The sequence below is a fragment of the Nomascus leucogenys genome, chromosome 20 (genome assembly GCF_006542625.1).
Source record: "Nomascus leucogenys isolate Asia chromosome 20, Asia_NLE_v1, whole genome shotgun sequence".
NCBI classification, from domain to species: Eukaryota; Metazoa; Chordata; class Mammalia; order Primates; family Hylobatidae; genus Nomascus; species Nomascus leucogenys.
In genome coordinates this window covers 19615871-19687959 of record NC_044400.1, presented here as the reverse complement: position 1 = coordinate 19687959, position 72089 = coordinate 19615871, and the positions used below count along the sequence as shown (strand labels likewise).

General features: G+C 38.3%; 1 protein-coding gene across 3 annotated transcripts; it reads left to right on the top strand.

The window, feature by feature from the left end:
- The first annotated feature begins 11629 nt into the window (after nucleotides 1–11629).
- SLC35F5 (solute carrier family 35 member F5) lies at nucleotides 11630–62105 on the top strand. Of its 3 annotated transcripts, none has more exons than XM_003275184.4 (16): nucleotides 11630–12084; nucleotides 12908–12998; nucleotides 13148–13289; nucleotides 18161–18304; nucleotides 22392–22454; nucleotides 25268–25349; nucleotides 26188–26375; nucleotides 33244–33325; nucleotides 34426–34513; nucleotides 37583–37647; nucleotides 39748–39852; nucleotides 43743–43902; nucleotides 52235–52325; nucleotides 56124–56278; nucleotides 57455–57548; nucleotides 60127–62105. In XM_003275184.4, the coding sequence occupies exons 1-15, from the start codon at nucleotides 12045–12047 to the stop codon at nucleotides 57528–57530; spliced, it is 1572 nt and encodes a 523-aa protein (XP_003275232.1). In that variant the 5' UTR covers nucleotides 11630–12044; the 3' UTR covers nucleotides 57531–57548; nucleotides 60127–62105. The 3 variants fall into 3 exon arrangements, 2 of the variants coding, with proteins under 2 accessions (XP_003275232.1, XP_030656854.1); XM_030800994.1 differs by having other exon boundaries at nucleotides 11761–12597; XR_004027259.1 differs by lacking the exons at nucleotides 56124–56278; nucleotides 57455–57548; nucleotides 60127–62105 and having other exon boundaries at nucleotides 11780–12084; nucleotides 43743–44240; nucleotides 52235–52316.
- Nucleotides 62106–72089: the final 9984 nt, after the last annotated feature.

Genomic DNA, 72089 nt, shown 5'->3' with positions numbered 1-72089 from the left:
ATTATTTAACTACATTTACGATAACCTATGCGCTTATCTTGAGTTTACTTATATGTAATTGTAGATGGAGAGTGGAAATACTCTATATAATGATGTTCTGTTGTGCATCTTTTCTCAACTCCCTGTTCAGTGACATCACATTAGTAACTTGAAGTTGGCCTTGGTGGGAGTCGAGAACCATGGAATCATAATGCAGGCATCAGAAACACTTCATATATGGGCTGTTTTCCTAGAGATCTGGTTATGAAATCTTTACTGGAATACCAAATGCAAATTTATGTTTTCACAGAATGCTTCTGCTGGGAAATATGGTATATTCCAAATACAGATCTCTGTTTTCACAGGATGTTTCTGCTGAGAAATATGTTTCCTGGGGTTCACTGGACATGGGTCCTGTCTGGTTTACCTGGCCATTGAGCCATTCTCTGTTAGGGGTACTGCATCCCTCTAGGCAGCCCTAGTGGACAGAATCCCTCATGTCATAAGAAACCCAATATGGCTCTTTCCTCTAAGATCCACTTCTGGCCCATGAGAAATTCACCTTCATTTGCCCTGCCTGGAAGTACTGGCTGTTCCCATCAAAGTTCCATTTTCTTATCCTGCTGTCAGAGTAGCAAGCCTTCTGTAGCCTCTAGCTATAGTCTCACCCCAAGACTGGGGTACCAGTGTCCCTTAAACTTGAGAGAATATATGCCAAGATCTTTGTATGCTTTCTCAAAGTGCCCACCTCCCACTTTGCTTGGCTTGAGAAGGGAAGAAGCATACCACCCAAATCCCTGTGGGAATGCTGAGAGTGATATTCAGATCATGTGATTAATTCTTCAAATAAATTCATAGTTACCCATCTCTTCAACTCCTCTCATGGATTCTTAGTCTACATATACAGGCTGGATATTGGTGTTGTGCTGATGGTAAAGCTGGCTAAGACACACTTTTTATAAGTCCCACATAGATAGTCTAATACCTCACGTTACACTATGACTATCTTTGCTAACTATTTTTTGTTCTGTGCTTTCATTATTAAGCAAACAGGCTTGGTGCCTGATGCACACGGAAGCCAATAACCATGGCACTGGCTTTTGAGAAAAGAAAGCCTTTATTGCAAACTGGCCAGTAAGGAGATAAGAGTCAAGTTCAAATCCATCTCCCTGATTCGGAGTTTGGGGCAAGTTTATGGGCTCAGAGAGCAAAGCAAAGGATTTAGAAATGTTGGCTTGGCAGGTCTGATTAGAAGGCTTCAAATTTGACCATTTACCAAATTATGGCATTCAGGTTCAGGTCATGTCCCAGTCTTGATGGTCTGAGGAGAGAAATCGTTGGTTCCAGGTATTGTTAAGGTCATAGCTTTTTCTACTGTGCATGCCCAGGCAACATGACCTTCAGTTTTTGGCTCTGTTATACCTGCAAGGTAACTCAACATTTTATTATCAACAGAGTAGACCTAGTTTGGGCTGGTCCTGCCACTATACTTTGAGGGACTCTGTTCAAAGCAGAAGAAAAGAAAAGTCATATCTAATAACACGTTACACATATCATGGCCTCAGTCTTTTTTTTTCCAAATCTTTTTTCTTGGGGCTTAAGGCAATCTGGGATGTTCACTGGTCACAGGGGTTGGGGAAGGGTCCCAGGGAGTATGAGGCTCAGGCCGAGTTGTTCACTTAGTGACAAGAAACAGATAGTCATTTAAGTGCTGGTGCAAAACTTCCCCTTTACCCTCTGAAGGTTCGCTGAAAAATCAACTCACGAAAGACAGGGTAATAGGTGAAATGGCATACAAATGTATTAACAGGTACCAAGCTGCCTGCCATTTGAGTGGCCCATGCCAGCAGACTACAGCATGGTAGTGTAAAGAATCACAGAGTGATTAACCCAAGCAGAAAATGAGGCACAAAAGCTTATAGAACCTCTTAAGGTTACGGAAAGAACGGAGGGTTTGATTGTGGCAAAACAGGTTTTGGTGGCAAAATAGGTAATAGTTGAGGAAGAAGAGGACTGGCTAGGAAAGATGGTCTTGTTATGTAGAGGAAATCTCACAGATAGCAGCCCTCAGAGAGAATAGATGGTAAATGTTTCTTGAAGATCTTTAGAGTATCAGATTCTCAGTTAATCTCCCTTAGATCTGGACAAGAGAGGGCCTCCGAGAAAGCCTGGCTATATCAATGCAGATTTTCTCTACAGATGCAACTCTCCCCAACAAAAAGACAGCTTTTCAGCTGTTCTCGTATTTCCAGCCCTTCTGAATAGCCATCTTGAAATACGTTAAAGAATTCTGTTTTGGGATGAAATATTTTGGTTTCCCTCAATGCAAATTACAAGAAAGAGCCAATGTTGTACTGGGTGAGTGGTATCCGATATCAGGAGCAGAGTACAAGCCAAAAGATATTGTTTGGATTTGTGTCTCCACCCAAATCTCTTGTCAAATTGTGATCTTCAGTTGGACAGGGGCCTGGTGGGAGGTGACTGGATCATAGGGGCGACTTCCCTCTTGGTCTTCTCATAATAGTGAGTCAGTTGTCACAAGATCTGGTTGTTTAAAAGTGTGTAGTACCTTCTAGAAGTTCTCCCTCCCACTCCAGCAATGTAAGACATGCCTGCTTTTCCTTTGCCTTCCACCATGATTGAAAGTTTCCTGAAGCCTCCCCAGCCATGTTACCTGTACAGCCTGTGGAGTCAACGTAACATTTTTTTCTTTATAAATTACCCAGTCTCAGATCGTTCTTTATAGAAATGTGAGAATGGACTAATACAGAAAATTGGTATTGAGGAGTGAGGCATTGCTATAAAGATACCTAAAAATGTGGAAGTGACTTTTGAACTGGGTAATGGGCAGAGTTTGGAACTGGGTAATGGACAGAAGTTGAAACAGTTTGGAGGGCACAGAGGAAGACAGGAAGATGAGAAAAAGTTTAGAGCTTCCTAAAAACTTGTTAAATTCTTGTGACCAAAATGCTGAGCATGATACGGACGATGAAGTCCAGGCTGAGGTGGTCTCAGATGGAGAGGAGGAACTTACTGGGAACTGGAGCAAAGATCACTCTTGTTATGCATTAGCAAAGAGGTTGGAAGCATTGTGCCCCTGCCCTAGAGATCTGTGAAACTTTGAACTTGAGAGTGATAATTTCGAGTAACTGGCTGAAGACATTTCTAAGCAGCAAAATGTTCACAACATAGCGTGGCTGCCTCTCACAGCCTATGCTTATATTCATGAGGAAAGCAATGACCTGGAATGAGATAAAAGGGAAGCAGAGTGTAAAAGTATGGAAATTTGCAGCCCAGCCATGTGGTAGAAAAGAAAAAACAATTTTCTGGGGAGGAATTCAGGCTGGTTGCAGAAATTTGCATAAGTAAAAAGGAGTCTAATGTTAATAGCCAAGACAATGGGGAAAATGCCTTGAAGGCATTTCAGAGACCTTCATGGCAGCCTGTCTTATTATAGGCCTGGAGGCCTAGGTGGGAAAAATGGTTTTACAGTCTGGGTCCAGGGCCCCACTTCCCTGAGCAACCTCAGGACACTGCTCCCTGCATCCCAGCCATTCTGGTTTCAGCTGTGGCTAAAAGGGCCCCAGTTACATCTCAGGCCACTGCTCCAGAAGGTGCAAGTCACAAGCCTTGGTGGCTTCCATATAATGTTAAGCCTACAGGTGCACAGAGGGCAAGGGTTGAGGCTTGGGAGCCTCTGCCTAGATTTCAGAGGATGCATGGAAATGCCTGGGTGTTCAGGCAGAAGTCTGCTGTGGGGGCAGAGCCCTCACGGAGAACCTCTACTATGGCAGTGCAGAGGGGAAACGTGGGCTTGAAGTCCTCACACAGAGTCCAAGTGAAGCCATCCTCCAGAACCCAGAATGGATCCATCGACAGCTTGCATCATGCACCTGGAAAAGCTGCAGGCACTCAATGCTAGCCCATGAAGGCAGCCGAGGGAGCTGCATCCTGCAGAGCCAGAGGGTCAGAGATGCCTAAGGCCTTGGGAACCCACCCCTTGCATCAGTGTGGCCTCAATGTGAGACATGAATTCAAAGGAGATTATTTTGGAGCTTTAATATTTAAGGACTGCCCTGCTGGCTTTCAGACTTGCATAGGGCCTATAGCCCCTTTATTTTAGCTGATTTTTCCCTGTTGCAATGAGTTTATTTAGTCATTGCCTGTACCCTCATTATATCTTGGAAGTAATTAACTTGTTTTTTATTTTACAAGTTCATAGGCAGAAGGGACTTGCCTTTTCTCAGATAAGATTTTGGACTGTGGACTTTTGAATTAATGCTGAAATGAGTTAAGACTTGGGGAACTGTTGAGAAGGGATGATTGTATTTTGCTATGTGAGAAGGACATGAGATTTGGGAGGGGCCAGGAGCGAATGATATGGTCTGGATTTGTGTCCCTGCCCAAATCTCAGGTGGAATTATAATCCCCAGTGTTGGAGGAGAGGCTGGGTGGGAGGTGACTGGATAATGGGGGGAGACTTCCGCCTTGCTAATCTTGTGATAGCGAGTGAGTTCTCATGAGATCTGGTTGTTTATTTATTATTTACTTATTTATTTATTTTTGAGACAGGGTCTGGCTCTGTCACCCAGGCTGGAGTGCAGTGGCATGATCTGGGCTCACTGCAACCTCTGCCTTCCAGGGTTAAGCAATTCTGTCATCTCAGCCTCCCAAGTAGCTGGGCGATATGGTTTGGCTCTGTGTCCCCACCTAAATCTCATCTTGAATTTTATTCCCATAATTCCCACATGTTATGGGGGCAGCTGGTGGGAGATAATTTGAATCATGGGAGTGGTTTCCCCCATACTGCTCTCGTGGTAGTGAATAAATCTCACAGGATCTGATTTCGCTTTTGCATCCTTCTCATTTTCTCTTGCTGCTACCAGGCAGGAGGCACATTTCGCTTCCTGCCATGAGTCTGAGGCCTTCCCAGCCATGTGGAACTGTAAGTCCAATTAAATCTCTTTTTCTTCTCAGTCTCGGGTATGTCTTTATCAACAGCATGAAAACAGACTAATACATTGAGACTACAGGCATGTGCTACCATGCCTGGGTAATTTTTGTGTTTTTTGTAGAGACAGGGTTTTGCAATGTTGCCCAGGCTGTTCTCAAACCCCTGAGCTCAAGTGATCCACTTGCCTTGGCCTCCCAAAGTGCTGGGATTACAGGTGTGAGCCACCATGCCTGGCCTCTGGTTGTTTAAAAGTGGGTAGCAACTCCTCCATTGCTCTCTCCCTCCTACTCCAGCCATATAAGACGTGGCTGCTTCCCCTTCAGCTTCCATCAAGATTGAAAGTTTTCTGAGGCCTCCCCAGCCATGTTACCTGTACAGCCTGTGAAACTGAGTCACTTAAACCTCTTCTCTTTATAAGTTACCTGGTCTCAGGTAGTTCTTTATTGCAATGTGAAAATGAACTAATATATCAAAGATGGGAGATGAGGGAACAAGTTAGAAGCTGAGGTCAAGACCACATTGGGAAGTGGGTGTGGCTGTCAAAGAGCTCCTTATTACCATGCCCTAGTGGGCTGGCATGGGCCACTCAGCTGGCAGGGGGCTTGGTCAGCTGCTTGAAGGCACAGGGTGGGCATAGACAGTGCCATTTTAAATTGCTCAGGAGCCAATCGATGGGCCTTTTGCTTTCTTATCCAATTCCCTACCAATTATGCCTTCAACAATAAGATACAATAGGAAGTGATACCCAAGTGAGATCATTTTCAAAATCACCATTGATTTGGTTTGCAGCATGGTACAGAGTACCAAGATATGTAAACCAAAAATAAAATTCTCTGATCAACTGAATCAACCCCTCCTCTTGGCCAACGACATTCCAAAGTTAACCAGAAAAACTATTTCAGACCATGATGGGAAGTGCGGGTCAGACATGATTCATCATACCCTCCTCCCTTTGGAATTCAGGCACAGCTGACCAGCATTAACATTAAAATAGAGATCTTAAGACTGATGAAACACACTTTTTGTAGCAATAAGACACCAAATTTCAGCCTGACTCTAGTATGGCATCGCATGGCAGATAGTGGGCCTTGAAAGAACTCAAAGTATTTTACCCCAAAATATATTACTTTGACGGAGGATACTAGAGAAGTGCATTTAGTTTTGGTATCTTCTAACTTAGCAAATACCTGACCAATTTGATGATCAGTTTTGTCTATAACATGATTTCCCTAAGGGCAGACCCCATGTCTTTTGTAGTACTTCCACAATACCACCACACTGGTAGACATCAAGTGGACACTCAATACTTTTTTTTTTGAGATGGAGTTTCACTCTTGTTGTCCAGGCTGGAGTGCAATGGCACAATCTCGGCTCATGGTAATCTCTGCCTCCTGGGTTCAAGCTACTCTCCTGCCTCACCCTCCTGAGTAGCTGGGATTACAGGCATGCACCACCATGCCAGGCTAATTTTGTATTTTTAGTAGAGATGGTGTTTCTCCATGTTGGTCAGGCTGGTCTCCAACTCCCGACCTCAGGTGATCCGCCCACCTTGGCCTCCCAAAGTGCTGGGATTACAGGGGTGAGCCACCATGCCCAGCCAATACTTTCTAATCTACTGAAAGCTTTTCTCCCTTACTTAAATGCCCTTAGGTTTTCATCACATACAAATTAAAAACTCTCTTGCCTAGTTTCCAAAGCACACTTCAGTCTCCCCAGAACTCACCTGACCTGTCTTATTTCCCACTGCTTCTCTACATATATGCCAAACCAGTTTTACACTTGCCTATGAACACACCTTTTTTGTCTTGGTCATCGTAGTTTCACTCACTTGGAAAAAAATCCTTTTCCCCCCTTATTAAAATCCTACCCATCACTGAAATCAAGCTCAGATTTCACCACTTTTTAAAAGTGTTCTCTATCAGTATCTACCTGAATAGGTCACTCCAGGACTCTGGTCCATCCCCTCATGGGCATGACAATAAGTGGGGTACATAGTTGGCTGAGGCAAAATTAATGTAAGTAGAGTTAATTTGGGCCAAGCTTGAAGACTGCAACCGAGGAGCATAGATTGAAGTTGCCTTGAATATACACACTGATTAGCAGCCATCTTCAAGCAAACACTGCCTAGGGATGCTTATTCTATGGATATTGGGAACTTTTATTCAAATCTCTGTGAATATATTACTCCTCCAACTTGCCAGTAAACCCCTTGAAACTTATGATTTGATTGCATGCAATAACCCTTAATACCTTAGATATCTCAGAACCTCCCAAGTTTATGACGTTCACTACAGCAATGATTTACTCCATAAAATGTAGTAAGGTGGCCAGCAGTGATGGCTCATGCCTGTAATCCCAGCACTTTGAGAGGCCGAGGTGGGCAGATCATTTGAGGTCAGGAGTTCGAGACCAGCCCGGCCAATGTGGTGAAACCCTGTCTCTACTAAAAATACAAAAGTTAGCCGGATGATAGTGGTGCATGCCTGTAATCCCAGCTACTCGTGAGGCTGAGGCAGGAGAATCACTTGATCCTAGGAGGTGGAGGTTGCAGTGAGTCGAGATCGAGCCACTGTACTCCAATCTGGGTGACAGCGTGAGATCCCGTCTCAAAAAAAAAAAAAAGTAGTAAGGTTCAAATTCAAAATAAGTCTTTTATATACAATAATTTTTAAAAATTGTTAACCCCAATCCATTTGACTACATCTTAGAAGGAAATCAAATCCACAAATATTTGTCAAGCTGATCATGTGCCCAGCATTCTGGTAGGTACTGCAGAAAATAAGATGATATAGAGTACTCTTGTGACAGACTGAATATAGAAATGACCAGAGCATATATAAAAATAGAACTCTGACCTACAACCTCTCCAGGAACTAGTCCCGAAAGACAACAGCTATTTCTGCATTAATCATCCCAGGACTTGATCAGCTGCCAGTTTCCTTAGTTTTTGTCCTGTTTCCAACTTAGGATCAACCAGAGAAAGCCAAATATGTATCCCCAACTGACCACATAGGATGCTGTGCATCCACTTAACCTGCCTCCAGCCAACAACATCAAATCAGGGCATACCCGAAGTCTTTCCTTTTTTCACATTATAAAGCTTTCACACTCTCCTGCCTGTCTTCCAATCTCTGAAAAACACAAGTGATGGTGGCTGACTGCTTTGCTACAGCAAGCTTTGAATAAATATCCTTTGCTTGCACTCATTTGAGTGTTCTCCACTTATTTCTGCTCTTGGAATTACAGAATTATTATAGGTGGTTTCAATTATTAATTTATACCCCCAAAGACTCAAGACATAGTCATTTATAATTTTATTAGGGATGGGATTTGAATTATACTATTTGGGACTGATATATGGCAGTTAGTGACTGTCCTGTACACACATATGACTTTGCTTTTATATTCACACTGTGACACATGCACCTTACTGGGGAAATTATATTCTCTAGAGTGTATTTTGGGGGATTATTTTAAAGGCATTGAACTTAACACCTGAGGTATCTTGAGGGTCTACTATTAAGAAATTTCAGGAGTGATCGACTTTGAAGAGTAAAAAGGAAATTAATAAAATTAAAAGATCAAGCCTGTGGGACTTAGAAAAATAGTGCTACTCTGTTGACCTAAAAGGAAGAAGCTGAAGCAAAATTAATACAAGTAGAGTTAATTTGGGTCAAGCTGTAAGATTGTAACCTAGGAGCACAGATTCAAGTTGCCTTGAATATACACACCGATTAGCAGCCATCACAAGTGAATCTTTGTTATTTATTTATTTATTTATTTATTTATTTATTTATTTATTTATTTTGAGACAGAGTCTGGCTCTGTTGCCCAGGCTGGAGTCAATGGCACCATCTCGGCTCACTGCCACCTCCGTCCCCAGGTTCAAGAGATTCTCCTGCCTCAGCCTCCTGAGTAGCTGGGATTACAGGTGTGTACCACCACGCCCAGCTAATTTTTGTATTTTTAGTAGAGACAGGGTTTTGCCACGTTGGTCAGGCTGGTCTCGAACTCCTGACCTCGTGATCCGCCTACCTCGGCCTCCCAAAGTGCTGGGATTACAGGTGTGAGCCACTGCGCCTGGCCCACAAGTGAATCTTTGAAGGCAAAAAAGGGAACAAGGAGTGTGCTGATACCACGTTGTGTACAGAAATTCTTATCGGTTTACGGAAATAACATTTGCTAATAATTGGTTACATTGTTAAGCTATAGGATGTGGGTTATACTGTCCAACAGGACATTAGGTTAATTTATAGCTACTTGTGGCATAAGCAAGTAGTTTCAAGAGATGAATAACTAGCTCAAGGGAGAAGTAGGATATGATTGTTGTCTCCTTTTAATGTCCCTCTGGGCCTGACAGTTTAAAATAATTACATTCCTCAGATAAAAATAATTTTCTTTTCTCACTACTAAATGACAGAAATGGAGACTTCGGAAAGGAATTAAGCATGAGGAAAAGATCAAGAGACAGCAGGATGTTCAAGTTCATTGAACAAACGTTGACTGCCAGCTAGAGAGTAGTAAGCACTATTCTAGATGCTGAGGATAATAGTGAAGAACAAAATAGACCAAAATCCTTGCTCTTGTGGAACTGATATTTGAAGTTATACAGCTGAAGATTTAGCCTTGGGTAAGACATAGACATAAGGACGAAAGAAGGAATGCCTGAGATGCTCAGGATGGTGCCACAGCATAGAAACACACTAGGGCCTATGTTACGGCAGTCCAGTGGAATTTCCCTTAAAGAACCCAGGGAAAAGATATTAATGGAAGTTAAACTAGGTTTTGAGATTAGCTGAAGACAGTCTGCAGGAATTAACTTTATCCGCTACAAGAATATCCACAGCTTGTCCTTTAACAGATGGTCTGGAAACAGGTGGTAATAATGGTAACTTAACAAAGTACTATCATTTCCAATATTTTAATTCAGAAACCCATATTCATAGAAGAAACTAAGGCACAGTAGAGAGTGGAATAATCCTCAAGATTACATAACAAATTGTAGTCAGATTAAGAATTGGTATCTTGCTTTCCTGACTCTTAGATTCTGAGACAGATTTATAATGCTCTTATTTTTTAAGACTATACATCAAATACGTAGCATAAAGAATTCTTAGGCGTATTAGGGGCTGATACCCTAAAGAATGCTAATGAAATAAAAAACAAACTGGTGCCAGAATAATATGATTAATGTCTGCGACCAAATTTCCCCTACGTAGTAATACCAAGTAGTTGGTTAAGGATTTATTTATTTATTTATTTATTCATTTATTTTGAGACGGAGTCTTGCTTTGTCGCCCAGGCTGGAGTGGAGTGGCGCGATCTCGGCTCACTGCAAGCTCCGCCTCCCGGATTCACGCCATTCTCCTGCCTCAGCCTCTCCGAGTAACTGGGACTACAGGTGCCCGCCACCACGCCTGGCTAATTTTTTGCACTTTTTTTTAGTAGAGACAGGGTTTCACCGTGTTAGCCAGGATGGTCTCGGTCTCCTGACCTCGTGATCTGCCCGCCTCGGCCTCCCAAGTGCTGGGATTACAGGCATGAGCCACCGCGACCGGCCTGGTGAGTTTTTTTTACTCTGCACAATAGGTTTCTGAATGATTTATTAGAGGTGTTTGATGCTGATAGTTTGAAACTGATTCGATCAATTAAAAATGTTCATTGGTATTGTTTTATTAGTTGGTAGAATATGCATTCAACTTCACTGAAACGAGGCTTAAAAGGTAAGAGGTACACTACATCGTGACTACAAGAGTAAGAAAATTTAATTTCTTCACACCATCTGACCAAGATGTTAAATTACAGAACCCTTTAGTTTTGTTTTTGTTTTCTAGATAGAAATCAGGATGCTGGACAAACCTTTCTCATCGAATAGTCAAAATATTTAAGGAACAAATCTATACAGTTCAATAACTGCCAACATTTGGCAGGTCGTGGTGGCTCATGCCTGTAATACCAGCACTTCGGGAGGTCGAGGTGGGCGGGTCACTTAAGACCAGGAGTACGAGACCAGCCTGGCCAACATGGCGAAACCCCGTCTCTACTAAAAAATATAAAAATTAGCCGGGCATTGGTGGCTTGCGCCTGTAGTCCCGTCTACACTGGAAGCTGAGGCTGGAGAATCGCTTGAGCCCGGGAAGCAGAGGTTGCAGTGAGCTGTGATTGTGCCACTGCACTGCAGCCTGGGTGGCAGAGAAGAGACCCTGTCTCAAACAAACGAACGAAAAATTGCTAACGTTTGTGAGGTTCTTATTATGTGCCATGAATTGATCTAAGTCCTTCACATATGTAAACTCCTGCAATCCTAGCATACACACAAAAAACGAATGTGGCAGGTACTATCATTATCGTAGACAAGGAAACCGAGGGCCAGAGAAGTTGAAGTAGCTTTGCCCTAGGATGTAGCTTGTAACTCCTAGAGCTGAGATCTTGTTTATATACAAAAGGTTTCAAGAATCAAAAGTACTCTAAGCCACTTTGCGTTTGGGCTGTCATCGAGAAAGGGATATCCAAAGTCTCAGGTTCGCAGTTTGTGAAACGGAACTGCCAGCTTTCGTTCTAAGGCGGGCGGAGGTTTAGCCACTCCCTCGTCCTTCGCTCTGCCCCAGACACCCACGCTCGCTTTCCTCTTCTTCCTCCACCTCGCCCTACTTCCCTTCTTCCTATCTTCTCTCTTCTTTCGCCGCCGTGTGTCCTCGCTCGGTGCCCAGCGCCTCGCATTACTTCCCTTGGCTCGGCCAAGCCACGCTGCATACGCGGCCACGCGCAGCCCGTCGTCGCGCCTGTATGACGTCACCAGCGCGCCACCGCTTTCGGGCTGGGGACGGGGGGGCGGGGCTGCGTGGAGGGCAAGACGGGGGCGGGGCCGGGGCCAGAGCAGAACTCCGGGCCTCCGCGGCCATCGCTGACTGTGCCGTCCCTTCCCCGCACCCGCTCCACGCCCTCCTGGGCCGAGTGGAGTTGGGTGGTGTCAGGAGCCTCTCCCTGAGGGGCACCGCGGCTTCAGGAGCTGGGCCTCCAGTGCGGCGCGATGTCAGGCGCGGTGACAGCTCTGTGAGTCCGAGGCCGCGGCCGTGGCGCTGGGCGGCTGCGGGGCCTGACCGGTCCGCTCATGGTGCCGCCACGACGCCATCGCGGGGCAGGAAGGCCAGGTAGGCAGGCAGGGAAGGGCCCCTACATCACCGGAGCCCAAACCGGGACGGAGTGCCCCCCAACAGCACCACCTCCTGCCCTTGGTGGCAGCAGGAGCGCCTTGACCGAAACCGTGAAGGTCTCTAGGGGCGGAGGGAGCGGGAGCTGACAGGGGCGCCCGAGCCCTGCGCCCACCGCTGGCAATTGAGGAAGCCGTGCGTGCGCCCTGGCCTCGGCTCCTCGGGGAGGCGTCGGTGCCTTAACCGTCTTCTCCCCTCCAAAACAGAAGGTTAATTCCTTTTCCCAGCTGTTTCTTCTAAAATGACTGGATGTTTTGACAGAGGTGGGTGGAGGAGCGTGGAGAATCCTTTTCTTTTACCACTTGAAGAGATTGGAAAGGTGCCTTCAAAACCCACAACAAATCACTTACTCTCCGTTAACCAAATTCCACTCCAGGAGATCAGGGACAGAAAAGACACTTTTAGAAACTGTCTAGACGCTGTCCCCGGGGGCGGATTCCTCTGGATGGAGAGGTGAATGGAGTTCCGTATTTGTGAAACTCAGAGAAGCTATTTTCTAGTAGTTAACTACTCTTAAGTGTGCCGTATGTTGTATATTACTCCCCCTCCCTGCCCGCTCCGTATGGCGTATCTCTCTAAGTATAATCTGAAGCGTACAGTGGATACCATGAAAGTACTGAGAAAGGTGGCAAGAATGTTTAACACATTTTGTTCCTTTTCATTGATTTGCTTTGAGTTTGAAGATGAAGAGTAAAAAACGATGTGATGAATCTTACCTTGAGTTATTCACGTTTTCATAGCACAATTTCATGGTTGTTTTTAGGGGTGCTGAGTTCTTCACCTCCTTTTAGACTGAGATCTGCCAAGTTTTCCGGCATTGCGCTTGAGGATCTCAGAAGGGCTCTTAAGACAAGGTAGATTCCACATGTTTATCCTCTATGTAACTTTCACACTGAACATTAGCTAACAAATGTCAAATGTTTCTGTTATACTAATTTTCTTATTTTTAATGGTTATTTTTCTAAATTCATCTCTAATGTGATCTGTATTTTCTAAAAAACAGGCTGCAAATGGTGTGTGTATTTATCATGAACCGAATGAATTCCCAGAACAGTGGTTTCACTCAGCGCAGGCGAATGGCTCTTGGGATTGTTATTCTTCTGCTTGTTGATGTGATATGGGTTGCTTCCTCCGAACTTACTTCGGTATGTACCTTTGGTCCAGGAATGATGTTACATTACAGCCACAGTGTTACTGTTAACCTGTAGTAACTCTAGCCATTACAATCTCCTGCTTTCTAAAAGCAGTATCTTAAATACTATTGAATTTTTAAAAAATGTTGAATTATTGCCACTTGAAGTTAAAACTGAAGGGATGATCTTTTTTATTGTTTCATACAATTTTCTTGTACCTTTTAGGGAGGATTACTTAGAGAGACTGCATATTTTCTTATATTTGAAAATGTTACTCGTGGCTTTTTTTCTAAATTCAAATTTCTGTAAATATTTTCTAGTGAAATAACTGTCAGGATGCAAAACAATGACACCATTTAGTAGAAAGTTCAGAGTGCTTTTGGACAAATGAGTAAAAATAATGAGTTTTCATGTATAGGTCACTGTTATAATGCCCATGAGTGGTTGCATCCACATTTATGCTTGCTGACTCAAACCTTATTATAAGGTGCACGGTACACCTCATAATTTTCCTTCGGTTAAATTGTATCTTTACAGTTTCCTTCAGTTAAATTGTATCTTTATTGATGACCTATTGGTAGTAATGTGGCATTTTGAATTTGCAAGCTAGTTTTTCTTTCTACTTGTATACTTTATTCTGCTTGTTTAATGATCCCTATGAAAAGCAACTTTTATTTTCAGAAGTCTGCATTTCAACTTATATGTTGTTGCAATTTTTTTTTTCCTTTTTTTTTTTTTGAGATGGAGTCTCGCTCCGTCGCCCAGGCTGGAGTGCAGTGGCGCAATCTCGGCTCACTGCAAGCTCTGCCTCCCGGGTTCACGCCATTCTCCTGCCTCAGCCTTTCCGAGTAGCTGGGACTACAGGTGCCCGCCACCACACCCGGCTAATTTTTTGTATTTTTAGTAGAGACGGGGTTTCACCGTGGTCTCGATCTCCTGACCTCGTGATCCGCCCACCTCGGCCTCCCAAAGTGCTGGGATTACAAGCGTGAGCCACCGCGCCCGGCCTCTATGTTGGAATTTTAAGGCGAATATACAGCAGGAAACTGGCATTTATAAAATGAACCTAATTTTCAAAAGAAGCAGTTTAATACTCAGGTCTTCTCATATTGTAGCTAAGTAAATATTGACATTGTATCCTATGAGTATATAAGTTTTTTTTTGACTTGCTCTGCTCTGTCGCCCAGGCTGGAGTGCAGTGGCACAATCTCGGCTCAGTGCAACCTCCGCCTCCTGGGTTCAAGGGATTCTCCTGCCCCGGCCCCGTGAATAGCTGAGATTACAGGCATGCCCCATCACGCCAGGCTAATTTTTGTATTTTTAGTAGAGACGGGGTTTCACCACGTTGGTCAGACTGGTCTCGAACTCCTGACCTCGTGATCCGCCCTCCTCGGCCTCCCAAAGTGCTGGGATTACAGACATGAGCCACCGCGCCTGGCCAAGTATGTAAGTTTTTATGCTTTTCGGAATTAATCTCTGGAATCTAATGGGCCATATATTTTTCACTTTAAAACTCGCCTATAACCTTCTTTTAGATGAACATTTTGTACTTTTACCTCAAAGAAATGTCTTTGATATTGACAGGTAACTAAACCTATCTTTTAAATTTTATTTCCATTTAAAATAAATAGTTTGTTTTTGTTTTTCAGTTAATAAAATTTAGGACCAAATAGCACCTGGTTAAATTATCATTTAACCATATCTAAGCAAAGTAGAAAAGAAAAAACAATTTGTTGTTTGTGGTAATCATTTCACAATGTATACATATATCAAAACACCATGTTGTAAAAAGTACATATATTTGGTGTTTGTCAGTTGTACTTTAATGAAACTGGAGAAAAAACCTCAACTTATCTTTATTTTTTTAAAGTAAAATATTTTACTAAGAGGATATTTTATAATCTCATTATTCAAGAATATATGTAATGTCTCTACTTCTTCAACCAGATATGCTCATTAAACTTTGGAGATAGGGCCAGGTGCAGTGGCTCACACCTGTAATCCCAACACTGTGGGAGGATCAGGTGGGCAGATCACCTGATGTCGGGAGTCCGAGACCAGCCTGACCAAACATGGTGAAATTCAGTCTCTACTAAATACAAAAATTAGCTGAGTGTGGTGGTGGGCGTCTATAATCCCAGTTACTCAGGAGGCTGTGGCAGGAGAATCGCTTGAAGCTGGGAGGCAGAGGTTGCAGTGAGCCAAGATCATGCCATTGCTCTCCAGCTTGGGCAACGAGAGTGAAACTCATTTCGCAAAAAAAAAAAAAAAAAAAAAGAGAGAAAAAAAAACAAACTTTGGAGATAAAATGTGTATTTTAAAAAGAAAATCAGTCTTTTTATTATGGATATTTTCTAACATATACAAAGTAGAATATTATAATGAGTCTCCATGTATTCATTACTTACCCTTAGCACTTAACCAAATTTGCCAACCTTATCAACCTGTCCTCAAAACTTTTTTTCCTGGAGCATTTTGAAGCATATTTTAAAGCATATGTCACATGCCATTTCACCCACAATTTCTTTCCTGTTTACTTTAAACTGAAAAGGACTTTTAATTTTCTTAAACATAATCACTATGCCATTAACATAGTTAACAAAATTAACTGTAATTCCTTAAGATCGTCTGATATCCACTCCATGTTCAGTTTTCTCCAGTCCAGTTTTCTCAAGCGGTGTCAAGGACTTTTTTTTCCCGTTAAGTTTGTTAGGATCTAAACTAAGATCACGCATTGCATTTGTGATATCTTTTATTCCTTAACTGTATCTTCCTTCCTTTTTTTCATGCCATTAGTTTGTTGGAGAAACTGGGTGGTTTTTCCCATTGGATGCATCACACATTCTGGATTTCACTGATTGTTTCCTTGGGGTATCATTTAACTTGTTATTTTTCTCTTATTTCTTGTAAAGTGGTAGTTAGGTGTAAAGTCTTGATTTAGGTTTAGTTTTCAGGAAAGAATACTTTGGGGTACTGATTACTTCCTGTAACATTCCAGCGTGACATACATAATGACTGCAAGTCTCACTTTAGATGATGCCAATTTAAGTACTATGAAGTTCCTCATCAAATTTTAGGTAGTAGTTGAATAGCTACATTTAAGTTATCTAGATAAAGTATTTCATTAGGGGTTGCAAAATGGTGATTTTTTTTTTTGAGTTATTCCCTCTGTATTTATTAGCTGGAATTCTTCAAGTCTTTTTAATATGGCCTTATTAATCTTTTTTTTTTTTGAGATGCGACAGAGTTTTGCTCTTGTCACCCAGGCTGGAGTACAATGGTGCGATCTCAGCTCACTGCAACCTCCGCCTCCCAGGTTCAAGCAATTCTCCTGCCTCAGCCCTCTGAGTAGCTGGGATTATAGGCACCTGCCACCACACCCAGCTAATTTTTGTATTTTTAGTAGAGACTGGGTTTCACCATGTTGGCCAGGCTGGTCTTGAACTCGTGACCTCAAGTGATCCACCTGCCTTGGCCTTCCAAAGTGCTGGGATTACAGGCGTGAGCCACTTTGCCTGACATCTTATTAATCTTTAACATTTTCTTTCCACCACAAGATGCGCTGGGCCCATCTTGTACATTTTCTGCTCCATACCTGGGTTTTGCCGTTTATTGTAGGAGCCATTGTTTCTTTTTTCTTTTTTGAGGACAGAGTCTCACTCTGTTGTCCAGTCTGGAATGGTGCAGTGGCATGATCTTGGCTCACTGTAACCTCTGCCTCCTGTGTTCAAGTGACTCTCCTGCCTCAGCCTCCAGAGTACCTGGGATTACAGGCGGGTGCCCCCATGTGCTGCAAATTTTTGTATTTTTTGTAGAGACAGGGTTTCACCATGTTGGCCAGGCTGGGCTTGAACTCCTGACTTCAAGTGATCCACCCACCTCGGCCTCCCAAAGTGCTGGGATTATAGGTGTGAGCCACTGTGCCTGGCCAGAGCCATTGTTTCTTTTAGTGTAAAATGGTGTGGACTACCATTTGCGTCCTGGAGTTGCACTTTCCTCCTGGATTGTCATTTTTTTCTATGCCTTTTTAGTGGATATAACTAGGAATTTTCTTAGGATATAAAAAATTGTGAGTTTATATTCACAATACACTAAAAACAAAGAAAAAAACAGTCTCCCTTGGGAAACGTCCATAACCTTGAAATTTGTCAGTTTCCTTTTGGTGCTCCCGTGGCATCCTGAACCCCTCTCTTGTTACTTGGCACATTATGCTGTATTCTCTTCATATATATGTCTCCTCTATTAGATGTTAAGCTCCCCAAGGGCGGGATAACTTCCCTTACTTCTCTTTTGTTTTTCTTTATGAGGTAGCGTCTTGCTTTCTTGCCCAGGCTGGAGTGCAGTGGTTTGATCATGGCTCACTGCATCCTCAATCTTTGTGAACTCAGGGGATCCTCCTGCTTCAGCCTTCCAAGTAGCTGGGACTGCTGGTGCACGCCACCACACCTGGCTAATTTTTCTGTTTTGTTGTAGAGACAGAGTTTTGCCATGTTGCCCAGGCTGGTCTTGAAATTCTGGGCTCAAGCAATCCTCCTGTCTTGGTCTCCCCAAGTGCTGGGATTATTGGCTTGAGCCTCCACGCCTGGCCCTGTCTTACTTTTCTTTAGCTCCTAGTATAGGCACTGTTTCATAGTAGGTTCCAATGAATGTTAAACCAAACTTATTTTAGCAGGTTGTTGCTGCTTTGTTTGGTGATATCCTTTTGTATGCAAGGTAAATACAGTATTCAGAAATGAATCTAAAATATTTTTGTAATCCCTTTGACTTTTTCTTTCCAAGTGAACTTCTGAAGAGTTAAAAATCATGTAGTGACTTTATTTTGGAGATGAGTAATAAGGTTTAAGGTCATGTCAGAGTTGTCTGTTTAACTTTTTCCTCTACAGTATGTTTTTACCCAGTACAACAAACCATTCTTCAGCACCTTTGCAAAAACATCTATGTTTGTTTTGTACCTTTTGGGCTTTATTATTTGGAAGCCATGGAGACAACAGTGTACAAGAGGACTTTGCGGAAAGCATGCTGCTTTTGTAAGTTTTTAATTTTAAGTGTCTGTTAGGAAGGGGGTATAGATATATTTTGTAAAAGTTTAAAGATGTATTAGTTTCTTTAAGGACAGTCATATTTTCAGTTGTTCAGTTAAGTGAGTGAAGATGATATAAGAAAACCTGCTCTTGTCCAAAATTTTAAATTTATTCTTCTAATTAAGTAGTGTCAGAATATTTCGTGAGAACTCTTACTCCATGACATTTTCTGAGTTGTTAAAAATTGTTGAATTAGTCCAAATGAATTAATGTGGTGATGAAGATGAAAGTAAGGAATAAGAATAATATCAAGAGTCTGTCATTTGCAGATTGGATGAGTATCCTCTAATTGTTAGGTGGATTCTGGAAACAAAAAAATTCAAAGTTTTATATATTAAAATGAAAATATCATATTTCCAGACATATTTTAGATGTTTGGCTAATCAAATTATATTCTTTGATTGATGTAATATAATACGCTCATTCATAGTATTGAAAGAAATATGAGTTTATATAATGATATATCTTCCTTACAGAAGTATAAATTTTGAATTATTGAGAATGAAGAATTATAAAACTTTCTTATATTAATCCTTTTAAAAAATGCTTTGTTATTTTAAAATATATATAATGTGAAATATACCATTTTAACTATTTTTAAATGTATACTGGTGGCATTAAGTGCATTTACTTTGCTGTACAACCATCAGCTCCAGAATTTTTCATCATCCTAGACAGAAAGTCTGTACACAGACTTAAAAATAACCCCTATTCATTCTTCCTTCCAAACCCTAGTAACCACTGTATTACTTTCTGTCTCTATTAATCTTTTTCTTTCATGTGTATTATTTTTTGTGGGTTAAAATAGTATTGTTTCTTGTCTTATCTAATAAGTACATTCTTTTTAAAATTATTGATTTATTTTTAGAGACAGGGTCTCACTTTGTTGCCCAGGCTGGAGTGCAGTGGTTTAATCATAGTTTGCTGTAACCTTGAATCCTGGACTCAAGCAATCCACTTGCCTCAGTCTCTCAAGTAGCTGAGTACATAGCCATGCAACACCACACCCCACTAATTTTTGTGTTTTTTGTAGAGACAGTGTCTTACTGTGTTGCTCAGGCTGATCTCAAAGTCTGGCCTCAGGCATTCCACCGTCTTGGCCTCCCAAAGTGCTGGGGTTACAGGCCTGAGCCACTGCACCCAGCAGTCAGGGGCTTTCAATAATTGTTTTTTAAAGCTGGGCTTGGTGGCTCATGCCTGTAATTCCAGCACGTTGGGAGGCCAAGGCAGGCAGATTTCTTGAGCCTCAGGAGTTCAAGACCTGCCTGGGCCACAGTGGCTCATGCCTCTTATCCCAGCACTTTGGGAGGCCAAGGGGCGAATCATGAGGTCAGGAGATCGAGACCATCCTGACCAACATGGTGAAACCCCGTCTCTACTAAAAATACAAAAACTAACTGGGCATGGTGGCACACTCCTGTAGTCCCAGCTACTCAGGAGGCTGAGGCAGGAGAATTGCCTGGACTCAGGAGTCGGAGGTTGCAGTGAGCTGAGATTGCGCCACTGCACTCCAGCCTGGCAACAGAGCAAAACTCCATCTCAAAAGAAATAAAAAACAATTAAAAAAAATTTTTTAAATTTAGGTGAAGCCTGCAAATGTATACTCATGTGCACACACAAATTTAACTTACCAAAAATATAAGTATGTATTTTTTTACTTTGCAAAAGTAATACATATACATTGTAGAAATTATATATACATCATAATATCACATGTAGGGATAAATTGTATGTGTATTAGCATAGGTATATTGTTGAAAATTTAGAAGCTACAGAGAAACAAAAAGGGGAAAATAAATTCTACCATTCAAGGAATAACCACCGATAACATTTTGACATACATCCTGCCATTCTTTTCATGTGTGTATTTTTTATTTTTTACAAAAATGGAATTGGGCCTGGTGCGGTGGCTCATGCCTATTATTCCAGCACTTTAGGAAGCTGAGGTGGGTGGATCACTTGAGGCCAGGAGTTTGAGACCACCCTGGCTAACATGGTGAAACTCTGTCTCTACTAAAAATACAAAAAATTAGCCAGTCATGGCGGTGCACTCCTGTAATCCCAGTTAGTTGGGAGGCTGAGGCACGAGAATTGCTTGAAGTCGGGAGGCAAAGGTTACAGTGAGCAGAGATTGAGCCACTGCACTCCAGTCTGGGTGACAGAGTGAGACTGTCTCAAAAAAATAAAAACAAAAATGGAATTGTTTCTTTTCAAGGTTTATCCATATTGTAGTGTTTCTGTACTTCATTTATTTTTTGTTGCTGTTGTTGAGACAGAGTCTCATTCTCTTGTCCAGGCTGGAGTGCAGTGGTGCGATCTCGGCTCACTGAAACCTCCACCTCCTGGATTCAAGTGATTCTCCTGCCTCAGCCTCCTAAGTAGCTGGGATTACAGGCGCCCACCATCATGCCCAGCTAATTTTTGTATTTGTAGTAGAGACGGGGTTTCACCATGTTGGTCAGGCTGGTCTTGAACTTCTGACCTCAAGCAATCCACCCACCTCGGCCTCCCAGAGTGCTGGGATTACAGGCGTGAGCCACTGCGCCCAGCCAAGTAATGTCATTTTTAAAGCTTTTAATTCTTATTGCTAAATTACTGTCTGTAATGGTTGCATTAATTCTTATCTCTGTTAGCAGTATATAATTAAACCCTTGTTAAACACTCATTAAATCTCATGATTGAACCCTTACCAACATCCCATCATTTGCCAACTCGACAGGTGAACAATGATGATAGCTTGTTTAATGTGCATGTTTTTGGTTACTTTTTCATATATTTTTTGGAAGGTAGAGCTCTTGTGTGTGTTGTCTGCATCTTATTTTTCTACATTGACTCCCTTTTTGTTATTGATTTGCTAGGGTTCTTTTACAGCATGGGCTCTAGTGTTTGAATCTTGTTCTATCACTTGCCAATTTTTGACCTTGGGCAAGTTTTTTAACCTCTTCAGACTTTCAGCAGAGATAATGATAGACTAGCTGTGGATATGAAATGAAATCATACTTACATTGCATTAGCGCAGTGATTCTCAGTGTGTGATCCAGACCTTGAAATTGATTTGGGTTTTATTTTTTTATTCTTTATTTTTATTTTTTTTGAGACAGAATCTTGCTCTGTGGCCCAGGTTGGAGTACAGTGGTGTGATCTCAGCTCACTGCAACCTCCGCGTCCTGGTTCAAGCAATTCCCCTGCCTCAGCCTCCTGAGTAGCTGGGATTACAGGCATGCGCCACTGTGCCCAGCTAATTTTTGCATTTTTTAGTAGAGATGGGGTTTCACCATGTTGGCCAGGCTGGTCTCAAACTCCTGACCTCAAGTGATCAACCCACCTCAGCCTCCCAAAGTGCTGGGATTACAGGTGTGAGCCACCACACTTGGCCTCATTCAGAGGTTTTTGAGGTCAAAACTAAGTTCATAATAATACTGAGATGTTTCTTGCCTTTTTTTTTTTTTTTGAGACGTAATCTTGCTGCCCAGGCTGGAGTGCAGTGGCACAATCTTGGCTCACTACAACCTCCACCTTCAGAGTTGAAGTGATTCTCCTGTCTCAGCCTCCCGAGTAGCTGAGATTACAGGCACGTGCCAACACCCTTAGCTAATTTTTTTGTATTTTTAGTAGAGACAGGGTTTTACCATGTTGGTCAGGCTAGTCTTGAACTCCTGACCGCAAATGATCCACCAGCCTTGGCCTGTTACTTGCCTTTTTAACTAACCCATCCCTCCTTTCCCTACTTATCTGAAATGTTATAATAGTGTTGTGAAAAGGGCATAAGCTTTGGTTTTAGACTAACTTGAGTTTTAATCCTGACTGTCAGGATTAAAAATCTCTCAGCCTCAAATTTTTCATCAGTAAAATGAAGATAATACCTACCTCACAATGGTGAGTATGTGGCATTAGCTGTTATTATTATTAGTAACAGTTTTAGTCTTATAGGTTGATTCTGGATTTTTGCTTCTATATATTTGAGTTATGTCTGACTAGTCCTACAGTATAATGTAAGTTTCATTGAATTTTGTATCTGGTTATCTGTATTTAGTTTGCAGATGCTGAAGGTTACTTTGCTGCTTGCACAACAGATACAACTATGAATAGTTCTTTGGTAAGTGCTTCTTTTCTTGTCAGGAATGGAGAGGTGGGATTGAGCCATGGTAGGAAAAACTGAAACAGTTTTGATGGCAGCAAAGCTATATTACAACATAGATATGGTTCAATATTGGGTGCCCATCATGAGGATTGTAATTTGGTACTTTTTTTCTCCCTAGGGATACCTGGGGCCTAGAGGTAAGCAATTTAGCTGCCTCTGAAGAGAGAGGGGAAGGGGAAACTGGTTCAGGAGTGAAAATAATAAAGGACGATCCTTTGTTACTAACCAACTTTTTCACTTCATGCACATTATTATTATCATTTAGAAACAAATATTTTTGACACTGAGACTATATAGGCAAATTATTCATTTGTTCCACAAATTTTTTACAGTGACAAATATGTGTTAAACACTTGTTCTAGGCTCTGAAGATACAGCTTTGTTTTACTGTGTGAGTGTGTGCGTATTTGCGAGGGGACAGGTAATAAGCAAGTAAAGTAATTGACATAGTCACTTATTTTAAGTATTTATAATCTAGTTGGAGAGGTAGTATATAAAAATCCATTTTTTTAAGATGATCACTCCGGCATCTCTTTTTTTATTTTTTATTTTTAGATTTCTTTTTAGAGACAGGGTCTTGCTCTGTCGCCTCGGGTGAAGTACATTGGCACAGTTATGGCTCACTGTAACTTTGAACTGCTGGGCTTAAGCGATCCCCTTGTCTCAGCCTCCTAAATACAAGCATACTCCACTACTAACTTTTTATTTTTACTTTTTGTCTTGCTTTATTTTTATTTTTATTTTATTTTTACTTTACATGGTCTTGTTGTGTTGCTCAGGGTGGCATCTCTTTAATGTATTTTTAATGATACTTGTTTTCTTTCCAAACATGGCATTTTATCTGAGAAAAATTTTAGTTGCTCTAAAATTTAATACCAATTTCGGAAGCACTGGCTTGGTGACCTTATTCACAGCACAGTTTTTTGTTTGTCTCTCTGTTTTTTAGAACTACAGTGGCATGCAGAGTAGGTTAATAGGTACTATGAAGAATTTCTTTTTTCCTGGGATCTTAAGCATCAATAACATAATTTAGTATCATTTGTATCATTTGTCACTGTCAGTACAGAGGGCAGAGTTGAGACGGCAGCCTGCTTTTCTGACTACTCTTGTACTAATTCTTACTATTATCTGTAAGATGGATATGTCAAATTGCTCTAGGCCAGATGCTATAATGAAAACTTCAGTATAAAAAGAGATTATGTCTATTTCCAGACGCACTGTCCCTTCATTTACTGAATTTTTTTTTTATTTGTAGAGCTCTATACCAGGAGTTAAAAGAAGAGTCAAAGAAATAAAAAAAGTTCTGTTAATTTTGAAGAATTAGCCTAGTTGGAGATTTGTACCTTAAATATAGATACTCTGAAGAACATTTGCAAAAACAGTTGAGGAATTTATAACTACCTAAAAATATGGACCTTTGGAGCATGATTAGACAAACCTGGCTTTAATTCTTTTCTCTACTACCTGATTGCTTTATATCTCAGCTTTATTCTCTAAAATTATTAATATTATTATTTTGAGATGGAATCTCGCTCTGTCACCCAGGTTGGAGTGCAGTGGCACAATCTCATCTCACTGCACAACCTCTGTCTCCTGGTTTCAAGCAATTTGCCTGCCTCCATCTCATGAGTGGCTGGGATTACAGGCACACACCACCACGCTCAGCTAATTTTTGTATTTTAGTAGAGATGGGGTTTCACCATGTTGTCCAGGCTGGTCTCGAACTCCCAACTTCAAGTGATCTGCCCCCCTCAGCCTCCCAAAGTTCCGGGATTATAGGCGTGAACCACTGCACTGGCCATATTCTATAAAATTATTGTGAGGACTAATGAGAAATATATGTTTAACTGCTCTAGAGTTGGTACTGAATACACAGTAAGAACTGGTAAGTAGTAGCTATTTTGTGTAAAGGTCTTCAAGAATTTTAGTTTTTTATTGAGTTTTACATAATAAGAGGAGACAATTTAGTAAATATAAATACATACTATATACCTGGTTATCAGTTTGTTATCTGCCTTCCCTGTTAGACTGCATGATCACTGAGGAAGAAACTGGTTTAATTCACCCTTATATCCCCAGGACTTAGAACAGTGTCTGACCTAGTAGGAGCTCAATAAGCATTTGTTTTTTTTTTTGTTTTTTTTTTTTTTTTGAGACAGAGTCTTGCTCTGTCACCCAGGCTGGAGTGCAGTGGCACAATCTTGGCTCACTGCAAGCTCCGCCTCCCGGGTTCACGCCATTCTCCTGCCTCAGCCTCTCCGAGTAGCTGGGACTACAGGCCCCTGCCACCACGCCCGGCTAATTTTTTTGTATTTTTAGTAGAGACGGGGTTTCACCGTGGTCTAGATCTCCTGACCTTGTGATCCGCCCGCCTCGGCCTCCCAAGGTGCTGAGATTACAAGCGTGAGCCACCGCGCCCGGCCAGCATTTGTTAAATGAATGAAAAAGAATGAGAGATAATCTGTTAGCTGAGATGGAATCCGTTAGCTAAGAAAGAGATATGTTTTTATGACATCTAAATATTAGATATCATCATATGCCGATGCTGCTATATTACATTTCTAAACTGTAAACTGATTCTTTTCTGTCATTGTACGTGTATGGCTCTGTTGAGTTTCCTTTTTTAAGTCTTGAAAATTGCTGTTTAAATTTGGTGGTGAACAACCATGTTTTAGATGGTATTTGTGTCTACGTACCATCTGTTTAAATTTTAACCACTATGTTAGCTTTTATATTTGTTGTTTATATTTTTTTCTGTTACATTCCAGAGTGAACCTCTGTATGTTCCTGTGAAATTCCATGATCTTCCAAGTGAAAAACCTGAGAGCACAAACATTGATACTGAAAAAAGTAAGCAAAATTTGGAAATGGGTAGAAAGTTTACCTTTATTCAAGGCACTTCAGAACTTAGTGATGATGTGTGTTGACTGAAACACGTAGCAGTTCTGCTCCATGTGGTGTTGGCTTAGCCTACAGTCTTCTAGAAGTTTGAATGGATTGTGAATCTAATATAGTATAATCATTTTTGTATTATTTCAACTGGAAATAATTTCCAAATACCAGAAATCTCTATGGTTTCATCATATATATGTATACACACATACACACATGCATCACACACACACACACATATATATATACTTTTTTTAACAAATAATATCCTCTTAAATATGCCCTCAAAGAGCCTAATAGCAAATTATAAGAGTTTTGCTGGTTCTGTGAATTCAGTCAAGAATGCCACCTTTAACGTAAGGTGCAGTATTTATCGTTAATTTCCCTTGCAAAGAATGGACCTGTAGAGAGTTGTTCTGTGTGCTTGCCCAGGAAACTAATTCTTGTAAATTGGGTATGCGTGAGGAAAAGTCCAAATAAAGTTTTACTAGAAATACTAAAATAGTAATCAAACTAAAATCCTGAAATAGGCAGTTGTGTATATACAGTACACACTACAGAAACCTTGTTTGAATATTGGTCTCATTTTAAACCTTTTACATTTTTGTAGATGAAATCATTTTTCCTTTTAACTCTTTTAAGTGAACAAAATTGTCTCAGGTAATGATATACCTCTGGTTTACTTTGTCTTACTCTGATCATAGATGAACTTACACATTTATCAGTAAATTAAAACTTGTGACTTTTGTTGGAGAGGAATTATTTAATTATTTCATATTATGCTTTTTCTTTTAAGCCCCCAAAAAGTCTCGTGTGAGGTTCAGTAATATCATGGAGATTCGACAGCTTCCCTCAAGCCATGCATTGGAAGCAAAGTTGTCTCGCATGTCATATCCTGTGAAAGAACAAGAATCCATACTGAAAACTGTGGGGAAACTTACTGCAACTCAAGTAGCGAAAATTAGCTTTTTTTTTTGCTTTGTGGTAGGTCTTTTTATGATATGTTTGCATATGATGTTTGAAACTTGAATTTTAAGACAGTATACATACCAACAATATAGGAATGAAGTGTGAGACATTTAGGTTGTTTATGACTTTAAACTCTGCTATTTGATACGTGTAGGAAGTTAGGGTATCAAAATTAGTAAATGCTTGATATACCTCAAAGAGTTAGAATTCAATAAGTCCTATAACACTTCAGCTATTTATATATATACACAAACTTAGGAACACACTCAATTTGGGAAGTTCTTCAGAATTTAACATTGCCTCATGGTCAAAATTATGAATAGAGTTATTTTACACTGTGATATATGTATATACAAAGGCTAGTAAATATCCAGATAAGAGTTTACTGTATGCATTGATTTTTTTCAAATAAGTGTTTTGCAGTTTTATATTCATGTAAATGAGGTTAAGTATTATTTTGTCAAGTACTCAGTATATTTCTACAGAATTTCTGGTTGTATTATTTATAGTTTCTGACTTTTTAAAGATAGAAACTGAAAAATGTGCTTAAGATTTCACATAGAATAATGATGGAGTAAATAAAGTGTTATTTTGGGCTAAGCTGGGATTAGAGACTTGTCTGAGTTAGTGAGAACTCTAACATGCAGAATTTAAAAAATGAATTTCTGTGCTATTTTATGTATACATCATTGGAAGTAGCCTAATCCAAGGTTTTTAAATATGAGCCTTTAAGATTCAAATTTGTACTGAGCATCTTAAAACCCTAAATAATGAAATGCTAATGTGAATGTTATTAGCCTGATTATAAAATTTTTTTAATGTCATGATTTTGCCTTTCATACTTATTAAATAGCCCATTTTTCTCCATTCCCTGGCTCTACTAATAACACTATTCTTTATAGCAGATTTAAAGATATGTGCAGATAATAGCCTTTTTAAGAATTAATTTTTGAAATTATAATAAAGTATACATAAAATATACCATTTCGATCTTTTTTTTTTTTTTTTTTTTTTTTTTTAAAAAAAACAAAAAACAAATGGAGTTTTGCTCTTGTTGCCCAGGCTGGAGTGCGATGGTGCGATCTCAGCTCACCACAACCTCTGCCTCCTGGGTTCAAGCAATTCTCCTGCCTCAGCCCCCCGAGTAGCTGGGATTACAGGCATGTGCCACCACACCCAGCTAATTTTGTATTTTTAATAGAGGTGGGGTTTCTCCATGTTGGTCAGGCTAGTCTCAAACTCCTGACCTCAGGTGATCCCCCCCGCCTCAGCCTCCCAAAGTGTTGGGATTACAGGCATGAGCCACCGCGCCCGGCCCTGATCATTTTTAAGTGTACAGTTAGTGGCATAAAGTACATTCACATTGTTACGCAACCATCACCCCATCCATCCACAGAATTTTTTCATCTTATAAAACTGAAACTATCCGTTAAACAATAACTCCTCTTTCCCACCACCCCCAGCCCCTGGCAACTGCTATTCTGTTTCTGTTTCTGTGGATTTGACTACTCACAAGTACCTCATGTTGAATGGAATCACACAGCATTTGTCTTTTTGAGACTGGTTTATTTCACTTAGCATAATGTCCTCCAGGTTCATCCAGGTAGTAACTTGTGTCAGAATTTCCTTTCTTTTGAAGGCAGAATAATATTTCATTGTACAGATATACCATCTCTTGTTTATTCATTATTCTGTCAATAGATGCTTGGGTCACTTTGACCATAAATTGTCTTTAAAAAATAGCGACGTAAAATACATTGTGAAAGCAGAGAGCTAACAGATAGTTTCAGTTTTATAGGATGAAAAAATCCGACCAGGCAGGGTGGCTGACGCCTGTAATCCCAGCACTTTGGGAGGCTGAGGTGGGTGGATCACGAGGTGAAGAGATAGAGATCATCCTGGCAAACGTGGTGAAACCCCGTCCCTACTAAAAATACAAAAATTAGCTGGGCATGGTGGCGCATGCCTGTAGTCTCAGCTACTCAGGAGGCTGAGGCAGGAGAATCACTTGAACCCAGGAGGTGGAGGTTGCAGTGAACTGAGATCGTGCCACTGCACTCCAGCCTGGGTGACTGAGTGAGACTCTGTCTCAAAAAAAAAAGAAAAAAAAGAAAAAAATCCTGTGGATGGATGGGGTGATGGTTGCACAACAATGTGAATGTACTTTATGCCACTAACTGTACACTTAAAAATGATGCAAATGGTATATTTTATGTATATTATAATTTCAAAAAATAATTTTTAAAAATGCTGTTATCTGCACATACCTTTAAATCTGCTATAAAGACTAGTGTTATTATGTAACAATTTACATAATACATTTCTCTCAGAGTTTTAAGTTAGGAAAAAGTTTGCTTTTTCCAAGGAAGGGAGATAGTTCCTTTTAACAGACAATAAGCTGTGTAACTCAAGGATTTTCCTATTGCCTCCCTGCCTTTTTGCCTACAGATGAATTGTGTGCTCATCTGAAGTAGCTTTCTTCCTTTAAACTGAAGTTTCTGATATAATCATCACGTTCCACAGCCAGCTCCCACTCCATTACCCATTTAATCTGGCTCTTATCTTTTTACTGTTGTTTTAATTTTTACCGCATACAATTGGTCCTTGAACAACATGGGTCTGTATTGTGCAGGTATGCTTACACACAGATTTTCATCTATCTCTGCCACATCTAAAACAGCAAGACCAATCCCTTCTCTTCCCCAGCCTTCTTACACAACATGAAGATGACGAGGGTGAAGACCTTTATGTGATGATTCATTTCCACTTAATGAGCAGTAAATGTATTCTTTCTTATGATTTTCTTAATAGCATTTCTTTTCTCTAGCTTACTTTATTATAAGCATATAGTATACAATACATATAATACACAAAATATCTGTTAATCATTACTTATGTTATTGGTAGGGTTTCCAGTCACCTGTAGTCTATCAGTAGTTACATTTTGGGGGAGTCAAAAGTTATAGCAGATTTTTTATTGCCTGAGGATTCGTCCCCCGATCCCCATGTTGTTCAAGGGTCAACTATAGATGCTTTTATTACACATCTCCTTTGAAAACTGGGTAGCATATAATTAATACATTTTAGTCCTGCCTGACACTCATTTAAAACAAGCAAACAGAGATCCCAACTAATAAAATAACATGAATATATGAGACTTAAACTATTTTTATTACCTATGTAATTATCATACTACAAATCCCAAAGATTTTCTTTTGATTTATGTGGCAGAATATTATTAATCAAGTTATCACTAAAATAAAGGCATTTCTTTGGGAAGTCAGAGGAATATAGTCCAGACATATAGTTGGCCCTCCAGATCCTTAAGTTCTCCCTCCTTGGATCCAACCAACTACAGATCAAAAATAATGAAGGTGAAAAAATAGAAGAACAGCAATACAACAATAAAAATAATAGAGATTAAAAAACAATAGCACAACAACTATTTACATTGTCTTAGGTACAAGTAATCTAGAGATGATTTAACGTATATGGGAGGATGTGTGTAGGTTGTATCCAAATGCTATGCCATTTTATATAAGGGACTTGAGCATCTTTGGATTTTGATACCTTTGGGGTTGGGGACCTGGACCCAATCACCTGCAGATACTGAGAGAAAACTAGCTTTTTGGAAACCTAGCTTAATAGAATGATAAGCTTTAGATAAGGTTAAGAGCAGTGCTGTTCAATAGAAATATAACATGAGCCTCAAATGCAGGTCACAAACATAGTTTTAAATTATCTAGTAGATACATTTAAAAAAGGAAAAGGAAGCAGATGTTATCAATTTCAATATTATATTTGTATTTAGCCCACTATATGTAAAAATATTATTTCAACATACTATTGATGTAAAAATTATTGATAAGATAGTTTGCATTCTTTTTTGGCACTAAAATCTTCTAAACCCAGTATGCATTATACTTAAAGCACTTTTCAATTCAGACCAGCCAATTTCAATTGCCCAGTAGCCATGTCTGGCTAGTGTCTGATGTATTGGACAGTGTAGATCAAAAGGAGTTAATGATTACTATATTTGCCAGTCTTCTTTGAATATCTTTGGTCTTACTAGGTTTTTTTTTTCTCTGTAAAAAATAATTTAGGTGATACTGGCTTTATCAAGAATATCTCTTACTATATATCCAAAGTAAATGAAACCAGTATCTCAAAGAGATGTCTCTACCGCCATGTTTATTTTACAGTATTCATCATAGACAAGATATGGGAACAACCTGAGTGTCTATTGATGGATGAATATATATAGTACATTTTCATGGCTGAACATAATGTAATATTATTCAGCTCTAAAAAGAAGGAAATCCTGCCATTTGCAACAACATGGACAAACCTAAAAGACATTATGCTAAATGAAATAAGCCAGGCATAGAATGTCAAATACTCACAAATACGATCTCACTTATGTATGTAGAATCTAAAATAGAAGCAAAGAGTAGAATGGTGGTTGCCAGAGAGTAGAATGGTAGGGAAATGGGGACATGTTGGTCAAAGAGTACATAATTTCAATTATAAGATGAATAAGTTCTGGAAACTAATGTATATGGAGCCTTCAGGTATCAGTACTGTATTCTTTACTTGTAATTTGATAAGAGCAGATTCTTAAGTGTGTTCATCACATACACACACAGAAAAATGTACCTATGGGTGATGATGGATGTGCTAATTAATTTGACTATGGTAATCAGTAACAATGTTATGTGTATATTAAATCATGTTATATGCCTTGAACATACACAATTTTTATCAAATATTCATGTTTTATGACAACTTAAAAATGAATTACTAATCAAATTATGAAATATATTAATTATTTCCTATAGTTATTCATAAATGGTTGTCCTCAACTCTGAAATAATGAAGGGAGATGTTATATGGACAATTTTTATTGGAGGATGGTTGAGATGGGTCTTCTTTGGTGATGAGCATGCCATGGAAACAAGAACCAGAGAGTGGAGTTTGGGGAGAGGTAGAGAATGGGAAGGTTATTCTGGAAAGAATTCACAGCTTATGACCTTTGAATGCTTCTTATCTAAGTGATCTGTTTTTATTTATTTACCTTGCATTAGCATGGACCAGTGAGGTTGTTTGGAAAATAAGCACAATATTTAAGTATAAAAATAGTAAGAGACGTGGGTCAAGAAAGCTAATAATCACTCTGTGAGCATTATCTGTTCATGGAGAAAATCTTTGACAGATAAAATTAAGGGTAGAATCTTCTTTTCTAGCACTTCATCTGCACACAGATTGTGGCTTGTCTTGCCATATATGTTTGATATTGCCCGTCAGTTGTTACCTCGTTTTATCTAGATAGGCATGTGAAGTTATCTAGGAAATCAAAGGATTGCAGATGGAATCAGAACCACATTGCCACAGTTTCATTCTGGCTTTAGCCTTGAGTACAGTATAGACTGAATGGAGGCTACTAGGCTCTCAGCCATCTGCTGCCTTCTGGTAGTGCTCTACAATCATGTGTCTCTGCTGCTTCTTCGCAATGTAAATACTAGTGTAATACTACTCAGCCACAAGCTCTGAGAGAGATCGAGAGATGTCCCTCTCTTAATAGAGCTAAGTCATTCGGTGGGATAACTCTTCGAGTCAACCAGTGTAAGTAACAGAGACACCAAAAACACTAGCCATTAGTTTACTTTGCTTGACCCAGCAATCCACCTCTTAGTATATGCTTTGACGACACTCATGTACTTATGCACTAGGTGGCAGGCATGTACTAGAATTAAGATATTCATAGTAGCATTGTTTCAGATAGTAAAAAAGTGTTATCCACAAAAGATGGATGAATTATCAGTGAAAATTACTGAACTTTGGAAACACACACATCTTGCCAGCCTTCACCAAAAAAAGTATTATTGCTTATTCTTCATCCTAACCTAGATAAGTGGAAGAGAAGAAAGAATTTTTTTTAAAAAGTCCTGATAGCTGGAAAACTTCCTTCACTGTATCCAAAGTTATGAGAACTCTTTGGGCTGTGTCTCCAAACTGAGATTCAGAAAAGCGATCACAATTAATCAATAAATTAACATTTTCATAGGACATTTCTAAATTTCCAAAGTGAATATAGCCTTTTATTTTTCAATCCAGCTAGCTAGCTAGGTCCATCCATATCCATGCACATCATCTGGTTTAATAGATTTCTCATTATGCTGTATTCATCTCTACATATTCTCATGTTGGAGAATTTTCTCAAATTTAAATATGATTTAGATAAACTTAACAGAATGTCAGCAGTACTTAGATAAAGCAATTTTTTTTTTTTTTTTTTTTTGAGAAGTGGTCTCTCTGTCACCTAGGCTAAAATGCAGTGAGGCAGTCATGCCTCACTGCAGCCTCAACCTCCCAGGCTCAAGTAATCCTCCCACCTCAGCCTCCCGAGTAGCTGGGATTACAGGTGTGCACTACCATGCCTGGCTAATTTTTATATATTTTTTTGTAGAAATGAGGTTTCACTGTTTTGCCCAGGCTGGTCTTTCTGGACTCAAGCAATCCACCCACCTCAGCCTCCCAAAGTGCTGGGATTACAGGCATGAGCCACTACGCGCAGCCTAGATAAAGCAAATTTTTAAATTGATTTGACACTTGATTTTACTCTCATTAAAAAAAAAACAAACCTGAATGCTAATTGTTAACCAACTATTGTTAAATTTTAAGGGAAATTGGGTAGCAAGTCTTAGGTCTGATTATAAATGTTTGTCTTTTTGGGGAGCCTATGATTTTTTCATTACAAAGCAGTTTTTAAAACATCTTGAGAGAACAATATTTAGGAGGAGAACAGAAGAGGGAATTCTGAATTGTAATGACAGATGTAAACATGTATTTCGTTAGGGTTCACTTTGGTTTTCTTTTTCTTTAGTGGTTTTTGGCAAATTTGTCATATCAAGAAGCACTTTCAGACACACAAGTTGCTATAGTTAATATTTTATCTTCAACTTCTGGTAAGAAATTTGTCTTTAAAAATCTGCATTATAAATCAGTGTATATATTTCTGGTATATATGTGTGTACATATACAATATTTTTATCTTGTTATAGCTTCTTACATTAGTTCTAATATACATTAGTCTATTATAACTGCCTTTTAATCTGTATACAGTCAGGTGCTGCATGTGATGTTTCAGTCTACAACAGACTGTATATACGATGGTGGTCCTATAAGATTATAATACTGTATTTTTACTGTACCTTTTCTATGTTTAAATATGTTTGGATACACAAATACTAACCATTGTTTTACAGTTGCCTAGAGTATTCAATACAGTAACATGCTATACAAGTTGGTAGCCTACGAGCAGTAGGCTATAGCATATAGCCTAGCTGTGTGGTAGGCTCTACCAATTTAGGTTTGTGTGAGTATACTCTATGATGGTGGCACAAGGATGACATTGCCTACCGACACACGTTTTCTCTGTATTTATCCCTGTTGTTAAGCATGACTATAGTTTCATGCCTTAGCCTGTGCTATTTATGTTCCTTCAAATACTTTACAATATTTTTTATATAACAATATATTAGTTTTATAGGCTGGCTTTTTGTATTGTAGTTGCCTTTCCCTTCACACATCCTTTCCAGAGATCTTTTTCTAGACCCTTTGGCTAAAATGTAATTGCTTATTTCAGAACTATAATTTGCCCTATGATAGGGGTTTTATTTTTAAGATTGAATCACCTTTCAAATCTGGAAGACAAAAGTATTTTTGAAGCTATAAAAATAACTTTAGGACACAGGCTTGATTATGATGAAGTCAGCATGTTGCTCCGAATAAGATTTAAGTTTCCTATTAGTTTAAAATAAATAGGACTGTACTTGATGTGTACTGTTGAAATAAACATGGTTTAGTTTGGAGGCTATTTTATGCATGAACTTTAAACATTTCAGTCTAGTCATTACTTAACTGCAGTCATTTTCTTAGTTAAGAGTGACAAAAATAATTTGAAAGGTAGGTATATAATTTGCTTATTTAAACAATGAAGTTGGTAGTAAAAATGTTGACAGTATTTAAACTCATATACCATTTTTAAATTCTTTTCTCCTCATAGGACTTTTTACCTTAATCCTTGCTGCAGTATTTCCAAGTAACAGTGGAGATAGATTTACCCTTTCTAAACTATTAGCTGTAATTTTAAGGTAAGAATATAGTGTGATAGCTAGTTTACTCTGCTTAAAAATACAATGTTAAAATTTCTGATAGTGGCACCAGGGTAGTTTATATTGTAAGAGCAAAGAAAGATGTGGATAAAAGAAGGCTTTAAATGGACATGATGCTACTTAGCCCTGTCACATCCTGCACTAGGTTTCTAAACCTTCCTGGGTAGGGTAACCGGAGGGAAAACCCCAAGGCTGCTTTGGTTCCCATTCATGTGTCTGCAGACTCATCAAGTATTGGAGTGACATTCACACTTAATGTGGCGGCTTAATCCTCATAATCTCCCAAGTTTCTTATGTCTTTTTCTTAAGGCAAGTTCCCCCCGTTGTTTTGATTTTTATTTCTCCTTTTTCTACTTCTTGTGCCAGCTACTCGGGAGGCTGAGGCAGGAGAATGGCGTGAACCTGGGAGGCGGAGCTTGCAGTGAGCCGAGGTCGCGCCACTGCACTCCAGCCTGGGTGAAAGAGCGAGACTCCGTCTCAAAAAAAAAAAAAAAAAGCTAACATTCAGTTTTCTCTAATTGTCTAAGCCTCAGGTGATGTTTCAGTTATTTTCTGTAGAATTCATTTGGCAATTTTGCACTACTGCATAATATCAGTGTTGCTGATAACTATACTTAAATATTTTATTTTTTATTTAACTTTGTGTATGTTTGTCTTGTCTTCCCTACTTGTTTGTAAACCATTGAAGGCCAAAGCCTTGTTTTATATTTGTGTCATCAAAGACCTAGAATAGGGCTTTGCCCACAGACAGTACTGAAGAAGGATGTGTTGGTTTGATAAAACTGTTATTTTTATGAAAGAAAATCAGAGAAGGTAGCAGGGTGATTTAATGGAGAGTAGTGTTTCTTGGTTATCAAAGCTGAGATTGAATAAGAGCTCTGCTGTTTGCCCTGGGGCAGTTTTCCTAAACTCTGAAAGGGTTTCCTAGTTGAGAAAATGATATTATCTATTATACCTTGCAGCCTTGTTTTAAAGTTTAGTGGTAATAGCTATGAAGTGTCTGGTATTGGGCAGTCATATAAGACTGGTAGCTCTTATTATTAAATGTTTTTCTTTTTTAGGTATAAGGGTAAATTAACCACGGTTGCTCCAATGGGCAGGTTGATCCAACTAATTTATCATTTAGACTTTATGGCCACTAGGGATTTATTCTTTTACATGGTTTGCTAATGTCTTAAGCCAAGCAAATTTTTGCGTTAGGGAAATATATTTGTATTGCAGAAGTAAATGAGGTTTTATTTTAACTTTATGGAAAATATGCGCTAATTTATAACTTTTCTTCATGGTATCTTAATAAAGACTTGATAAAGAAGGAAATGGTTATAAAATATTGAACTTGTAAGTATTTTGACAGAGTACATTACTTCTTCTCATTAAAGTAGGTAGACGAACAGAGGTTGGCAAACTATGTTGGGCCAGCTGCTGGTTTTGTAAATAAAATTTTATTAGAACACAGCCACTCTCATCTATTTGCAAATTATCTATGGCCATTTTAGCACTAAAGAGGCAGAGTTGAATTGCAATACCATGTGGCCCAGAAGCCTAAAATATTTACTATCTGTACATTTTAAAAAGTGTTACTTAGAAATTTTTTGTGTAAGTATATGTTCTTAAGAATTATATATTAAACACTGTTTAATATTTTGTTTTGAATTGGCATTTTACTAAGAGATTCAGTTTCTGAGGATATTAAAAGAATTTTACACAGCAACAATCTTGAAGGGAATCTAAGCAAAGAAATCTCATTTCATCAATTGAGAGACAAGAGTGTAGCCTCAAGCCAAACAACTTGGAATCCAATCCCATCTCCATCATTACTAGTTTTGACATCTTGGAAAAGTTCCTTACATTTCTGTGCCAATTTTCTCGTCTGTATATTGGGGATAATAATAGGATTTCTCTCATAGGATTATTATGAGGATTAAATGAGTAGAACTTCTAAAGTGCTTGGAACAATGTCTGATACACAACAGGAGGTGCTCACTATATTTAGCCATTATCATAATCATCATCATTTAAATGGAAACAAAATCCCTGGTTTCTAATGTATTGTGGATACTCAATAAATAATAGCTGAATCTGAATATGAACAGTGATTATTACAGAAAATTGTGATGATTTAATTGAAGGGTTTGCATATTTAATGTAAGGACTACACTTGAATTCTGATGACATCTTTCCATAAGGGAATACATATTTTCTTTCATTTTCCTCTCCCACTGCCACCCTGGTCTTTCTGATCAGGGTGAGAGAATTAGGCTAATTTTTTTTTAATTAGCAATATCTCATCTACTTGAAAACATGCTACAATTTATAAGATTCATAGAAATAGAAAGACAATGTAAGTTCCCTGAGGACAGGAAGCACATCTGTCTTGTTCACTTCTGTAACCCGGTGCTTTGCCCATATTAGATGCCCAGCAAATAACAATTGAGTTTATGAATGACCTCTGATATCTCTACATCCTTAATTCAGTCTTATTTTTATCCACTAAAATAATGAGATTAGTGAAATTGTTTAAGCACATAAGGATAGTTTTACTGTTAATTTAGATTTTACCAATAAGCAAGAGTAGTACTATTGCTGGATTTATATGGGTCTGATATATTTGTATAATCCAAAAGAAAGATTGGAAAGGGATGACAAGTTGGTTAATTCATTCTTAATTGAAAGACAGTGGATAGCATAGCACATAAAAGCACTGGACTCTGGAGTAAAACTGCCTGTATTTCAGTCTCGGCTATGTGATCTTGGTCAAGTTAGCTTACCTCTTTGTGTATTAGCTTTCACATGTAAAATGGGAATGGCAGTAATAACACTTTCTTATAAGGTATAATATTGTACATTTTGTGAGGATTAAATGAGTTAATACAAATATAACACTAGATTATATTGATATTGTTAGATATTATTATTGAAATTGCTAAATTATTTGATAGTTTTACCCAAAGTTGAGATTAGTCTTGATCACTTATAAATAATTTTTATCTTTATGATTAGCCTTTTCAGAATTCTTTAGCTCATCATTAATGACTGTTATTCTCATAGCATTGGAGGTGTTGTACTGGTAAACCTGTCAGGGTCTGAAAAATCTGCTGGAAGAGATACAATAGGTAAGTACTTGACTCTGGATTCTCTCTGTTAGAGTATACCAGAAAGTTCTTTGTTAGAGTAAACAAGAAAGTTAAATGTGCATGCTCATGCACAGATACACGTACAAAGGGTAGGCACTAGCAGGGTGTTTTTTTTAAACTTTTGCTTTGGAAATAATATAAAAAAATGCGTAGTTTAGTGAATTCTCATAGCCTTCACTCAGATTTTTCAAATGTTAACAACTTACATAACTATTATACAGTTATAAAAATCAGAAATTAGCGTTGATTATAATACTGTTATCTGTAAAGCCTATTCAAATTTTGCCATTTTTTCCACTAATGTTCTTTTTCTGATCTAGGATCATTTATTGCATTTAATTGTCATGTTTCCTTAGTTTCCTTTAAATGCAGAACTGTTCCTCAGTCTTCTTGTCTTTTATGACCTTGACATTTTTGTAGGGTACCACCTAGTTGGTTTGTAGAATGTCCCTCAATTTGCATTTGTCTGACATTTTCTTTGGTTAAATTGAGGTTGTGCATGTATATGTAAGAATATAATGGAAGTGATACTGTTTCCCGATCAGTGCATTCTACCAAAAGGCACATGATACTGATTTGTCCTGTTGCTGGTAATGTTAATTTTAAGGTGGTTAAAATTAACCACCCTACTCCAGCGTAAAGTTACTAATTTTTCCCATTGTAAGTAATAAGCATCTTGTGGGGGATACTTTGAGGCTATACAAATTTCCTGTTGCTGTCATATCTTCACCCATGAATATTGTCATTTACTCTTGATTCTTGATTCATAGTTACTGCTATGGTGAACACTTAGATTTTGATCCATTGCTTAGACTTAACAAAAGCAAAAGTAATCAGAACCTAGCTGGGCTGAGCATGGTAACTCATGCCTGTTATCCCAGTGCTTTGGGAGGCCAAGGTGGGAGAATCGCTTGAGGCCAGGAGTTCAAGACCAGCCTGGGCAGCATAGTGAGACCTCATAATAAAAAATAAACCTAGATTAATTATTTCTCTTTGAATACTTCTTTAGATATTTGAGGTTTATTGAATAGAACAATGCTTTCTAAATTATTCCTAGCTACTACCCAGTGAGCTGTGCTTTGAGCCTCCCCACCTCTTTCTCACGCAGAGCAGCTTTGTGTATATAAAATGATATATGTATTTGGTATGTGCATGTGTATGCGAGATTTTGTTGACGGGCTTTTCCTTAGCTTTTAAAAAAAGTTTGAAAATAATAAAAAAAATTTAATAAAACATTCATCTTTTGAATAATTGATTAAAGTATTGAATATGACCACTTGGCAGAACATTATTTAGCTGTTTTGAAAAGTTTAAATGTTTTCGAGAAAGAGTTTATAAAGAGAATCAGTATTTATTATTCCTGTACTGTGAGATCTGTATTATGTTAGCTATTTTGGGACATTAAAAAGTATAAATTATGTGTTTGCAGTTTTCAAGGAGTTCTTGATTTGGAACAATATGAGATTTATAAAAGGAAGCTACTAGGGATTAAACTAATACCATACTTGACAATAATAAATATTGTTTAAAACAGAAGACAGAAGACGGAAATACAGCCCGTTAGAGGATGCTTTGTGGAAGAAATGAAACTTCAACAGAGCCTTTAAGATGGGAGTGGTAGTGCAATACATATTAAGAATGATATATGGGGGTAAGGAAGACAATACCAGCAACAGCTTAGTGATGGAAAGAAACATTTGTTAAGTTGGAAAATGCCAGGTGTCAAGATTGTTTATGTAGGGTAAAATAAGAAACATTCATTTCTAAATTAAAAACAAAGTATTACTTTGGAGTTGTATTATTATAATATATATAGGTTTTGGTCAGATCATTGAGGTGAATGCTTTTGCATTCATTTGTTAACACATTAAACTCCTTCCTGTATTCCTAGAAGACGTGGCTGGGGTAGGCTATACCTTTTCATTATGTATCTTTATGTCAATATAAAGGTGATTTATATCAGTATATCTCTTTTCACTTTTGTATATTCTTGCAATATTATCTGACACATTATTGGATTTTACATGTATATTGAATGAGTTAATGAGTGGTTGCTTTAAATCATGTCCATTTTTACAGGTTCCATTTGGTCTCTTGCTGGAGCCATGCTCTATGCTGTCTATATTGTTATGATTAAGAGAAAAGTAGATAGAGAAGACAAGTTGGATATTCCAATGTTCTTTGGTAAGAATATGTTTAACTTGGGAGGCTATTTACTCTAAATGATCAACACAGGGTTTTGCCTTTGTTTTTTGGAGGGAATAGGGAAGCCTTTTTTTAAATTCCATATGATTCTTTAAAACCATTTAAAGATTATGAAGGCCAATCCCAATGTTTTCCTTACTTTATCCTGCATGGTTGTGCACCTATGAGGGAATGCCCATCTCCTCACTGTGAGACAGAAAGAAACTCCTAACACTTTTTTCAAATTGATGTCTTCAGACTGCAAGTCAGATATTTATCTCATTGATATGACAAATTTATGCTCTTATAAGCATGTGAGAGTTTACCTGCTGTATTTTACATTTTGCCATTTTTGAATAGTTAGCAAAGGATTGGGGAGACTGCCCCCGAATTATATGTTTAATGCTGTCGCAGTCTATATACTTACGTACATTAAAAATTGTGGGCCATTTAAAGGCTTTTCATTTGCATTTTATCTTTAAGACACAGACACTTTTATAACATAGATTCATTCTCAAATTACCCAATTATAGTTTCTGGATATGGTTTATAAATTTTCCCTTGCCTAACATCAGTTCAGGAAAGAACTTGCGCTATCTGTAGGACTGCAGAAGAAGAACACATTGACAAGGTATCTTTCAAAAGATATCTGAATATAAATAGATAAAGAAGCTCAGTGATAAGAGTTCAAAGTGTAGCTTACAAGGAGTCAGGAGACCTGGAATCCAGCTGTTGTAACTTTATTTATCTCATAGGCATCTGAAATATGAGGAAGTTGGACTAGATGAATGGCCTCTAAACTGTGATTTAGGGAATAGGTAGGCTCCTGGGATGGTTGGAAGGAAATAGAGTTGCATGCAGGGGTCTAGTTCTTGGACTCCTTTGCTGCTTCACCTGTGGAACAGCTCTACTTTGTTGAGCATTATGCACTAGAATTTAATTTGTAGTAAAGATTTTTCTTATGGCTGGGCATGGTGGCTCACGCCTGTGATCCCAGCACTTTGAGAGGCTGAGGCAGGAGGATTGCTTGAAGCCAGGGATTCAAGATCAGCCTGGGCAACATAGGGAGACTGCATTTCTATTTTTTTTTTTTGAAAGACTATTTTAAAACTATTTTAAAACTAAAAGTAGTTTAAATACTTGTACCTAAAGACTAAGAAAAATAAAATGTTTGAAAAGCCATGAGGCTGAATGATTGCTTAAATTCTTTTTAAATATAGAAATTCAAGAAATATAGCATAATAGCCAGGTTTGGTTACATGTGTTTGTAATCCCAGCTACTTGAGAGGCTGAGGCAGGAGAATCACTTGAGTCCAGGAGTTCAAGTCTGCAGTGAGCTATGAATGTGTCTCTGCATTCTAGCCTGGGTGACAGAGTAAGATGCTGTCTCTTAAAAAAGAAAAGATAATTTTAATGATATTTTATTTGAGAGTCATAGAAAATTTTATTTGGAATGGAATAAAATGCTAGTTTTTTTTAGTGTTAGGTGGTTGGGTCAGTGGTACTTTTTAAAAATTTAAACATTGACAACTTGCAAGAAAAATTGCTTAATTTACTCATATTAGGGAGAGTGCATATAGACAGGTAGCTTGTGTTGCTCCTGTTCATATGTGATGTGATATGTAAAGCAATATTGATCTGCCCTGGGCTTTAGAATAGACAGGATTCGGAGAAGTTAGGATTGGGATGTTGGGGGCTCTTCAGGCAAGGGAGTGTGAGCAGAGGCTTAACAGGGAGCAGTGAGTAGATCTGAATGATTGTGCTGGAACTTCGCTTTGTGGAAGAACAGAAAGGCATGTGGCGCCAGATTCTGGGCAGTCTAGGGAATAGGTGGGGTCATTGGGACTTTTGTCTCTAGGTCAAAGGATGTTAACTTATGTGGGATTTCATAGACTCAGCACTTCAGGGACCAGAAAATAGATTTAGTTCTTGGTAATGCCACATTTTGGTGTTTCATTAAAACAACTTTGTAATGTTATTTAAGCATTTTATGTCATGTGTCCTTTCTGTGTATGTGTTCTTTTGTTGTTGTTTTTTTAATCAATAGATGTCTTAAGTTGGTGTATTAGTCTGTTTTCACACTGCTATAAAGAACTACCTGAGACTGGGTAATTTTTAAACAAAAGAGGTTTAGTTGACTCACAGTTCTGCGTGGCTGGGGAGGCCTCAGGAAACTTACAATCATGGCATAAGGTGAAGGGAAAGCAAGGCATGTTTTACACACTGGCAAGAGAGAGAGAACTTGTGAAGGGGGAACTGCCAAACACTTTAAAACCATCAAATCTTGTAAGAACTCACTATGACGGGAACAGCATGGGGAAAACCACCCCCATGATCCAGTCACCTCCCACCAGGTACCTCCCTGACACGTGGGAATTACAATTCGAGATGAGATTTGGGTGGGGACACAGAGCCAAACCATAATAGTTGGGCTCCCTAAAACAGGATATGAGATGGGGAATTTTTGTGGGTGATTTATTGTAGGGAGTTTGCTGAAGGAAAAACTTGGAGTGAAGGAAGCAAGATAGAGAAGGGGAAGGAACCATGTGGCACACAAGTATAACTGAGGTTTGGCCCAGTTCATTGCAGGTACTGAGGTGTGGAGCCGAGGGAGAGCAGCTAATATGTCTGGGCCTTGAGCCATAATGACTGGCCTCATAAAGCCTCCATCGATTAGTCATGAGCTGCAGAAGATGGGGTGGGGTGGAGGGTGGGAACTTGCTGGGAAAGGCAGACTTATTTGACCCCCTTCATAGAAGTGGGGTGGCAGTGAGTCTTTAGCATCAGATAGAGAGTAGGTGCTCCTGCCCTGTTAAGATTTAACTAGGCATCCTAAAGACCGGTTTATTATTTAGGTGACATAGTAAGTATCAATTATATATCTACTGTAATTTAATTTTCTTTTAAGAAAACTATATAGTTTCCGCATAAATCATATAGCAAATTTGTGACATAAACTGTATAGGAAGTACAACAAAATTTATTATACAATTGTAATCTTTTTTCTTTATAGTCTTTACTTTCACATGTATATAGTCATATATAAACTTAATTTCTATAATAATATTAGCTAACTTTTATTAAGCGCTTACTATGTGCCAGATACTGTGCTATATTTTGTGTTTTGTCTAATCTTCCCAGCAACTTAATTAAATATTATTAAATATTATTTTATGTTTATAGATTGGAAAAGTGAGGCTTAAAGAGGTATAAGGCTTGCACTACTATTGAATGATAGATAGAGCTGGGATTGGACCCAGGCAGTCAGACTGCCGAGCACACACTTAACCACTATGTGGGATGGCTTTCCTTAATAACTAGTCAGTCTGTACTTTGCTCATATGTTGAATAGCTCTTTGTGTGTACATACTTTCTCACTAACTAGTTAGAGGTCTGGGAATGCAGGAACCAAGAGTTTTATCTCCTTTGAAACCTTCTTCCATTATTGCTCGCATAGCACAAGTGTTTTGGACATAAATAATTGAATCAGAGAGCAAACCATCTAATTCCTCAAAATTAATTTAGGCTGAATACACAAACACATACATACCAGTTATTTCTTTTAAGTTCTAGGGCACTATATCATCAGTAGCTAAGGTTAACAACCCTTCTTGTTGAGTTGTTCTAAGTGGTTTTCCATAGTAGTTGCTCCCATACAGTGTGGATAGTTGAACTGAGTGATCACCAGTTGCTTCAGACAGTTTTTTTTTTTTTTTTATGGTGTTGAGCTATTCACAGGACTGACTTAAAAACAAACCAACAGAAGTTTTAGCTAAGGAAACCTCCCAGAGTGCTTTTGTGCAAAATCTAATTTTGATTTTAGAGTTAATAAGCTTGGAAAATAGAAATGAATCACAATTTTAACTTTTGTCTCTTTTATACGTGTTCAGGTTTTGTAGGTTTGTTTAATCTGCTGCTCTTATGGCCAGGTTTCTTTTTACTTCATTATACTGGATTTGAGGACTTCGAGTTTCCCAATAAAGTAGTATTAATGTGCATTATCATTAATGGCCTTATTGGAACAGTACTCTCAGAGTTCCTGTGGTTGTGGTATGTACTGTTTATTCTCCAATTATTAATTATCAGTTGATTAATTTTTGGATATTTTAAGCGTTTATATTTGTCTGTTTGCTGGTGGCCCTTCCTGTGCACCCCATTCTGCAACACACATACAACTGAATACTTTAACTCCACTAGAGCAGGGACTTTGTTTTTTAACTTCTGTGTGCCCATTCCAGAGTAGTGCCTTGTCCACAGAAGGAGCTCAATAAATACTTGTTGAATGAAAGAATGAATATGAATGATCTAAATCTGTAAAAATCTTTTAGAAAGTGGAGTATTATGCAAATGAAAGTAGTCATTATCTAATGGATATCCAAACATATGAGGTATGTATGCCAAATATGAATGCATGAGTTCTAATTGAGAATCCAGGAGATGGTGCATATTTAAGAGGCTTTGGAATATCTGTTTGCTTGTTCATAGATGTTTCTGTTTTACTTATTTTCAGGACCTTTCATATGGGTGAGCCAGATATGTAAACCTTAAACTCTGATTGATTTGAGATGTTAACAATACTTTGATGTGCTATATATCCAATATGTTGATATGCGATGATAAAATAATTTGAAGACAGTACCATGTATGGAGTTTGAGAGACCTTTCAAATAACAGAGTTTTATACTTAATCCTATTTTTATTTAATAGAAACTTGAAATGAATAGAATGAATAAAACATAAATGAATAAAATGAATTTTATTACATACCCATTGAAACTGGTAACTAGTTTTCCCTTGTAAAAGACTGCAACAGAAATAGACTTTTTTGCAGAGTCTTCCTTAATGCTCTGCCTATAGTGCTGTGTCTCCCTGCCCAGTTAAGGAATACCTATTTTCTTGGTATCCCCCGTATCACTCTCTTTTGTGTAATACTTAAAGATTTACTTTGTATTGTAGTAATTTATGTTCTTATCTAAACTCCTTTGCTGATCTAAAATTCTTTAAAATCATAATCCATTTACTCATTAATTTTTTCATCTTTAATTATGTACATTTTAGATACTCGATTTTTTTAACCTCAACTATTAACAGATGACAAAAGGCTTTAGCCATCAGCTAAATTGGATCCACTTTAAAAGCTGGATTAAGTCAAACAGGCTTTATAATTCTACCTCACAGGTTTTTTATTATAGTACTCTGTGTGATAAATATCCAAGAACGTATGCTATATTTGACCCTGAATGCTCTTTTCACAGAGCAGCTAAGTAGTGGGAACCACAAGTACTTAAGTTTCCTTTACCTCATCAATAAGGACTCGTTGTTCAGCCTCTGTTCATTAATTCTAGTGACACTTTATTGAGAGATAGCCCCTTTTATTGCAGGACAGCATTATTAATTCTGACATATACTGAGCTAGATTTTACTTGGCTATAACTTCCATGGATCTGTAGTCCTAACGATATACATTATGGTTTTATCTTGGCTTATAATTCATTTTCTCCTTGTATGCCCAAATTATCAGTCTTTATAAATGGCTCATCTGTCTCCATTGGGTATAATATCTTCTTTGAATTCAACCAGATTGTATGCAGATAGATATTTCAAAATTTCATACCCACATTGATAATTCAAAGTGAAAATAAAGAGCTTAGCTTTCGGTTAGGACAATTGTTAGAAAAATGAAAACAACAAGAAAAATATATATATATATTTATTATTATACTTTAAGTTTTAGGGTACATGTGCACAATGTGCAAGTTTGTTACATATGTATCCATATGCCATGTTGGTGTGCTGCACCCATTAACTCGTCATTTAGCATTAGGTATATCTCCTAATGCTGTCCCTCCCCCCTCCCCCCACCCCACAACAGTCCCCGGAGTGTGATGTTCCCCTTCCTGTGTCCATGTGTTCTCATTGTTCAATTCTCACCTATGAGTGAGAACATGCGGCGTTTGGTTTTTTGTCCTTGCGATAGTTTACTGAGAATGATGTTTTCCAGTTTCATCCATGTCCCTACAAAGGACGTGAACTCATCATTTCTTATGGCTGCATAGTATTCCATGGTGTATATGTGCCACATTTTCTTAATCCAGTCTATCGTTGTTGGACATTTGGGTTGGTTCCAAGTCTTTGCTATCGTGAATAGTGCCGCAATAAACATACGTGTGCATGTGTCTTTATAGCAGCATGATTTATAGTCCTTTGGGTATATACCCAGTAATGGGATGGCTGGGTCAAATGGTATTTCTAGTTCTAGATCCCTGAGGAGTCACCACACTGACTGCCACAATGGTTGAACTAGTTTACAGTCCCACCAACAGTGTAAAAGTGTTCCTATTTCTCTACATCCTCTCCAGCACTTGTTGTTTCCTGACTTTTTAATGATGGCCATTCTAACTGGTGTGAGATGGTATCTCATTGTGATTTTGATTTGCATTTCTCTGATGGCCAGTGATGATCATTTTTTCATGTGTTTTTTGGCTGCATAAATATCTTCTTTTGAGAAGTGTCTGTTCATGTCCTTCACCCACTTTTTGATGGGGTTGTTTGTTTTTTTCTTGTAAATTTGTTTGAGTTCATTGTAGATTCTGGATATTAGCCCTTTGTCAGATGAGTAGGTTGCGAAAATTTTCTCCCATTTTGTAGGTTGCCTGTTCACTTTGATGGTAGTTTCTTTTGCTGTGCAGAAGCTCTTTAGTTTAATTAGATCCCATTTGTCAATTGTGGCTTTTGTTGCCATTGCTTTTGATGTTTTAGACATGAAGTTCTTGCCCATGCCTATGTCCTGAATGGTATTGCCTAGGTTTTCTTCTAGGGTTTTTATGGTTTTAGGTCTAACATATAAGTCTTTAATCCATCTTGAATTAATTTTTGTTTAAGGTGTAAGGAAGGGATCCAGTTTCAGCTTTCTACATATGGCTAGCCAGTTTTCCCAGCACCACTTGTTAAATAGGGAATCCTTTCCCCATTTCTTGTTTTTGTCAGGTTTGTCAAAGATCAGATAGTTGTAGATATGTGGCATTATTTCTGAGGGCTCTATTCTGTTCCATTGATCTATGTCTCTGTTTTGGTACCAGTTATGCTGTTTTGGTTACTGTAGCCTTGTAGTATAGTTTGAAGTCAGGTAGCGTGATGCCTCCAGCTTTGTTCTTTTGGCTTAGGATTGACTTGGCGATGCGGGCTCTTTTTTGGTTCCATATGAACTTTAAAGTAGTTTTTTCCAATTCTGTGAAGAAAGTCATTGGTAGCTTGATGGGGATGGCATTGAATCTGTAAATTACCTTGGGCAGTATGGCCATTGTCGTGATATTGATTCTTCCAACCCATGAGCATGGAATGTTCTTCCATTTGTGTGTATCCTCTTTTATTTCATTGAGCAGTGGTTTGCAGTTCTCCTTGAAGAGGTCCTTCACGTCCCTTGTAAGTTGGATTCCTAGGTATTTTATTCTCTTTGAAGCAATTGTGAATGGGAGTTCACTCATGATTTGGCTCTCTGTTTGTCTGTGATTGGTGTACAAGAATGCTTGTGATTTTTGTACACTGATTTTGTATCCTGAGACTTTGCTGAAGTTGCTTATCAGCTTGAGGAGATTTTGGGCTGAGACAATGGGGTTTTCTAAATATACAATCATGTCATCTGCAAACAGGGACAGTTTGACTTCCTCTTTTCCTAATTGAATACCCTTTATTTCCTTCTCCTGCCTGATTGCCCTGGCCAGAACTTCCAACACAATGTTGAATAGGAGTGGTGAAAGAGGGCATCCCTGTCTTGTGCCCGTTTTCAAAGGGAATCCTTCCAGTTTTTGCCCATTCAGTATGATATTGGCTGTGGGTTTGTCATAGATAGCTCTTATTATTTTGAGATACGTCCCATCAATACCTAATTTATTGAGAGTTTTTAGCATGAAGCGTTGTTGAATTTTGTCAAAGGCCTCTTCTGCATCTATTGAGATAATCATGTGGTTTTTGTCTTTGGTTCTGTTTATATGCTGGATTACATTTATTGATTTGCGTATGTTGAACCAGCCTTGCATCCCAGGGATGAAGCCTACTTGATCATGGTGTATAAGCTTTTTGATGTGCTGCTGGATTTGGTTTGACAGTATTTTATTGAGGATTTTTGCATCAATGTTCATCAGGGATATTGGTCTGAAATTCTCTTTTTTGGTTGTGTGTCTGCCAGGCTTTGGTATCAGGATGATGCTGGCCTCATAAAATGTGTTAGGGAGGATTCCCTCTTTTTCTATTGATTGGAGTAGTTTCAGAAGGAATGGTACCAGCTCCTCCTTGTACTTCTGGTAGAATTCGGCTGTGAATCCATCAGGTGCTGGACTCTTTTTGGTTGGTAAGCTATTGATTATTGCCGCAGTTTCAGAGCCTGTTATTGGCCTATTCAGAGATTCAACTTCTTCCTGGTTTAGTCTTGGGAGGGTGTATGTGTCGAGGAATTTATCCATTTCTTCTAGATTTTCTCGTTTATTTGCATAGAGGTGTTTGTAGTATTCTCTGATGGTAGATTGTATTTCTGTGGGATCGGTGGTGATATCCCCTTTATCATTTTTTATTGCATCTATTTTATTCTTCTCTCTTTTCTTCTTTATTAGTCTTGCTAGTGGTCTATCAATTTTGTTGATCTTTTCAAAAAACCAGCTACTGGATGCATTAATTTTTTGAAGGGTTTTTTGTGTCTCTATTTCCTTCAGTTCTGCTCCGATTTTAGTTATTTCTTGCCTTCTGCTAGCTTTTGAATGTGTTTGCTCTTGCTTTTCTAGTTCTTTTAAATGTGATGTTAGGGAGTCAATTTTGGATCTTTCCTGCTTTCTCTTGTGGGCATTTAGTGCTATAAATTTCCCTCTACACACTGCTTTGAATGTGTCCCAGAGATTCTGGTATGTTGTGTCTTTGTTCTCGTTGGTTTCAAAGAACATCTTTATTTCTGCCTTCCTTTCATTATGTACCCAGTAGTCATTCAGGAGCAGGTTGTTCAGTTTCCATGTAGTCGAGCGGTTTTGAGTGAGTTTCTTAATCCTGAGTTCTAGTTCGATTGCACTGTGGTCTGAGAGACAGTTTGTTATAATTTCTGTTCTTTTACATTTGCTGAGGAGAGCTTTACTTCCAACTATGTGGTCAATTTTGGAATAGGTGTGGTGTGGTGCTGAAAAAAATGTATATTCTGTTGATTTGGGGTGGAGAGTTCTGTAGATGTCTATTAGGTCCACTTGGTGCAGAGCTGAGTTCAATTCCTGGGTATCCTTGTTAACTTTCTGTCTCATTGATCTGTCTAATGTTGACAGTGGGGTGTTAAAATCTCCCATTATGATTGGGTGGGAGTCTAAGTCTCTTTGTAGGTCACTCAGGACTTGCTTTATGAATCTGGGTGCTCCTGTGTTGGGTGCATATATATTTAGGATGGTTAGCTCTTCTGGTTGAATTGATCCCTTTACCATTATGTAATGGCCTTCTTTGTCTCTTTTGATCTTTGTTGGTTTAAAGTCTATTTTATCAGAGACTAGGATTGCAACCCCTGCCTTTTTTTGTTTTCCATTTGCTTGGTAGATCTCCCTCCATGCCTTTATTTTGAGTCTATGTGTGTCTCTGCGCATGAGATGGGTTTCCTGAATACAGCACACTGATGGGTCTTGACTCTTTATCCAATTTGCCAGTCTGTGTCTTTTAATTGGAGCATTTAGCCCGTTTACATTTAAAGTTAATATTGTTATGTGTGAATTTGATCCTGTCATTATGATGTTAGCTGGTTATTTTGCTCATTAGTTGAAGCAGTTTCTTCCTAGCCTCGATGGTCTTTACAATTTGGCATGATTTTGCAGTGGCTGGTACCGGTTGTTCCTTTCCATGTTTAGTGCTTCCTTCAGGAGCTCTGTTTGGGCAGGTCTGGTGGTGACAAAATCACTCAGCATTTGCTTGTCTGTGAAGTATTTTATTTCTCCTTCACTTATGAAGCTTAGTTTGGCTGGATATGAAATTCTGGGTTGAAAATTCTTTTCTTTAAGCATGTTGAATATCAGCCCCCACTCTCTTCTGGCTTGTAGAGTTTCTGCCAAGAGATCAGCTGTTAGTCTGATGGGCTTCCCTTTGTGGGTAACCCGACCTTTCTTCCTGGTCGCCCTTAACATTTTTTCCTTCATTTCAACTTTGGTGAATCTGACAATTATGTGTCTTGGAGTTGCTCTTCTCGAGGAGTATCTTTGTGGCGTTCTCTGTATTTCCTGAATCTGAATGTTGGCCTGCCTTGCTTAGATTGGGGAAGTTCTCCTGGATAATATCTTGCAGAGTGTTTTCCAACTTGGTTCCATTCTCCCTGTCACTTTTAGGTACACCAATCAGACGTAGGTTTGGTCTTTTCACATAGTCCCATATTTATTGGAGGCTTTGTTCGTTTCTTTTTATTCTTTTTTCTCTAAACTTCCCTTCTCGCTTCATTTCATTCATTTGATCTTCATTCACTGATACCCTTTCTTCCAGTTGATCGCATCAGCTACTGAGGCTTCTGCAGTCTTCGCGTAGTTCTCAAAACTTGGCTTTCAGCTCCATCAGCTCCTTTAAGCACTTCTCTGCATTGGCTATTTCAGTTAAACATTTGTCTAATTTTTTTTTCAAAGTTTTTAACTTCTTTGCCATTGGTTTGAATTTCCTCCTGTAGCTCGGAGTAGATGGATCGTCTGAAGCCTTCTTGTCTCAACTCATCAAAGTCATTCTCCATCCAGCTTTGTTCCATTGCTGGTAAGGAACTGCATTCCTTTGGAGGAGGAGAGGCGCTCTGCTTTTAGAGCTTCCAGTTTTTCTGCTCTGTTTTCTCCCCATCTTTGTAGTTTTTTCTACTTTTGGTCTTTGATGATGGTGATGTACAGATGGGTTTTTGGTGTGGGTGTTCTTTCTGTTTGTTAGTTTTCCTTCTAATGGACAGGACCCTCAGCTTCAGGTCTGTTGGAGTTTGCTAGAGGTCCACTCCAGACCCTGTTTGGCTGGGTGACAGCAGCGGTGTCTGCAGAACAGTGGATTTTTGTGAACCGCAAATTCAGCTGTCTGATCGTTGCTCTGGAAGTTTTGTCTCAGAGGAGTACCCGGCCGAGTGAGGTGTCAGTCTGTCCCTACTTGGGGGTGCCTCCCAGTTAGGCTGCTCAGGGGTCAAGGTCCCACTTTAGGAGGGAGTCTGCCAGTTCTCAGATCTCCAGCTGCGTGCTGGGAGAACCACTACTCTCTTCAAAGCTGTCGGACAGGGACATTTAAGTCTGCAGAGGTTCCTGCTGACTTTTTGTTTGTCTGTGCCCTGCCCCCAGAGGTGGAGCCTATAGAGGCAGGCAGGCATCCTTGAGCTGTGGTGGGCTCCACCCAGTTCGAGCTTCCTGGCTGCTTTGTTTACTTAAGCCTGGGCAATGGCGGGTGCCCCTCCCCCAGCCTCGCTGCCACCTTGCAGTTTGATCTCAGACTGCTGTGCTAGCAATCAGTGAGACTCTGTGGGCGTGGGACCCTCTGAGCCAGGTGCGGGACACAATCTCCTGGTGTGCCGTTTTCCAAGCCTGTTGGAAAAGCGCAGTATTAGGGTGGCAGTGACCCGATTTTCCAGGTGCCGTCTGTCACCCCTTTCTTTGACTAGGAAAGGGAGCTCCCTGACCCCTTGCGCTTCCCGAGTGAGGCAATGCCTCACCCTGCTTCGGCTCACGCACAGTGCGCTGCACCGACTGTCCTGCACCCACTGTTTGGCACTCCCTAGTGAGATGAACCCGGTACCTCAGATGGAAATGCAGAAATCACCCATCTTCTGCGTCGCTCATGCTGGGCGTTGTAGACCAGAGCTGTTCTTATTTGGCCATCTTCATGAAAATATTTTTTAAGAATATTCAAGTCTTTCTTTTTTATGCCAAGCCAAATCAAAAGAGTAACACGTTATTTTAGTGTTCATGAAGGTGAGATATTTTTGCTTGATGACAGAATCACATGTTGGCTTATCGCTTCCTTAAAGTCTGTGTGTGAAGTATTGTCCTGCAATGTTAATAATGCTGTTTTCTTTCTTATCTACATATCATCACAAAACTGTAATAACTGTTCAACAGTTTTTTAAAAAAATTAATGAAATTTAAGCTATACATCCAAAGTTGAATAATATCTGCAAACAGATCTTGAAGATAGCATAAAATATTTTGAGCTTTTTATACTTATATATTTGTATTTTTAATATTTGAAGAAAAACTTTGAGAATCATCTTAATAACTTTATTATATTTTATGTCTCAATGCATCCTAGCCTCTTATCTTTGCTCCTGATCTCACAAGCCTATATTATAGGGTAGAAAGTCTTTGTTCAGTGTTTTTCTTTGGTTGTTTTTTTAAATATAGAAATGTATATTTTCTTTTTTTTTTAGGGGCTGCTTTCTTACCTCATCATTGATAGGCACACTTGCACTAAGCCTTACAATACCTCTGTCCATAATAGCTGACATGTGTATGCAAAAGGTAAGGAAACTGTTTATTATTCATAGATCTTTTAGGTATGTTATTAAAACAAACTTAATGAAAGTTGAGATGTGATTAAATTATAAGGATACAAACATAAATAATACTTGATGCTTTCTCTTCCAAGGTGCTTTACTACATAGAAATAAAAAAAATACCAAAGAAATAGATAATTTCCATTTTTAGCTTTTCCATTTTTTCCCTAAATTTCTAAGTTAAGGGCATCGTCTTCATATGTAGTTCTCCAGTTTTTGAGCTGATTCTGTTCCAGATGTTCTTTGTTAAGTCACATTTTATCATATAAGCATTTTAGTTTCTGCGATAAACCCTATCACAGATTCCTTAACACTGTGCTGAATGAGCAGCACATGAATAACGTTGTTTGCAGTGAAAGTTAGCCATCTCTATCTGGACTCAGCAGAGTGGGTGTCCCATCCCTCTTCTCTGAAGAACTAGTATGGATGTGGGGATTCTTGTGATAAATATTGACAATGCTAACACCACAGAAAAGAGAATCTGGGATGTTTCTGCCAGCAGCCTAGAAGGGAAGAGTTTATTCAGTGCTCCTGGGTGTAGCAGGAAGAACAGAGGTATGCTGTTGCCCAGCACTGAAAGATGGAGCATAGCCATTTATCACACAGTTCAGTATATGTAGGCATTTAACTGCAACTACTAAGTCACAGAAGCGTGAGTGTGTGTGTGTTTTAGTCTAATATAATTTGAATAGGGAAATACTTCAAGGCCCAAAGGCTTATAATGTGTACAAGCAATAATCAAAATTTAAACCTATTTTTCTCTAGGTCTTAGCCAGGCGCGGTGGCTCACACCTGTAATCCCAGCACTTGGGAGGCCGAGGCAGGCAGATCACTTGAGGTCAGGAGTTCAAGACCAGCCTGGCCAGCATGGTGAAACCCTGTCTCTACTAAAAATACAAAAATTAGCTGGGTGTGATGGTGTGCACCTGTAATCCCAGCTACTTGGGAGGCTGAGGCAGGAGAATCACTTGAACCCGGGAGGCGGAGGTTGCAGTGAGCCGAGATCATGCCATTGCACTCCAGCCTGTGCAACAGAACAAGGCTCCATCTCAAAAAAAAAAAAAAAAAAAAAAAAGATAAAAGCATAATATGCTTAGTGGTATATATCCTCTTTATTTATAAAATAATTCTTTACTGATATTTAACATTGTTTTATGGTTCAGTAATTTCTTACTTATTTGTCATGGTTAAAGAACTGAGATTCTCTCCTTAATTGAGAATTAATTATCTTACATAATTTGCATTTTCAAATAATGTGGATATTCTATGTAACACTAACATTGCACATTATTACACATCATTCTTTTACAGATTTAAGTAATATCTAGGCCCTTCTTCACCTTCAGGTCATAATCCTGAATCTGAACCAAACTGGTTGTGAAACTGGGAAGGTGCTACTTGTTAGAGGATTTTGGTAGACTACTGTGTAAATCATCTTTATTGTACTGATATTTTAAAAACATAGCTTTCGTAGATTGAAAAAAAATTGCAGGTTAATGTTCAGGCATTTTTAAGAGAATAGTCACAGGGGACCTAATTGTATTAAATGATTAGTCATTTAATAATTGTCATTACAAATAATAATGGTTATAATTTGTTTAATAAAGTATTTTAGGATAAAGGCAAAACAGGGAGAAATGTATGTACATGCAATTAATTATAAAAACATAACCAAACTTTAACTGATTGCCCAGTTCTGGATATGAAGACAATCAAGAAAAGATTTGGTGTTCTTGATTGTCTTCATATCTAGAACTGGGCAGTCAGTTAAAGGAGGAGGCTGTGTGTTGGTGTCAGGATTGAGGTTAGGGAGGTTCCATCTGGAAAAAGCAGCAGGGTGTGTCCGGAACTGTAACAGAAACATGATAAGAGAAATCTACTTTTATAGGGCTTTTAGGTTTAATTAGCTAACTGTATTTATATATAGCTTCTGGAATGTTAGCATTTATTAACGTTGTGCTTGAAACAAATTGGTTATTTAAATCCATTTATAATTATTTTATATAATAGGAAGCGTCCCTGATCATATTCTATTTGATATTCAGATATATTTAGGAATTAGAGAAAAAATTTTTGTTTGCATAGGTAATTTTCTTTGTTGTAATAAATGGCTTCATTTCTTTTGTCTTAGCTTGTTGGAAACCACATTAGAAGTTTTTTATTATGAGACAACATATAAACAACTACATTGTGGAAAGTGAACTTGCCTTCTAAAGTCTTCTAGGGCTTTATCTATCTTTATTAAGTTTGCTTTGACTCAGTTATGAAGTAAGGTTTTTAGTTGAATATTCATGAAATAATTCTATCGACTGTATCTACATTTTTAATCGCATTATTCATAATTTCTTAATACCTTTTCTGATCTTGGATAATTTAAATGCAGCATGGTTTTTCCTGATGATTAGTAATTCTGGCAAATATTCCAGGAATATGTTAAAATGTATTGGTAATTTCGTAACTAAATGAAGGCTTTTTGTTTAATGACTATTCTTTCCGGGGTGTTCTTAGGCTGACTCAGTCATTGTGTATGAATACCATACAAATAGGGCATGCATGTTAAAAATTGTCAGTTATTATTCTTGTATTATGCACTGTGAGTTCCCTCATAAAAGACATTATGCTCACGAAACCTGTTTACTCTGACTGATGGTGCTATGAAATGGAATAGTATATGTTTTCCACCAGAGGGAGTCTTACCTATGATTCCACGCCTTTTTTTTTTTTTTTTAAATTCTCAAAGAGGGCAAAAACAGTTTTCCTTACCTATTTTACAGATAGAAGTTACTATTTTCATCATTATTTTTAAAGCACACCTCCTGTGTGTTACACTTAAGTCTCAGTAGTTGATCAGTGTAGGCTTCTTTGACAGTTTTTTCTGATCTTTAGTTGAGTCTAGATGGTAAAAGTGAACTAGTGAAAGGGAAGAATGAGTTTTGTTTTGGATGGCATCTCATTATTTTTTATTTTCTTTTTATTTATATATTTGTTTTTCTTATTTATTTTTTTCTTTTTGATTTTAATACCTCCACCCTACTTACAGATATTTTTTATTTTCTTGACAACCCTGATAAATGATGGATTGGAGGATCAGACTTGTTGACATCAGAGGGCCCTTCACTGATGAGGCTTGTCTTGTTGCTTGTCTTCTCTGGCTAACATTCCTTAGTAAAAATATTCCTGTATTTTTTTCTTTATTTTACTTGGTCATTATTTCATTTTGAGCTTTTTTCATTTATTACTAGATAAGCTAGTTTTGAGTGTCATAAATTTGCACTTAATTTGTTTTTGGTACTGTCATAAGAACTGTAGCATACACAGCATACCACAACTGTAACTTTTTACGAAAACGTACATTTTTTGAAGATGACTTCAGAAACCGAAGGAAAGGGACCCACTTGAGACTAGGCAGCAAACAGTGAAGAAGAAATGAGTAACATGGTGTGCAGGAGCAAAGTTTCATACTGTATACCTCTACTCTCAGTGTACAATGCCTATAAATGGAAAGTATGCTTTCTTGGCTTTCCTTTAGCCTATTTTCCAAGCAAGAACTATTGTTGTTGGTAATTTAGGTACATGGAATTGTAAGCTGAAGTCTTGAATTCTTATTTAATAATAATACACTTAATACATTGTCAGTGTTTAATTTTGTCTTCCCGTTATTCTTATTCCTGCTAGTTTTCACAAATAGAAAACTTACATTGAAGGGGGAAATTGCCTTAATGATAATTGTGGGTGTGTTTTTTCCTCTATCTTTTATTTTTAGGTGCAGTTTTCTTGGTTATTTTTTGCAGGAGCTATCCCTGTGTTTTTTTCGTTTTTTATTGTAACTCTCCTATGCCATTATAATAATTGGGATCCTGTGATGGTGGGAATCAGAAGAATATTTGCTTTTATATGCAGAAAACATCGAATTCAGAGGTAAGTTTAGTCCCAATACACATTTGTAAAAATAGTGTTTGCTAGATAACTGAGAATCGCATCATGCTGGCCTAGCTTTTAGAGATTTTGTGAGGAATTATGGAAAGATGATAACTTATATATTATGGCAGATAAAAATAAAATAATTTGTTTAGATCTTTTGGGTAATAAGATTCTTTCTCTTTCTTTCTTTCTCTCTTTCTTTCCTTTTCTTTCTCTCTTTCTCTCTTTCTTCTCTTTCTTTCTTCTTTTTTTCTCTTTCTTGACAGAGTCTTGTTCTGTAGCCCAGCCTGGAGTGCAATGGCACGATCTCAGCTCACTGCAACCTCTGCCTCCTGGGTTCGAGTGATTCTCCTGCCTCAGCCTCCTGAGTAGCTGGGATTACAGACATGTACCACCATGCCCAGCTAATTTTTGTATTTTTAGTAGAGACAGGGTTTCACCATGTTGGCCAGGCTGGCCTTGAATTCCTGACCGCAAGTGATTTGCCTGCCTAGTAACTACATTTTTTAAAAAAAATTTTGATTCACAGGTAATACCAAAAGGTTTACTGTTTTGCCATAACGAACTTAAATATAGAAAACTTTTATTGGTTTGAGCATAATTCATGATAGAATAGTATTGCCTCAGTTTTTCTTTCCAATTTCTTTCTTTTTGAGAATGAAAGCTTTTTACATTTTGCTATAAAAAGAACTTGGTTCTAGTGACTCTGGAGGCTGAGGTGGGAGAATTGCTTGAGGCTAGGAGCTTGAGACCAGCCTGGGCAACATATCAAGACCGTGTCTGTAAGTAAATAAAAAAAAAAAAATTACCCAGACATGATGGCATATACCTGTAGTCCCAAGCTACTTGGGAGGCTGAGGTAGGAAGATCACTTGAGCCCAGGAATTCAAAGCTGCAGTGAACTGTGATAGCACCACTACACTTTAGCCTGGGTGACAAAGTGATACCCTGTCTCTTATTTAAAAAACAAAAAGTGAGACCTTATCTTTTATTTAAAAAACAAAAACAAAAAACGCTAACTTGGGACAAGTTATTGGGAAATTTTATCCTAGTGATGGTTCTGCCACTGACTTGCATGCTGTCCACGTAGCTTCAGCACATGGAGTAAGTAAGGGTTAAGGTTCCTTTTCATCTCTAAAGCTTTCCTTAATTATTGCTTTTTTTTTTCTTAAGAGTTCCAGAAGACAGCGAACAGTGTGAGAGTCTCATTTCTATGCACAGTGTTTCTCAGGAGGATGGAGCTAGTTAGCTGTTGCCTGTAGCCCAGGTTTGTATGTGAGCTGGGTTTAGTATTGAATAAGGTTCTTATTTATGTAATATTCAAACAAAGGATTGATTTTTTTATCATTAGTTGTTTGAGAGGCAATACAGCCTTAAAGGCTAAAGGGGCTAAAGCCTGGACTCCAATTCTGTCTTCTCCACATACTAGTTGTGTGGCCCTATGCAAGGTTCTTAATCTCTTGATGCTCCGGCTTTCTTATTTGTGAAATGGGATTACAATAAAACCTCCCTTATGAGGGTGTTAAAATAGTAAATACTTGATAAATATGAAGTATGTACAATAGTGCCTCACTCAAATGATCAGGAAATTTTAACTCTTATTTTTATTCATGCTAAGGGTCATTTTAATAATATGCTTTAGAAAAATATTTTTTCTCTGATGATAAAAGAAAAATGTAATATTCTGGTGTACAATATACTGGTTGGAAAATACTAGTCTTTATGTGTGTTTTACATAACTGGCACAGTGTATATTCTCATTCACTGACATTGCTTTGTCATTTAACAATGCTTCTGGAATATTTTTCCATTTTTTACATTTTAAGAAATAGTGTCTTTTATATGTCTTCGATGATAGAGTACATGACATTTAATATTTTGCTGAATGAATGCTTGAATTAAATGCAACATACAGATTTTGCAGGTACAAAAGTGATTATTTATTTAGAATGAAAGATCACAATAAACTACTAGAATTCTGAAGGCCCAGGCCCCTTTTTCTGAGACATCTTTAGGCAATTTATATTGAAATGTTTCTTGATTGCTACTGAGTTTTCCCTCCCTATCTAGAACATTGTACAACTCCTGTCAATTGTTAACACTTACGTTGGCCTTGAAGATTAAGTTTCATTATCCTCATGGTAAACTTGCTTCTAACCTACGGCTAATAGTCCTGGTTTTCTGTTTTCCTTTAGTGTGCTGTTTTTCAATCTAGTTTATACCTGCACATGGTTTGAGCCCTAGTTCTCCAAGACTTTTTGTACAAGGCAGCTACCCCTGCCCTTCCCTGCCCTGCTCATCCTGCTTTCATTCTCTTCCCACTCTGAGGAAATTAAACTCTTAGCTGATTCTTCTGGCATTTTCCTTCTTGTCTCCCTAAGTATCATGCTTATGACTTGTGTTTCATGAGTTCTCGGTTTTAGGCATCTTCAGCTGACTTTTCCACTAAGATCAATGAGGACAGATTATTTTCAGGTTTACTCCTCCTCTGCACCCACCTCGCATGCCTTCTATCTCCATATCAGTTCTGCCTCATCATCCCTGTATAGTTACTGCATAATTTTGGATAGATCTGTAGTCAGTGTTTATATTGTTGTCACTAAAAAATTGTTACTTATAACTGAGCTATGTAGGATTCGTCCTGGTATTTCCCTTATCCAGAGATTCTCTGTTACTACCTTTTTTGGAGAGTAAACCTTAAAGTCTTCTCCTGGGATAGAGAAAAGGCACTTGGCCAACTGTGAAAAGTAAGAGAGGGCATCTGAGTGTCTGTCTGCTTTTTCTATAGCCATTATACCAGTGTTCTTGTTTTTAGTTGTTTCTTCATCCCTCCTTACAGAGATATCTGGTCCTATTTTTCCATTGCTAACCAAGAGTTGGCTGTTATTTTCTCATCTCTCTACTTTTCTTTTTGTCCATGTGGTTTATTCCTTTTAAGAAAATAATTCCAGGCTGGGCACAGTGACTGCTGCCTGTAATCCTAGCATTTTGGGAGGCCGAGGAGGATCACTTGAGCTCAGGAGTTTGAGACTAGCCTGGGCAACATAGTGAGACCTTATTTCTATTAAAAAAATATATATGTTTTTATTTTTTACCCTTTATTTTCTTTTTAGTGAGGTTTTGGAGAACAAGTGGAACTAAATATATGTTTATATGCCATCTTTAAATTTAAAAAAAACCATAAACACAATTACAGTAAGTCCTCACTTAACATCATCAATAGGTTCTTATAAACTGTGACTTTAAGCAGAATTACAACAAAACTATTTTTTTTTGCATCAACATTATAACGTAACAACACTGAACAAAACAATGTTATTCGGGGACCTAAAGTCAGTTTCCTAGAACCTATGACATTAAGTGAGGACTTCGTATTCTTGAAAGCTTTTTAATGCTGTAATTTATGCATTATTTTTCTTGGGTATGCTGTGCATTGTTCTCATACTCACACTTAAACCCACCCATAGCCAGCAAGGTTTCAGTATTTTTAGAAGTGAGAGCTGGGTAAAGAAGAAAGAGTGAAGACTAAAGAAGATGGATTGCAATAGAGTGGAATAGACTGGGCAGGTGTCTTTGTCTTTGCAGGAGTAATGGGGGAATATACCAGGAGTACAACTAACTGCTAATACACAATCTCTAGTGTTGATGTCAGCTTTTGACATTGCTATAGAAGTCACATTCGTAAGTTCTTAGTACTCCAAATTTTAGTATCCAGTTATTAAGTATGTATACAGTGAAAATAGGTATTTCAATGTTAAGATAATTTGCTTTTTAAAATGTAAACTATAGAAAACTAAAACTATGAAATTATAATCTAATCACATTTCTGTGGTTTTTGTTTTTAGCTTGATATTGGAACTATACAGCGAACAGACAATCTCTGGCAAGTTTTTGTAGAAAAAATGTCTCAGTGCCTAGTCTGAAATATAACAGTTTCAGTTCTTTGAAACTCTAAAATATATTTTTCTCATACCTGTTTTCTTCATTTTCATAATGAAGCACTTTGCTATGTAGCTGTGTACATATCACTACAGTTATAGGAAGTTCCAGTCTACAGTCCATCCAAAGGACCAACCTGCCTTACACATCTCAAGGAATTCAGCTGTTGAAATCATTTGAACTAATCAAGGAATAAATCCTAATGTTCTGGGACTTTATTTTCACATACTTGTTAAATGCTGGAATATATTATGAAAATGTTTTCAAGAAATCACTTAAGTGTTCATAGACCAGTGTTTCTGACAGGTAAAATGCTAAAATAAGCTACCTGTAATAAGTGTGGATTATATTTTTGGGTTTTGTAGAATATTGCAAATTGACCACACAAAAAATGTTTAATTTATGCAACAAGCATGTTTGTGCAAATTTCGTGGGACTTTAAAAATACTAAATATTTGAGAAAATATCTGGTTCACTTACACTACATTTACTGTATTATTCTTTTATAGCATTAGGTGCCTTGTATTTTAAATCTGTGACAAACCATGGCAAATTTTTAGACGGGAAGTATTATAAAATGAAGAAATATGTATTTCTAAAGGCTATGTTGCTGGAAACTTAATTGATAAAGCTCTGTTTAATTTAGAGTTGTGAAGAAATAGTCTCTCTTCAATTAAGAAATTTTCATAATGGAATGATTTAAATTGAAGTGACAAAGAGTATTATTAAAACACAATGTTTATATGTGTATTTGTGTATTATAGATGTATCAAGTGATTTCTAATTTTTTTCACATATGAATGTGCCAGATTACTCTAAAACTAGGTGCCTCTTCTTTAAATAATTTTAGTTTTCCTCAATAAATTTGTAATGGTTAAAGTACCAAGTAAGGAAGGGAAGAAGGGATTCTGTTTTTAAAATCACCTCTGAACTTTTCCTCTACTAAGATTAAATTAAATGTAAAATACTCCTAATTGCAATTCTTAAACTTAGGCCTTACATGTACTTACTGTGCAACTGCTCTTGGACTCTATTCACCATAGATATCAGTAAATGTATGTCCCAGGAGTCACAGGCTTTTGATTAATCAATATTCTTTTCAAGTTTTCTGTGAAGAGTTTAGTTCTCTTCAAAATTTCTTAACTAATCTGATTTTTAAGAATTCTCTTTGCAGTGTTTAGCTTCCTATTCACATTCTTAAAATTGCTTTGGTGTTAGTTACCGTGAGTCTAAAATGAAGTTTAGCCTTCCTTTTGTTTCATTCTGAGAACTTCTATATTATATTACCTTTAAAAATTGTTTATGATATTAAATTTAAAACACAAACAGCTCTCTCTCTTTTTTTTTTCATCATCCAGCCCAAAGTGGCAAAAAGAGCTCTTTTCTCATTTGGCACCACCAATAACGCAAGTTAAAAATAATGTTGAGTTTATTATACTTTTGACCTGTTTAGCTCAACAGGGTGAAGGCATGTAAAGAATGTGGACTTCTGAGGAATTTTCTTTTAAAAAGAACTTAATGAAGTAACATTTTAATTACTCAAGGACTACTTTTGGTTGAAGTTTATTATCTAGATACCTCTACTTTTTGTTTTTGCTGTTCGACAGTTCACAAAGACCTTCAGCAATTTGCAGGGTAAAATAGTTGAAGTAGTGGAGTTGAAATTGAAATTTAAAATTACTCTGTAAATACGATAGGGAAAGAGGCTGAGCTTAGAATCTTTTGGTTGTTCATGTGCTCTGTGCTCATATCGTCACACAGGTCATGTGTTGTCACTCAGGATTCTGGAAGTACTAAGCCGTAGTTAACAGGCTGGATAGATCTTCAGCCAGTCTTCTTCTGGTACACTGCTGCTTTTCTGTTTCTTTAAAAAAAAAAAAAAAAAGTCAAAGAACAACTTCTGTAGAAGGAAGCACCACCATTCAATTGGTTAACTGAAAGTATAAATCACTGCTGCTTTGCTTGCCCACCAGTTGGCTTTTTCTCACAGGTTTTATTTATCTGAATGATTGTTGCATTTGAATACTGTAGCCATGGTGAGTGAGCAGTTGAAGACTTCCTTTCTGCACCTTCATAGTTAAGGGTTCATCTTCTCAAGAAATAAAGTTGTGCTGGGTTGTTTCAATTCTGTGGATTACCTAGAAACTAGGTAACAAGCCCCTTAGATCACAACGACCACATTGCAGGTCTTTGGAAATGCTGGGAAGGGGTTACATTCAAGTAACTGCTGACGTCCTTCCTCTCTATCAGAACCATGTTGGCCTGTAATTATATTTTTCTGAATCTAAAAACAAATAGAAATTTCTGATATCTTTTCAGTCTCCTACTTTTCTTTCCATTCATCACTTAAATCTCATTATTGTGTAATGTTTCAAATTATAACCTGGATTGAAGGAAGTCTGTTTCGTCAGAGACTTTGTTAGGTGAACATCAGAATCTCAACTACAACAAAGCTGAAAAATGAGGCAGCCTTACAAGTGAATGCTTTTGAAATGAATGCTTTTTGAAGCTTAGGAGAACCATTAGGTTTATGTAATGCACCCATACTTATTCCTTTAAATAAATTTTAATTTAAAAACATTGAGATATTGGCTTCTGTCAGCCTGATTTAATTAATTCTTTACATTAAGCTGAATTTCCCCCTGGCAGCTGACAAATAAGTTCATTGTTCTTGTAGAAGTGAGCTCACAAGGTTAAATGTGAATGTTCTCAAAGGTACACAGCCTTGTTTCAGAGGAATTGTAATGCCCACTTTAAAATCAATCATGCAGAGCCAATTTGGGGTTGCAAGGTATGACTCCTCTGGAAGCCAAGTTTTTTCATAAGGCACTGTGGTAATACCCATAGCACTAATCGTCAGTGTGCTGGTTGAAGACATAAAATGTCTTTAAAGAAGGATAAAGGAGGAATTAATTAGAAAATGTTTTTTTTCCACATATTAGCAAATAAATGAAATGTTATTTTCATATTAAGTAATTATAATTATGATCTTGCTTCATTTCTCCCTACTCTCCTTTTGAAATATTCTTTATTACTAAATAATATTTTAGGAGGAATTAACAGAAATAATTACCTGTAACATCTGCAGATAAACTTACATAGCTAACTTTGTGTGCTGACTTTTTTAAATGGTGAAGTGGCATTAATGAGATGTTCAGTTTACAGAATTTGAAGTTTGAGTTCTATTTTAATAGTCTGCCGTGTCCCCCAAATCCCATTTAGATAAATTGAGGTTCATTTTTCACATAGACTTGCAATTTTTAGGCACCACATTTCCTTTTTTATAGTAACAGCCTCATTTGCCTGTACAATAACTAATAATACAGTATTTCATAGGTACATTGTATGTGCACAGGAAATTTTTCTTTAAATCTTAAGAGCTTTTAATAAACTGGGGATATTTTAATATTTTAATGTTACTACATTTAAAAAATAGTGTTTTCCTACAAAATTTTCTGTATTCGATATACAAGAACTATGAGAATGTCTAACAATGAAATCATTGAAATATATTTAAGGAAAAATTACCAGCCAAAAGTAATGAGTACCCTCTATATGCATATTTACTGGAATGTTCATGTGAAATGGCAACATCTCCAATAAGAGCATTTTGAATCTGGGGTGACACAAACATTTTTATTTTTGAGCTAGGGATTTTGATGGAGAAGCACCTAGATGAAGACACCATTTCATTCATGATATTTTAAAATTAGAAAAGTAAAGCTTCTAAATTGAAACGCTTAACAGGTCACTTCATGAAATTTTTGGTTTTAAATTTCATTTTACATGAGATATCTTTCTGAAGAGCTACTTTTTTTAACTTTCACTTAGATCCTTGTATGCTAGGCATTCAGTATTTCTCTACTTGATTTTCCTATACTTAGTTTTGATTACAGCAAGTATTTAATAATAAAGTCAGTCATGTGAGAGTATCCATTAGTTTCAGTGGGTCCTTGCAAGGCAGGCAGAAGATTTGTTTCCAAGAGTCTTATTTTTGACATGAGGTGAAATTCTTTTTTTTTTTTTTTTTTTTTTTTTTTTTTTTTGAGATGGGGTCTCACTCTGTCACCCAGGCTAGAGTGCAGTGGCAGGATCTTGGCTCACTGCAACCTCCCAAGCTGAAGCCATTCTCCCACCTCAGTCTCCTGAGTAGCTGGGACTACTGGCATGTGCCACCATTCCTGGCTAGTTTTTTGTATTTTTGGTAGAGATGGGGTTTTGCTATATTGCCTAATTTTTGTGTTTTTAGTAGAGAGATGGGGTTTCACCGTGTTGGCCAGGCTGCTCTTGAACTCCTGAGCTGAAGTAATCTGCCCACCCTGGCCTCCCAAAGTGCTGGGATTACAGGCATGAGCCACCATGCCTGGCTAAAACCAATTCTTTAGATTGTTTTTGCTACCATTTGCTTACTTGGGATAGCTTTCACATTTATTTTTCTTATGAAGAAATCCAGTGTCAATCAGACTATGTAACATCAAAGCCAAATTTCATTGAAGGCTATCCTCATCTTAATTATTCTAAAAGTACAATAAAGTGAATTATTTTGCCCTTTGCAGTAGCATAGTGTTGTTATGTATATTTTAATGTGCATACTCCCAAGTAAAGTTTCAGAGACAACAAGCTGGAGAGCAGTGGCTCTCAGACAGCATCAGCGTCGCCCGAAGGCCTTGTTGAATACACATTATTGGCAGAGAGGGGAGAACACAGGCTCATGCCTGTAATTCCAGTGCTTTGGGAGACTGAGGCAGGAGGATCACTTGAGCCCAGGAGTTCAAGATCAGGCTGGGCAATACAGCAAGACCCCTGTCTCTATAAAAACAAAAACAAAAAAAAACAAACAGGCATGGTAGTGCATGCCTGTAGTCTGAGCTGCTTGGGAGTCTGAGGCAGGAGGATCACTTGAACCCAGGAGTTCGAGGCTGCAGTGAGTTATTATTGGGCCACTGCAGTCCAGCCTGGGCAACAAAGTGAGACCCTGTCTATTAAAAAAACAAAAACAAAAACTTGATTGCTGGGCGCCACCCTAGAGTTTCTGACTCAGTAGGCCTGGCGGTGGGGGTGGTGGGCCTGGGAATTTGCCTTTCTAACAAGCATCCAGCTAATGCCGCAGCTGCTAGTCCTAGGACCACACTTTGCAAATTATTACACTGAAAAGAGCACTAACTTTGACACTGGATTCCTTCTGTTCCTCATTAGTGAATTTATTTGGGGGAGATTATTCAATCTGGTAGATCCGTATTTACTTAGCTGTGAAGAGGAGGTTACTGCAACCTGCCTGAGACTGTGAGAATGAGAAACTCTAATTGAAATACCAGGCCGTGTGCCTGGATGCTTGAAAAATGCTGACTCCCATGGTCCGTCCTCCCCTCACTCTTCTTAGCTATAAAGTGAGGAGCGAAATTCAGTATCTTTTAAGATTCCTCTCAGGTGTAAAATGCTGTGATTCTAAAAGTTTAATTTTGTAGTTCCAGAGACAATGCCAAACACCCATGTGTACTTAGTGCTTTATAAAGAGTGGTAATAACAGTGATACCACATAGGCCGTAGTTTTGTTTTTGCTTTTGTTAGGGTGTTTAGCATTTTGACTTCTTTAAAGTTTTCAGTCAGATTTATAAAGCAGCATTGAAGAAGTTGTATTATATTTGAGTATAGTTTGAATCCATGGCAGTTTTATGGAGGCCGAGTATATCAGATGAATAGGCTCATTTCCCTCAGTTGCTGGCCTAGTTAGTCCCTACTATGTTGCCCCCTGGTTACCTAATGCATGTTCAAAATGTATAGTTTTCATCACCTGCTTGATCTTGATTTTCAGACAGCATCAACTCAGTTGCAAAACAAATCCAAGGTAACATTGTGAGCATATGATTAATTTACTATAGCATGTAATTATGCAGTATTTTATTTTTTATTTTTATTTTTTTGAGACGGAGTCTTGCTCCATTGCCCAGGCTGAAGTGCAGTGGCACGATCTCGGCTCACTCTAACCTCTGCCTCCTGGGTTCAAGTGATTCTCCTGCCTCAGCCTCCCAAATAGCTGGAATTACAGGCATGTACCACCACTCCCAGCTAATTTTTTGTATTTATAGTAGAGACGAGGTTTTACCATGTTGGCCAGGTTGGTCTTGAACTCTTGACCTCAAGTGATCTACCCGCCTCGGCCTCCCAAAGTGCTGGGATTACAGGTGTGAGCCACTGCGCCCAGCTATCCAGTATTTTATTTAAAAGTTGTCACTAGGGTGTTCACTATTGTGAATTTATAATCTTAAAAGTTGGGAATGCTAAAAGTACCAGACTAAAATACCACTAGGTTTTCTCATCTTTTAATTCCATTTTGTTAGAAAAAAATAATCACAACCAGGGTTCTTTTACCTTTCCCCAGCCGTCTAGACTGCTTTACTGCAATGTCGGGAAGATTGCATACAATAAAAAGTGTAGCTAGTTGATTGGGATTTGGAAAAATTGAATACAGCATTTGCATTCATCCAGAATGATCTTAAACTGCTGACTGTGGGGTGCCCACAGGATAAGCACTGGTGGCATGGGTGAGAGGAATTTCCTTGGGTACTGCAATTGCATTTGAAAGATCTATTTTCCAAAACCTGAGCGGAGAGAGGCTAGGAGGAATGCAGACAGGACATTGAAAATGCTAATTCCCTTTACTAGTAGAACATGAAATATCTGATAATGGTTTAAAAAAAATAAGTGTCAGGATACATTGTAGTATAAAGGTTCAACTAGTATAATTTAAAATGAGTCTTTATATTCAGGCCAGGTGCGGTGGCTCACACCTGTAATCCCAGCACTTTGGGAGTCCGAGGCGGGTGGATCACCTGAGATTAGGAGTTCAAAACCAGTCTGGCCAACATGGAGAAACCCCTTCTTTACTAAAAATACAAAAAATTAGCCAGGCATGGTGGTGCGCGCCTGTAGTCCCAGCTACTTGGGAGGCTGAGGCAAGAGAATTGCTTGAACCCAGGAGGCAGAGGTTGCACTGAGCTGAGATTGCACCACTGCACTCCAGCCTGGGTGACAGAGTGAGACCCCGTTTCAAAAAAAATAAAAAATAAAAAGTGAGTCTTCATATTCAAATTAGTATATGAGGTTAGGCAACAGTTCTTGTGTGGGACCCGGTATATTTGCCTTTCTTTGTAGTCGTCCTAGTAAATCCTTGTAAAGGGTTGTTTTATATACAATTTTGGTGGTATATCCAAATCCCCTTTGGCAAATAAATTAAAGCTGAAGTTATCTAGTGTCAGCATACGACAAGATGGCATCATTCTGATCAAGTTGCAGCATTTTAATTTTATCTGATAGGTCTGTATTGAGTAATCAGTAGCTATGTGCAAATATTAAGTCAACTTAATTACCAGACCCAGAAGGCCAGAGGTAATCAAAGAGTACTTTAGGAAGATGAAATATTTATAATGAGTTATGGAAACAATGTTTTAGAAATGTTTTTCTTGGTGTAATTTAATGCAGATTTTTACCTCAATTTTGTTTAAAAAACTTGATAATTTGATCCCTCCATCTATTTAATATTTAATATTTTCAGATTCTAGAGTATTTAAAATTTAAACACAATTATAAAATTAATTATAATTCCTACTTATGTTAGTAGCTGTGATTTAGGGCCAAAACTATCCTGGTTTTGTCTGCAACTTGAAACATTGTGTGTTTTAAACTATATAATTTGGGAACATTATTTTATAGACTGGATAACCAAATATAAAATTTGTGATTTTTTAATGCTTTATTTGTGTAAAATCATTTGTATATTCTATTTATAGTATGCAATTTCTAGCTTATTAAAAGTACAGAAAAACTTCAAATCTATCCTTATACAAATATTTGATTTCTAGTTTCCTTTTATTAAAACATTTTCACTCATTCATTCTTTCACACCTTAGTCTCTAAGATGTGTCTCGGGTATTTGATAAAGTGGGTCTTCTTGTGGAGCACATTACTCAGCTTTGGAGACCAAACATTAAACACACTGAGTTGCATCTTACGCATGTTAAGGTCTAAAGCCAAAAGGTGAAATTTTTGAATAATCAAATTGCCCTTGGGAGGGTCCTGAATAAGAGACCTACATTCCATCTCATGATAAGTCCCTTCCATTGAACTTTTCCTCCAAAACTGGAATAGAAATTAGCAACAGCAGAAAGCCAATGCTATCCCTAGGATGGTGGGGTGGAGGGAGGAAGCCATCATAAAGCTCAAGGCCAGGGTCACCCAGAGGAAGCACAACCCCTGCAGCAGAGCACGGGGGCCTTCAGGGTGCTGCAGCTGGAGGCAAAGAAGGAGGGAAAGAAATACTCTCGCTTTGCTTTGCTTTTTGCCATTGATTCTCAGTAGCAGGACCTGACTGGAAGCCAGCTGGCACAGGAGCTTGGGAGACGTATCCCTCTGGTATCGACTCCCCTGACTTAGAGCAGAGCAGCAGATCTCAGGTCAAGCAGGCTCAGAATTGGCACAGGCGCTAAGTAGCTGGCTTGCACTGGGGACCATATTGTATGGACAACACTTACTTTCAACAATAGAATCACAGCCTGCGAAGATGTTTTTAAAGAGGCATGAAAAATATTTTTCAGTGACAAAAGATAAGAATGAAAGCATTCAGGATAGTGTATTCATAAAAGCTTTGGGAAAGAGTAAAAATAATGTCTTAAATTTTTTTCTTGAAAGACTGAAAATAGAATCTTAAGGAGATAGTGTTCTTAAAGCCTTGATCTGACTACTTGACTACTTATAACTTCTTTCTTCGTCTACTAATTATTTTGAAAAGTCACTTAGTCATTTGTCAATCCTAACCTTTAGAGATAAACATTTAAAATCAGTGCACTAATCACAGCATTTTTTTTTTTTTTTTTTTTTTTTTAGATGGAGCCTTGCTCAGTTGCCCAGGCTGGAATGCAGTGGCGAGATCTCGGGTCACTGCAACCTCCGCCTCCTGGGCTGAAGCAATTCTCCTACCTCAGCCTCCAGAGTAGCTGGGACTACAGGCGCCCGCCACCACACCCAGCTAATTTTTGTATTTTTAGTAGAGACAGGGTTTCACCATGTTGGCCAGGATGGTCTTGATCTCTTGAACTCGTGATCCGCCCTCCTTGGCTTCCCAAAGTGCTGGGATTATAGGCGTGAGCCACCGCGCCCGGCCCACAGCATCATTTTTCAAGGGTCTCTAGGGTGACCAGGTGTACGGCTTTGCCAAGGACAGTCCCAGTTTCTACCTGCTGTCCTGGGACAATCATGAATAGTGCCCCTTTCAGTTTCTAAAGTGTCATAGTTTAGACATGAAATTACCTGACCACCCTTATATGCCCCATGTTTCTTAACATCTAGGCTGCTGACAAAATACTTTATACTAGACTGATATGGATCCACAAAGGAAGCAATATTGGCCAACAATTAATCTTGAGTCTTTGGATTAGGATGTTAGAGTCCTACCTTCAAAGCATTTTCCTCCTAGAGTGGACTTTGCACAAATGGTAGGGTGATTGTGGAGTCAGTGAAGAACCAGGCTAATCCAGCTTGTTTTATTGGCCCCAATTTTTCTTCTCAGGGCCATAAACCAGTTATTACCAGGAAACAAAAGCGAACAAGCAAGTATTTAGCTTTAAGTTGGTATTGAGGAGAAACATCTAGAATCAAATCTCGCCACATAAACCCAAGTCATCCCCAAAGCTAAGGGGATCTAAAATATACACCCCCAAAGTTAAGGGGATCTAAAATAGGTGCTGTTTTTATAAAGATTATGGAAAAGCCTTCACAGGTAAGTTGCTGTACCTTCACACAAAGAAAATAGCAGGTTATTATGCTTTTGTTAAAACAAGTGACTACTACATCATCTCTAAATCATTCCAGAATTAAGATGAGTCCTAAAAAAAGAAAAATAGTGTGACTCTGATAAGTGCATTTTAGATTTGCTTGAATGAGGGAGCAGTTATTACTTGCTGCTAAAATGCTCTGGAAACTGGTGCATACTCCAAAAAAATGCAAATAGTTAGGCCTAAGGAGGGAATGATACATTACATGAACACTGGCAAAGAGCCTTACAAGGATATATGCTGTGGAGAATGTGACCAGGGCTTTACAAACCATCAATTAATAAAGTTCTGTACACAAGGCAAGAAAAACACTTGCCTTGACCAACAGCATCAGTCTGGGCTGCACTATACTCAAGCTGAAAAAATCCAGAAGTTTAAGAGTGCACTGAAGCCCTTCAATAATCAAAATGAGAGAATATTAATGAGACCTTTTTTCCTGTCAGATACATTTAATCTGGGAGACCTATTAACCCTGTGTTCCTGAATAGTGTTTGCGAATCAACCACTCACTCTTCAGTGTACGTGTATGTCCTATAACCTGAATTTTTAAGTCGGGTAATTTTTGTTTTAACATTCATTTTAGATGGATGATACAAGCATACCTACATGAAACTGTTTCTCAATTAAAACCAGTACTAGTGGCCCAGAAGATAATGGGTATTCCAAAACAAAACATCAAAACAAAAGCTAATTCTAGGATGGAAAACTTGGGAAACATGTTCAGAGATTTCACTGTAGCAGTGAAACAGGACTCTACTGCAGCATTGTGTGAAAGATTCAATATGTATATAAATAAAGGGGATTTTAAAGAGGATAAGAGGGTTTAAGAGAGGATGTGGCCTAATTTTCAGTTTTCTTCATGCTCGTTTGATCACTGATTCCTCATACTCCCCCACCCCGTAAGTCCTTACTCTTTTGCTAACCATCTATTCTCATACGCAGAGACAGTTCCATTCCGTGGAATACAGTTTAGAAAATGCTGGCAAAAGGACTCACAAGGCCGGGCGCGGTGGCTCACGCCTGTAATCCCAGCACTTTGGGAGGCCAAGGGGGGTGGATCACGAGGTCAGGAGATCAAGACCATCCTGGCTAACATGATGAAACCTTGTCTCTACTAAAAATGCAAAAAATTAGTCGGGCGTGGTGGCGGGCGCCTGTAGTCCCAGCTACTTGGGAGGCTGAGGCAGAAGAATGGTGTGAACCCAGGAGGCAGAGCTTGCAGTGAGCCGAGATCGTGCCACTGCACTCCAGCCTGGGTGACAGAGCGAGACTCGTCTCAAAAAAAAAAAAAAAAAAAAAGGACTCACAAAAGATCGGGAATCTTTATGTGTTTTTGTGTCATTTTGCATTTTTGGTAGAAGAAATGTTTCCCTTTCTGAGATAATGAAGAGGGTGAACAGATAAAATGTTTTCCTAGGCACAGATGGCAGAATTGAAGTGCTCTGGCAAGCAAGTTTGTGTCCCTAATATGTACGTAGTACTTTTACTTCAGCTTGTAGTAAAACATCACTCAGCAGAAGATTGATAAGCAGTTCAAAAATAATGTCTCCTATCCTTTTTAAATTAGATTCCCAAACCGGAAGAAGCTTGGCAATTACTGCCAAAATGTCTCAGAGGGCATTAGGTTAATTGAAGCTGGAGAGGAGTGAGAAAAGAGGCAGCTGCTAGTCACTGAGAGTAAGTACTCTCTATTTGCTGTGAGGTTTGTAGGGGCAGCACTTTGCTGTTGGGGTTTGGTAAGGGGATTTGTTTTAAAATTGGAATTATATTTTGTTGGCTTTTAATCATAAGCAGGGAAATACATTTTTCCTATGCCTAAGAATATACATAAGCTAATTTGTTCCATAATTAGAAAAATCATTGCTTTTAACATATGGACTGTAACAATAGGGGTCGTAACTCATGAGTCGTGTGACACATTGTTTCCCTTTGGTGAAGTTTTACTTTAAGATCTGTTGAGTATATCCAAGGAGAGAAAGAGATGAAGGTCAAGACATGCTTATTTTTACAGAGGAGAGAGAGAGAGAGAGATTCATTAAACT

Bases quoted from the DNA above. Each gene is read 5' to 3' on its own strand.
- SLC35F5 (XM_003275184.4), top strand. From the start codon at position 12,045: ATGGTGCCGCCACGACGCCATCGCGGGGCAGGAAGGCCAG. The intron at 39,853-43,742 runs GTAAGAATATGT...ATACGTGTTCAG, and splicing joins GGATATTCCAATGTTCTTTG to GTTTTGTAGGTTTGTTTAAT. The intron at 56,279-57,454 runs GTAAGTTTAGTC...TTTTTTCTTAAG, and splicing joins AGAAAACATCGAATTCAGAG to AGTTCCAGAAGACAGCGAAC.